General features: G+C 59.4%; 1 protein-coding gene across 1 annotated transcript; it reads left to right on the top strand.

The window, feature by feature from the left end:
- Positions 1–859: 859 nt before the first annotated feature.
- Positions 860–53,934, top strand: g6pd (glucose-6-phosphate dehydrogenase). The gene is made up of 6 exons (XM_041181400.1): positions 860–949; positions 4,089–4,275; positions 6,536–6,771; positions 15,050–15,126; positions 47,666–47,758; positions 52,278–53,934. Exons 1-6 carry the CDS (start codon positions 863–865, stop codon positions 52,366–52,368), a joined length of 771 nt encoding a protein of 256 aa, XP_041037334.1. The 5' UTR covers positions 860–862; the 3' UTR covers positions 52,369–53,934.
- The last annotated feature ends 7,263 nt before the right edge of the window (positions 53,935–61,197 follow it).

Genomic DNA, 61,197 nt, shown 5'->3' with positions numbered 1-61,197 from the left:
TCTCTCTGTGTGTGTGTCTCTCTGTGTGTGTGTCTCTCTGTGTGTGTGTCTCTCTCTGTGTGTGTCTCTCACTCTGTGTGTGTCTCTCACTCTGTGTGTGTCTCTGTGTGTCTCTCTGTGTGTCTCTCTGTGTGTCTCTCTGTGTGTCTCTCTCTGTGTGTCTCTCTCTCTGTGTCTCTCTCTCTGTGTCTCTCTCTCTGTGTCTCTCTCTCTGTGTGTCTCACTCTGTGTCTCACTCTGTGTGTCTCACTCTGTGTGTCTCACTCTGTGTGTCTCACTCTGTGTGTCTCTCTCTGTGTGTCTCTCTCTCTCTCTCTCTGTGTGTGTCTCTCTCTCTCTGTGTGTGTCTCTCTCTCTCTCTCTGTGTCTCTCTCTGTGTGTCTCACTCTGTGTCTCACTCTGTGTCTCACTCTGTGTGTCTCTCTGTGTGTCTCTCTCTCTCTCTGTATGTCTCTCTCTCTCTCTGTGTGTCTCTCTCACTCTGTGTGTCTCACTCTGTGTGTCTCACTCTGTGTGTCTCACTCTGTGTGTCTCTCTCTGTGTGTCTCTCTCTCTCTCTGTGTCTCTCTCTCTCTGTGTGTCTCTCTCTCTCTGTGTGTCTCTCTGTCTGTCTGTCTCTCTGTCTGTCTGTCTCTCTGTCTGTCTGTCTCTCTGTCTGTCTCTCTGTCTGTCTGTCTGTCTCTCTCTCTGTCTCTCTCTCTGTCTCTCTCTCTGTCTCTCTCTCTGTCTCTCTCTCTCTGTCTCTTCTCTGTCTCACACATTCTCTCTCTCTCTGACATTCTCTCTCTCTATCTCTCTCTCACAGATTCTCTCTCTCTCTCTCTCACTCCCCCTCTCCCCCTCTCCCCCCCACAGGGACGTGATGCAGAATCACATGATGCAAATGTTGTGTCTGGTAGCCATGGAAAAACCAGCCTCCACCAACTCAGATGATGTGCGGGATGAGAAGGTAAGACCCAAACACCCCCCCCCAAACACCCACCCAACACCCCCCCCACAACAACACCCCCCCAGCCAAACACCCACCCAACACCCCCCCACAACAACACCCCACCACCCAAACACCCACCCAACACCCCCCCCACAACAACACCCCCCCACCCAAACACCCACCCAACACCCCCCCCACAACAACACCCCCCCACCAAACACCCACCCACACCCCCCCCACAACAACACCCCCCCACCCAACACCACCCAACACCCCCCCACAACAACACCCCCCCACCCAAACACCCACCCAACACCCCCCCCACAACAACACCCCCCCACCCAAACACCCACCCAACACCCCCCCCACAACAACACCCCCCCAGCCAAACACCCACCCAACACCCCCCCACAACAACACCCCCCCACCCAAACACCCACCCAACACCCCCCCCACAACAACACCCCCTCACCCAAACACCCACCCAACACCACCCCCCCCACCCCAACACACCCCACCCTAACAGCCCCCCCACCCAAACACCCACCACAACACCCCCCCGCAACACCAACACCCCCCCAACCCCAACAGCCCCCCACCCCAACACCCCCCCACCCCCCAACACCCCTCCACCCTCAACACCAAACACCCCCCCAACACCAAACAACCCCCCACCCCAACCAAACACCCCACCCCACCCCAACAATCCCCCAACCCAATACCCCCCCCACCTCAACACCCAATACCCCCCAACAACCCCCACCCCAACACCCCCCACACCCCAACACCCCCCCACCAGCCCAACACCCACCACACCCCAACAAACCCCACCCTAACAGCCCCCCCACCCAAACACCCACCACAACACCCCCCCCGCAACACCAACACCCCCCCAACCCCAACAGCCCCCCACCCCAACACCCCCCCCCACCCCCCAACACCCCTCCACCCCCAACACCAAACAACCCCCCACCCCAACCAAACACCCACCCCACCCCAACAATCCCCCAACCCAACACCCCCCCCACCTCAACACCCAATACCCCCCAACAACCCCCACCCCAACACCCCCACACCCCAACACCCCCCCACCAGCCCAACACCCACCACACCCCAACAAACCCCACCCTAACAGCCCCCCCACCTCAACACCCACCACAACACCCCCCCGCAACACCAACACCCCCCCCAACCCCAACAGCCCCCCACCCCAACACCCCCCCCACCCCCCAACACCCCTCCACCCCCAACACCAAACAACCCCCCACCCCAACCAAACACCCACCCCACCCCAACAATCCCCCAACCCAACACCCCCCCCACCTCAACACCCAATACCCCCCAACAACCCCCACCCCAACACCCCCCACACCCCAACACCCCCCCACCAGCCCAACACCCACCACACCCCAACAAACCCCACCCTAACAGCCCCCCCACCTCAACACCCACCACAACACCCCCCCGCAACACCAACACCCCCCCAACCCCAACAGCCCCCCACCCCAACACCCCCCCACCCCCCAACACCCCTCCACCCTCAACAGCAAACAACCCCCCAACACCAAACAACCCCCCACCCCAACCAAACACCCACCCCACCCCAACAATCCCCCAACCCAACACCCCCCCCACCTCAACACCCAATACCCCCCAACAACCCCCACCCCAACACCCCCCCACCAGCCCAACACCCACCACACCCCAACAAACCCCCAACCCAACACCCCCCACCTCAACACCCAATACCCCCCAACAACCCCCACCCCAACACCCCCCCACCAGCCCAACACCCACCACACCCCAACAAACCCCCAACCCAACACCCCCCCCACCTCAACACCCAATACCCCCCAACAACCCCCACCCCAACACCCCCCCACACCCCAACACCCCCCCACCAGCCCCAACACCCACCACACCCCAACAAACCCCACCCTAACAGCCCCCCCCACCCAAACACCCACCACAACACCCCCCCGCAACACCAACACCCCCCCAACCCCAACAGCCCCCCACCCCAACACCCCCCCACCCCCCAACACCCCTCCACCCTCAACACCAAACACCCCCCCAACACCAAACAACCCCCCACCCCAACCAAACACCCACCCCACCCCAACAATCCCCCAACCCAACACCCCCCCCACCTCAACACCGAATACCCCCCAACAACCCCCACCCCAACACCCCCCACACCCAAACGCCCCCACCCCAAACCCCCCCACCCAACACCCCCCCCACATCAACCCCCCCCACCCCACCCCAACGACCCCCCCCCACCCCAACGACCCCCCCCCCACCCCAACGACCCCCCCACCCCAACGACCCCCCCCCCCCACCCCCAACGACCCCCCCCCCCCAACCCCAACGACCCCCCCCCCCCACCCCAACGACCCCCCCCCCACCCCAACGACCCCCCCCCCCCCACCCCAACGACCCCCCCCCCACCCCAACGACCCCCCCCCACCCCAACGACCCCCCCCCCACCCCACCACTCCCTCCACCCCAACACCCCCCCACCACCACTCCGCCACCCCCCACAACAACCCCCCTACCCCCACACAACAACCCCCCCCACCCCAACATCCTCCCCCAGCCCAACCTCCCCCCCCCCCACCCCCCCGACCCCATCAGCCCCCCCACCCCGTGCTGTACCTGTCCTGGGAGTGTTTGATGGGGAGAGTGTAGAGGGAGATTTACTCTGTATCTAACCCCGTGCTGTACCTGTCCTGGGAGTGTTTGATGGGGAGAGTGTAGAGGGAGATTTACTCTGTATCTAACCCCGTGCTGTACCTGTCCTGGGAGTGTTTGATGGGGACAGTGTAGAGGGACCTTTACTCTGTATCTAACCCCGTGCTGTACCTGTCCTGGGAGTGTTTGACGGGGACGGTGTAGAGGGAGCATTACTCTGTATCTAACCCCGTGCTGTACCTGTCCTGGGAGTGTTTGATGGAGATGGTGTAGAGGGAGATTTACTCTGTATCTAACCCCGTGCTGTACCTGTCCTGGGAGTGTTTGATGGGGACAGTGTAGAGGGAGCATTACTCTGTATCTAACCCCGTGCTGTACCTGTCCTGGGAGTGTTTGATGGGGACGGTGTAGAGGGAGCTTTACTCGGTGGACCCTGTGATGAGTTCCCTCCTGTTTGCTGCAGGTGAAGGTGCTGAAGTGTGTTCCGGAGGTCCAGGTGGAGGATGTGGTCCTCGGACAGTACGTGGGGGATCCAAAGGGTCAAGGCGAGGCCAAGAAGGGTTACCTGGATGACCAGACTGTTCCCAAGGGCTCAGTCACTCCCACGTATGCTGCAGCTGTGCTTTATGTTCAAAATGAGCGGTGGGACGGTGAGTACCTCACCTGTCTGAGAGGTTAGTTATCACAGAGTGTGGCACAGCCACTGTCAGGATACACGGAGCAACAGGACGAGGCCATTCAGCCCCTCTCCTGGCGCTGTCGGAGGGTCAGTGCTGAGGGAGAGCCGCACTGTCAGAGGGTCAGTGCTGAGGGAGCGCCACACTGTCGGAGGGTCAGTACTGAGGGAGCGCCGCACTGTCGGAGGGTCAGTGCTGAGGGAGCGCCGCACTGTCGGAGGGTCAGTACCGAGGGAGCGCCGCACTGTTGGAGGGTCAGTGCTGAGGGAGCGCCGCACTGTCGGAGGGTCAGTGCTGAGGGAGCGCCGCACTGTCGGAGGGTCAGTGCTGAGGGAGCGCCGCACTGTCGGAGGGTCAGTGCTGAGGGAGCGCCGCACTGTCGGAGGGTCAGTGCTGAGGGAATCCACACTGTCGGAGGGTCAGTGCTGAGGGAGCGCCGCACTGTGGAAGGGTCAGTGCTGAGGGAGCGCCGCACTGTAGGAGGGTCAGTGCTGAGAGAGCGCCGCGCTGTCGGAGGGTCAGTGCTGAGGGAGCGCCGCACTGTAGGAGGGTCAGTGCTGAGGGAGCGCCGCACTGTGGGAGGGTCAGTGCTGAGGGAGCGCCGCACTGTAGGAGGGTCAGTGCTGAGGGAGCGCCGCGCTGTCGGAGGGTCAGTGCTGAGGGAGCGCCGCACTGTAGGAGGGTCAGTGCTGAGGGAGCGCCGCACTGTGGGAGGGTCAGTGCTGAGGGAGAGCCGCGCTGTCGGAGGGTCAGTGCTGAGGGAGAGCCGCGCTGTCGGAGGGTCAGTGCTGAGGGAGTGCCGCACTGTCGGAGGGTCAGTGCTGAGGGAGCGCCGCACTGCGGGAGGGTCAGTGCTGAGGGAGCGCCGCACTGTGGGAGGGTCAGTGCTGAGGGAGAGCCGCGCTGTCGGAGGGTCAGTGCTGAGGGAGAGCCGCGCTGTCGGAGGGTCAGTGCTGAGGGAGAGCCGCACTGTCGGAGGGTCAGTGCTGAGGGAGAGCCGCACTGTCGGAGGGTCAGTGCTGAGGGAGCGCCGCACTGTCGGAGGGTCAGCGCTGAGGGAGCGCCGCGCTGTCGGAGGGTCAGCGCTGAGGGAGCGCCGCACTGTCGGAGGGTCAGTACTGAGGGAGAGCCGCGCTGTCGGAGGGTCAGTGCTGAGGGAGAGCCGCGCTGTCGGAGGGTCAGTGCTGAGGGAGAGCCGCACTGTCGGAGGGTCAGTACTGAGGGAGAGCCGCGCTGTCGGAGGGTCAGTGCTGAGGGAGAGCCGCGCTGTCGGAGGGTCAGTGCTGAGGGAGAGCCGCACTGTCGGAGGGTCAGTGCTGAGGGAGAGCCGCACTGTCGGAGGGTCAGTGCTGAGGGAGCGCCGCACTGTCAGAGGGTCAGCGCTGAGGGAGCGCCGCGCTGTCGGAGGGTCAGTGCTGAGGGAGCGCCGCACTGTCGGAGGGTCAGTGCTGAGGGAGCGCCGCACTGTCGGAGGGTCAGTGCTGAGGGAGCGCCGCACTGTCGGAGGGTCAGTGCTGAGGGAGCGCCGCGCTGTCGTAGGGTCAGTGCTGAGGGAGAGCCGCACTGTCGGAGGGTCAGTGCTGAGGGAGAGCCGCACTGTCGGAGGGTCAGCGCTGAGGGAGCGCCGCACTGTCGGAGGGTCAGTGCTGAGGGAGCACCGCACTGTCGGAGGGTCAGTGCTGAGGGAGCGCCGCACTGTCGGAGGGTCAGCGCTGAGGGAGTGCCGCGCTGTCGGAGGGTCAGTGCTGAGGGAGCGCCGCGCTGTCGGAGGGTCAGCGCTGAGGGAGCGCCGCACTGTCGGAGGGTCAGTGCTGAGGGAGCGCCGCACTGTCGGAGGGTCAGTGCTGAGGGAGTGCCGCACTGTCGGAGGGTCAGTACTGAGGGAGCGCTGCACTGTCGGAGGGTCAGTGCTGAGGGAGAGCCGCGCTGTCGGAGGGTCAGTGCTGAGGGAGAGCCGCACTGTCGGAGGGTCAGTGCTGAGGGAGCGCCGCACTGTCGGAGGGTCAGTGCTGAGGGAGTGCCGCACTGTCGGAGGGTCAGTGCTGAGGGAGCGCCGCACTGTCGGAGGGTCAGCGCTGAGGGAGCGCCGCACTGTCGGAGGGTCAGCGCTGAGGGAGCGCCGCACTGTCGGAGGGTCAGCGCTGCTTGATTGACTGGGGAGCTTTGGGAAGTCCCGAGGTGGGGAGCAGCGCTCGTGAAATGTAGTAACGTGCCGGTGATTTTGCCCCCGTAGGGGTCCCTTTCGTGATGCGCTGCGGGAAGGCTTTGAACGAGCGCAAGGCCGAGGTGAGGCTGCAGTTCCGGGACGTTCCGGGTGATATCTTTCAGAGCCAGTGCAAACGCAACGAGCTGGTGATTCGGGTCCAACCCAACGAAGCCATCTACACCAAAATGATGACCAAGAAGCCTGGCATGTTCTTCAATCCCGAGGAGTCGGAGCTCGACCTGACCTATGGCAGCCGATACAAGGTCAGGGAGCGTCGGGGGTGAAGGAGGGGGTGGGGGCGGTAATGGCGGTGGGGTCACAGGAGCTGGTAGCGCGGGGCCGCTGCAGGGAGAGCGGTCACTGAGTCGAGAGGACACGAGGAGGTTGTCCAGCGGGCAGAGACCTGGCACATGGCGTAGAGTGTGGGGCAAAGGGGAAGTCGTTCCCTTTGGCAGGAAGAGTAAGAAAGCAGAGTATTCCTTACCCGGAAAACAGCTGCAGAATTCCGAGGTGCAGAGGAATCTGGGTGTCCCAGTGCATGAGTCACAAAAAGTTAGTATGCAGGTACAGGAAGTAATTCAGGAGGATAATGGAATCCTATCCTTTACGAGAGGGGTCGAACAGAAAATTAAGGATGTTAAGCTTCAGTTATACAGGGCATTGGTGACACCGCACCTCGAATACTGTGTACAGTTTTATTTCCTTATTTGAGGAAGGGTGTAAATGCATTGGAGGCGGTTCAGGGGAGGTTTACTGGATTGATACCTGGAATGGGTGAGTTGTCTTGAGGAAAGGTTAAGACAGGCTGGGCTTATTTCCACTGGAGTTTAGAAGAGCGAGGGGTGATTAGATTGAAGTTTACAAGATCCTGAAGAGCCTGGACAAGGTGGACATCGAAAGGATGTTTCCTCTTGTGCGTGAGTCCAGGGCTAGAGGGGGTTGGGGGGGGGCACTGGTTTAAAATTAGGGGGTCGCCCTTTTAGGACAGAGATGAGGAGAAACCGTTTCTCTCCGAGGGTTGTGCAACTTTGGAACTCTCTGCCTCAGGAGGAGGTGGAGCTGAGGGTCACTGAATGTTTTTAAGGCCGAGGTGGATAGATTCTTGTTAGGCCAAAGGGATTCAAAGGTTATCAGAGGGGGGTAGATGGCAAAGAGGAGTTCTAAACACAAACAGATCAGCCATGATCTTATTGAATGGTGGAGCAGGCTCGAGGGGATGAATGGCCTACTTCTCCTATTTCGTATGTTTGTATGAGTGACAGTGTGAGGGAGCTGGATTAACATCAGTAGAGATACAGTCAGTAACACAGGGTGCTGGGGGGAGAGGGGTTACTGAGTGACAGTGTGAGGGAGCTGGATTAACATCAGTAGAGATACAGTCAGTAACACAGGGCGCTGGGGGGAGAGGGGTTATTGAGTGACAATGTGAGGGAGCTGGATTAACATCAGTAGAGATACAGTCAGTAACACAGGCCGCTGGGGGGAGAGGGGTTACTGAGTGACAATGTGAGGGAGCTGGATTAACATCAGTAGAGATACAGTCAGTAACACAGGGCGCTGGGGGGTTAGAGGTTACTGAGTGACAGTGTGAGGGAGCTGGATTAACATCAGTAGAGATACAGTCAGTAACACAGGGCGCTGGGGGGAGAGGGGTTACTGAGTGACAGTGTGTGGGAGCTGGATTAACATCAGTAGAGATACAGTCAGTAACACAGGCCGCTGGGGGGAGAGGGGTTACTGAGTGACAGTGTGAGGGAGCTGGATTAACATCAGTAGAGATACAGTCAGTAACACAGGGCGCTGGGGGAGAGGGGTTACTGAGTGACAGTGTGAGGGAGCTGGATTAAAATCATTAGATATACAGACAGTAACACAGGGCGCTGGGGGGAGAAGGGTTACTGAGTGACAGTGTGAGGGAGCTGGATTAAGATCAGTAGAGATACTGTCAGTAACACAGGGTGCTGGGGGGAGAGGGGTTACTGAGTGACAGTGTGAGGGAGCTGGATTAACATCAGTAGAGATACAGTCAGTAACACAGGGCGCTGGGGGGAGAGGGGTTACTGAGTGGCAGTGTGAGGGAGCTGGATTAACATCAGTAGAGATACAGTCAGTAACACAGGCTGCTAGGGGGAGAAGGGTTACTGAGTGACAATGTGAGGGAGCTGGATTAACATCAGTAGAGATACAGTCAGTAACACAGGGCGCTGGGGGGCGTGAGGGGTTACTGAGTGACAGTGTGAGGGAGCTGGATTATCATCAGTAGAGATACAGTCAGTAACACAGGGTGCCGGGGGTCGTGAGGGGTTACTGAGTGACAATGTGAGGGAGCTGGATTAACATCAGTAGAGATACAGTCAGTAACACAGGGTGCTGGGTGGGAGAGGGGTTACTGAGTGACAGTGTGAGAGAGCGGGATTAACATCAGTAGAGATACAGTCAGTAACACAGGGCGCTGGGGGGAGAGGGGTTACTGAGTGACAGTGTGAGGGAGCTGGATTAACATCAGTAGAGATACAGTCAGTAACATAGGGCGCTGGGGAGAGAAGGGTTACTGAGTGACAGTGTGAGGGAGCTGGATTAACATCAGTAGAGATACAGTCAGTAACACTGGGTACTGGGGGGGAGAGGGGTTACTGAGTGACAGTGTGAGGGAGCTGGATTAACATCAGTAGAGATACAGTCAGTTACACAGGGCGCTGGGGGGTGAGGGGTTACTGAGTGACAGTGTGAGGGAGCTGGATTAACATCAGAAGAATTACTGTCAGTAACACAGGGCGCTGGGGGGAGAAGGGTTACTGAGTGACAGTGTGAGGGAGCTGGATTAACATCAGTAGAGATTCAGTCAGTTACACAGGGCGCTGGGGGGTTAGAGGTTACTGAGTGACAGTGTGAGGGAGCTGGATTAACATCAGTAGAGATACAGTCAGTAACACAGGGCGCTGGGGGGAGAGGGGTTACTGAGTGACAGTGTGTGGGAGCTGGATTAACATCAGTAGAGATACAGTCAGTAACACAGGCCGCTGGGGGGAGAGGGGTTACTGAGTGACAGTGTGAGGGAGCTGGATTAACATCAGTAGAGATACAGTCAGTAACACAGGGCGCTGGGGGAGAGGGGTTACTGAGTGACAGTGTGAGGGAGCTGGATTAAAATCATTAGATATACAGACAGTAACACAGGGCGCTGGGGGGAGAAGGGTTACTGAGTGGCAGTGTGAGGGAGCTGGATTAACATCAGTAGAGATACAGTCAGTAACACAGGCTGCTAGGGGGAGAAGGGTTACTGAGTGACAATGTGAGGGAGCTGGATTAACATCAGTAGAGATACAGTCAGTAACACAGGGCGCTGGGGGGCGTGAGGGGTTACTGAGTGACAGTGTGAGGGAGCTGGATTATCATCAGTAGAGATACAGTCAGTAACATAGGGCGCTGGGGAGAGAAGGGTTACTGAGTGACAGTGTGAGGGAGCTGGATTAACATCAGTAGAGATACAGTCAGTAACACTGGGTACTGGGGGGGAGAGGGGTTACTGAGTGACAGTGTGAGGGAGCTGGATTAACATCAGTAGAGATACAGTCAGTTACACAGGGCGCTGGGGGGTGAGGGGTTACTGAGTGACAGTGTGAGGGAGCTGGATTAACATCAGAAGAATTACTGTCAGTAACACAGGGCGCTGGGGGGAGAGGGTTTACTGAGTGACAGTGTGAGGGAGCTGGATTAACTTCTGTAGAGGTACAGTCAGTAACACAGGGTGCTGGGGGGAGAGGGGTTACTGAGTGATAGTGTGAAGGAGCTGGATTAACATCAGTAGAGATACAGTCAGTAACACAGGGTACTGGGGGGAGAGGGGTTACTGAGTGACAGTGTGAGGGAGATGGATTAACATCAGTAGAGATACAGTCAGTAACACAGGGCGCTGGGGAGAGAAGGGTTACTGAGTGACAGTGTGAGGGAGCTGGATTAACATCAGTAGAGATACAGTCAGTAACACAGGGCACTGGGGGGAGAGGGGTTACTGAGTGACAGTGTGAGGGAGCTGGATTAACATCAGTAGAGATACAGTCAGTAACACAGGGCGCTGGAGGGAGAGGGGTTACTGAGTGACAGTGTGAGGGAGCTGGATTAACATCAGTAGAGATACAGTCAGTAACACAGGTCGCAGGGGGGAGAGGGGTTACTGAGTGACAGTGTGAGGGAGGTGGGTTAACATCAGTAGAGATACAGTCAGTAACACAGGGTGCTGGGGGGAGAGGGGTTACTGAGTGACAGTGTGAGGGAGCTGGATTGACATCAGTAGAGATACAGTCAGTTACACAGGGCGCTGGGGGGAGATGGGTTACTGAGTGACAGTGAGAGGGTGTGGATTAACATCAGTAGAGATACAGTCACTAACACAGGGCGCTGGGGGCAGAGGGTTTACTGAGTGACAGTGTGAGGGAGCTGGCTTAACATCAGTAGAGATACAGTCAGTTACACAGGGTGCTGGGGGGAGAGGGGTTACTGAGTGACAGTGTGAGGTAGCTGGATTAACATCAGTAGAGATATAGTCAGTAACACAGGGTACTGGTGGGGAGAGAGGTTCCTGAGTGACAGTGAGAGGGAGCTGGATTAACATCAGTAGAGGTACAGTCAGTAACACAGGGCACTGGGGGGAGAGGGGTTACTGAGTGACCGTGTGAGGGAGGTGGATTAACATCAGTAGAGATACAGTCAGTAACACAGGGCACTGGGGGTGAGAGAGGTTACTGAGTGACAGTGTGAGGGAGCTGGATTAACTTCTCTAGAGGTACAGTCAGTAACTCAGGATGCTGGGGGGTGAGGGGTTACTGAGTGACAGTGAGAGGGAGCTGGATTAACATCAGTAGAGATACAGTCAGTAACACAGGGCGCTGGAGGGAGAAGGGTTACTGAGTGACAGTGTGAGGTAGCTGGATTAACATCAGTAGAGATACAGTCAGTAACACAGGGTGCTGGAGGGAGAAGGGTTACTGAGTGACAGTGTGAGGGAGCTGGATTAACATCAGTAGAGATACAGTCAGTTACACAGGGCACTGGAGGTAGAAGGGTTACTGAGTGACAGTGTGAGGGAGCTGGATTAACATCAGTAGAGATACAGTCAGTTACACAGGGCACTGGAGGTAGAAGGGTTACTGAGTGACAGTGTGAGGGAGCTGGATTAACATCAGTAGAGATACAGTCAGTAACACGGCATTGGGAGGAGAAGGATTACTGAGTGACAGTGTGAGGGAGCTGTATTAACATCAGTAGAGATACAGTCAGTAACACAGGGCGCTGGGGAGAGAAGGGTGACTGAGTGACAGTGTGAGGGAGCTGGATTAACATCAGTAGAGATACAGTCAGTAACATGGGGTGCTGGGGGGAGAGGGGTTACTGAGTGACAGTGTGAGGGAGCTGGATTAACATCAGTAGAGATACTGTCAGTAACACAGGGCGCTGGGGGAGAGGGGTTACTGAGTGACAGTGTGAGGGAGCTGGATTAACATCAGTAGAGATACAGTCAGTAACACAGGGCACTGGGGGGAGAGTGGTTACTGAGTGACAGTGAGAGGGAGCTGTATTAACATCAGTAGAGATACAGTCAGTAACACAGGGTGCTGGGGGGAGAGGGGTTACTGAGTGACAGTGAGAGGGAGCTGTATTAACATCAGTAGAGATACAGTCAGTAACACAGGGCGCTGGGGGAGAGGGGTTACTGAGTGACAGTGTGTGGGAGCTGGATTAACATCAGTAGAGATACAGTCAGTAATACTGGGTACTGGGGGGGAGAGGGGTTACTGAGTGACAGTGTGAGGGAGCTGGATTAACATCAGTAGAGATACAGTCAGTAACACAGGGTGCTGGGGGGAGAGGGGTTACTGAGTGACAGTGTGAGGGATCTGCATTAACATCAGTAGAGATACAGTCAGTAACACAGGGCACTGGGGGTGAGAGAGGTTACTGATTGACAGTGTGAAGGAGCTGGATTAACTTCTGTAGAGGTACAGTCAGTAACACAGGGCGCTGGGGGGAGAGAGGTTACTGACTGACAGTGTGAGGGAGGTGGATGAACATCAGTAGAGATACTGTCAGTAACACAGGGCGCTGGGGGGAGAGGGGTTACTGAGTGACAGTGAGAGGGAGCTGGATGAACATCAGTAGAGATACTGTCAGTAACACAGGGCGCTGTGGGGAGAGGGGTTACTGAGTGACAGTGAGAGGGAGCTGGATTAACATCAGTAGAGATACAGTCAGTTACACAGGGCGCTGGGGGGAGAGGGGTTACTGAGTGACAGTGTGAAGGAGCTGGATTAACATCAGTAGAGATACAGTCAGTAACTCAGGGTGCTGGGCGGTGAGGGGTTACTGAGTGACAGTGGGAGGGAGCTGGATTAACATCAGTAGAGATACAGTCAGTAACACAGGGTGCTGGAGGGAGAAGGGTTACTGAGTGACAGTGTGAGGGAGCTGGATTGACATCAGTAGAGATACAGTCAGTAACACAGGGCACTGGAGGGAGAAGGGTTACTGAGTGACAGTGTGAGGGAGCTGGATTAACATCAGTAGAGATACAGTCAGTAACACGGCGTTGGGAGGAGAGGGGTAACTGAGTGACAGTGTGAGGGAGGTGGATTGACATCAGTAGATATACAGTCAGTAACACAGGGCGCTGGGGAGAGAAGGGTTACTGAGTGACAGTGTGAGGGAGCTGGATTAACATCAGTAGAGATACAGTCAGTATCACAGGGCACTGGGGGGGAGAGAGGTTACTGAGTGACAGTGAAGGGAGCTGGATTAACTTCTGTAGAGGTACAGTCAGTAACGCAGGGTGCTGGGGGGAGAGGGGTTACTGAGTGACAGTGTGAGGGAGCTGGATTAACATCAGTAGAGATACAGTCAGTAACACAGGGCGCTGGGGGGAGAAGATTTACTGAGTGACAGTGTGAGGGAGCTGGATTAACATCAGTAGAGATACCGTCAGTAACACCGCGCGCTGGGGAGAGAAGGGTTACTGAGTGACAGTGTGAGGGAGCTGGATTAACATAAGTAGAGATACCGTCAGTAACACAGGGCTTTGGGGGGAAAGGGATAATTGAGTGACAGTGTGAGCGAGCTGGATTAACATCAGTAGAGATACAGTCAGTAACACGGGGCGCTGGGGGGAGAGGGGTTACTGAGTGACAGTGTGAGTGAGCTGGATTAACATCAGTAGAGATACAGTCAGTAACACAGGGCGCTGGGGAAAGAAGGGTTACTGAGTGACAGTGTGAGTGAGCTGGATTAACATCAGTAGAGATACAGTCAGTAACACAGGGCACTGGGGGGGAGAGAGGTTACTGAGTGACAGTGAAGGGATCTGGATTAACTTCTGTAGAGGTACAGTCAGTAACACAGGGTGCTGGAGGGAGAGGGGTTACTGAGTGACAGTGTGAGGGAGCTGGATTAACATCAGTAGAGATACAGTCAGTAACACAGGGCGCTGCGGGTGAGGGGTTACTGAGTGACAGTGTGAGGGAGCTGGATTAACATCAGTAGAGATACAGTCAGTAACACAGGTCGCAGGGGGGAGAGGGGTTACTGAGTGACAGTGTGAGGGAGGTGGGTTAACATCAGTAGAGATACAGTCAGTAACACAGGGTGCTGGGGGGAGAGGGGTTACTGAGTGACAGTGTGAGGGAGGTGGGTTAACATCAGTAGAGATACAGTCAGTAACACAGGGTGCTGGGGGGAGAGGGTTTACTGAGTGACAGTGTGAGGGAGCTGGATTAACAGCAGTAGAGATAGAATGAGTAACACAGGGCGCTGGGGGGAGAGGCTTTACTGAGTGACAGTGTGAGGTAGCTGGATTAACATCAGTAGAGATATAGTCAGTAACACAGGGTACTGGTGGGGAGAGAGGTTCCTGAGTGACAGTGAGAGGGAGCTGGATTAACATCAGTAGAGATACAGTCAGTAACACAGGGCACTGGGTGGAGAGGGGTTACTGAGTGACAGTGTGAGGGACCTGGATTAACTTCTGTAGAGGTACAGTCAGTAACACAGGACACTGGGGGGAGAGATGTTACTGAGTGACAGTGTGAGGGAGCTGGATTAACTTCTGTAGAGGTACAGTCAGTAACACAGGGCACTGGGGGGAGTGGGGTTACTGAGTGACATTGTGAGGGAGGTGGATTAATATCAGTAGAGATACAGTCAGTAACACAGGGCGCTGGGTCGAGAGGGGTTACTGAGTGACAGTGTGAGGGAGCTGGATTAACATCAGTAGAGATACAGTCAGTAACACAGGGCACTGGGGGGGGAGAGGCGTTACTGAGTGACATTGTGAGGGCGCTGGATTAACTTCCGTAGATGTACAGTCAATAATATTTGTGCAGTAGTGATCCCAGGGGATTGTCATGGCTGTCTGATTTCTGGCATGTTTTGCTGTTGTGTACTTTGATTTGTTGCCTGACTGAACAGGGATTGCCTTGGAATGATTTGTACCCTGTCTCTCCCTGTCCCCCCACTCTCCCTCTCTCTCTGTGTCCCTGTGTCTCCCTCTCCCAGGATGTCAAGTTACCCGATGCCTATGAGCGTCTGATTCTGGATGTTTTCTGCGGGAGTCAGATGCACTTTGTCCGAAGGTTAGAATTTATTTTCTCTTGTCACACACACACGCTGACTCTCACTGAGGTACGGGTCCCACACATACACTGACTCTCACTGGGGTACGGGTCCCACACACACTGACTCTCACTGAGGTACGGGTTCCACACACACACCGACTCTCACTGGGGTACGGGTCCCACACACACGCACTGACTCTCACTGGGGTATGGGTCCCACACACACTGACTCTTACTGGGGTACGTGTCCCACACACACTGACTCTCACTGGGGTACGGGTCCCACACACACACTGACTCTCACTGAGGTACGGGTTCCACACACACGCTGACTCTCACTGGGGTACGGGTCCCACACACACGCTGACTCTCACTGGGGTACGGGTTCCACACACACGCTGACTCTCACTGGGGTACGGGTCCCACACACACTGACTCTCACTGGGGTACGGGTCCCACACACACACTGACTCTCACTGGGGTACGGGTCCCACACACACTGACTCTCACTGGGGTACGGGTCCCACACACACTGACTCTAACTGGGGTACGGGTCCCACACACACTGTCTCTCACTGGGGTACGGGTCCCACACACACTGACTCTCACTGGGGTACGGGTCCCACACACACTGACTCTCACTGGGGTACGGGTCCCACACACACACTGACTCTCACTGGGGTACGGGTCCCACACACATTGACTCTCACTGGGGTACGGGTCCCACACACACTGACTCTAACTGGGGTACGGGTCCCACACACACTGTCTCTCACTGGGGTACGGGTCCCACACACACTGTCTCTCACTGGGGTACGGGTCCCACACACACTGACTCTCACTGGGGTACGGGTCCCACACACACACTGACTCTCACTGGGGTACGGGTCCCACACACACTGTCTCTCACTGGGGTACGGGTCCTAGACACACTGACTCTCACTGGGGTACGGGTCCCACACACACTGACTCTCACTGGGGTACGGGTCCCGCACACACTGACTCTCACTGGGGTACGGGTCCCACACACACTGTCTCTCACTGGGGTACGGGTCCCAGACACACTGACTCTCACTGGGGTACGGGTCCCAGACACACTGACCCTCACTGGGGTACGGGTCCCACACACACACTGACTCTCACTGGGGTACGGGTCCCACACACACTGACTCTCACTGGGGTACGGGTCCCACACACACTGACTCTCACTGGGGTACGGGTCCCACACACACACTGACTCTCACTGGGTTATGGGTCCCACACACACTGACTCTCACTGGGGTACGGGTCCCACACACACTGACTCTCACTGGGGTACGGGTCCCACACACACACTGACTCTCACTGGGTTATGGGTCCCACACACACTGACTCTCACTGGGGTACGGGTCCCACACACACTGACTCTCACTGGGGTACGGGTCCCACACACACTGACTCTCACTGGGGTACGGGTCCCACACACACTGACTCTCACTGGGGTACGGGTCTCTCACACACACACTGACTCTCACTGGGGTACGGGTCTCTCACACACACACTGACTCTCACTGGGGTACGGGTCCCACACACACACACTGACTCTCACTGGGGTATGGGTCCCACACACACTGACTCTCACTGGGGTACGGGTCCCACACACACTGACTCTCACTGGGGTACGGGTCCCACACACACTGATTCTCACTGGGGTATGGGTCCCACACACACACTGACTCTCACTGGGGTACGGGTCTCTCACACACACTCTGACTCTCACTGGGGTACGGGTCCCACACACACTGACTCTAACTGGGGTACGGGTCTCTCACACACACACTGACTCTCACTGGGGTACGGGTCTCTCACACACACACTGACTCTCACTGGGGTACGGGTCCCACACACACACTGACTCTCACTGGGGTACGGGTCCCACACACACTGTCTCTCACTGGGGTACGGGTCCTAGACACACTGACTCTCACTGGGGTACGGGTCCCAGACACACTGACCCTCACTGGGGTACGGGTCCCACACACACACTGACTCTCACTGGGGTACGGGTCCCACACACACTGACTCTCACTGGGGTACGGGTCCCACACACACTGACTCTCACTGGGGTACGGGTCCCACACACACACTGACTCTCACTGGGGTACGGGTCCCACACACACACTGACTCTCACTGGGTTATGGGTCCCACACACACTGACTCTCACTGGGGTACGGGTCCCACACACACTGACTCTCACTGGGGTACGGGTCCCACACACACACTGACTCTCACTGGGTTATGGGTCCCACACACACTGACTCTCACTGGGGTACGGGTCCCACACACACTGACTCTCACTGGGGTACGGGTCCCACACACACTGACTCTCACTGGGGTACGGGTCCCACACACACTGACTCTCACTGGGGTACGGGTCTCTCACACACACTCTGACTCTCACTGGGGTACGGGTCCCACACACACTGACTCTAACTGGGGTACGGGTCTCTCACACACACACTGACTCTCACTGGGGTACGGGTCTCTCACACACACACTGACTCTCACTGGGGTACGGGTCCCACACACACACACTGACTCTCACTGGGGTATGGGTCCCACACACACTGACTCTCACTGGGGTACGGGTCCCACACACACTGACTCTCACTGGGGTACGGGTCCCACACACACTGACTCTCACTGGGGTATGGGTCCCACACACACACTGACTCTCACTGGGGTACGGGTCCCACACACACTGACTCTCACTGGGGTACAGGACCCACACACACTGACTCTCACTGGGGTACAGGTCCCACACACACTGACTCTCACTGGGGTACGGGTCCCAAACACACACTTAATCTCACTGGGGTAAGGGTCCCACACACACTGACTCTCACTGGGGTATGGGTCCCACACACTCACTGACTCTCACTGGGGTATGGGTCCCACACACACTGACTCTCACTGGGGTACAGGACCCACACACACTGACTCTCACTGGGGTACAGGTCCCACACACACTGACTCTCACTGGGGTACGGGTCCCACACACACTGACTCTCACTGGGGGACAGGACCCACACACACTGACTCTCACTGGGGTACAGGTCCCACGCACACTGACTCTCACTGGGGTACGGGTCCCACACACACTGACTCTCACTGAGGTACGGGTCCCACACACACACTGACTCTCACTGAGGTACGGGTCCCACACACACTGACTCTCACTGAGGTACGGGTCCCACACACACTGACTCTCACTGGGGTACAGGTCCCACACACACTGACTCTCAGTGGGGTACGGGTCCCAGACACACTGACTCTCACTGGGGTACGGGTCCCACACACACTGACTCTCACTGGGGTACGGGTCCCAGACACACTGACTCTCACTGGGGTACGGGTCCCACACACACTGACTCTCACTGGGGTACGGGTCCCACACACACTGACTCTCACTGGGGTACGGGTCACTCACACACTGACTCTCACTGGGGTACGGATCCCACACACACACTGACTCTCACTGGGGTACGGGTCACTCACACACAGTCTCTCACTGGGGTACGGATCCCACACACACACTGACTCTCACTGGGGTACGGGTCACTCACACACACTGACTCTCACTGGGGTACGGGTCCCACACACACTGACTCTCACTGGGGTACGGGTCCCACACACACTGACTCTCACTGGGGTTCGGGTCTCTCACACCCTGACTCTCACTGGGGTACGGGTCCCACACACACTGACTCTCACTGGGGTACGGGTCCCACACACACACTGACTCTCACTGGGGTACGGGTCCCACTCACACACAGTCTCTCACTGGGGTACGGGTCCCACACACACAGTCTCTCACTGGGGTTCAGGTCCCACACACACTGACTCTCACTGGGGTACGGGTCCCACACACACTGAATCTCACTGGGGTACGGGTCCCACACACACTGACTCTCACTGGGGTACGGGTCCCACACACACACTGACTCTCACTGGGGTACGGGTCCCACACACACACTGACTCTCACTGGGGTACGGGTCCCACACACACTGTCTCTCACTGGGGTACGGGTCCCACACACACACTGACTCTCACTGGGGTACGGGTCCCACACACACTGTCTCTCACTGGGGTACGGGTCCCACACACACTGACTCTCACTGGGGTACGGGTCCCACACACACGCTGACTCTCACTGGGGTACGGGTTCCACACACACGCTGACTCTCACTGGGGTACGGGTCCCACACACACTGACTCTCACTGGGGTACGGGTCCCACACACACTGACTCTCACTGGGGTACGGGTCCCACACACACTGACTCTCACTGGGGTACGGGTCCCACACACACACTGACTCTCACTGGGGTACGGGTCCCACACACACACTGACTCTCACTGGGTTATGGGTCCCACACACACTGACTCTCACTGGGGTACGGGTCCCACACACACTGACTCTCACTGGGGTACGGGTCCCACACACACACTGACTCTCACTGGGTTATGGGTCCCACACACACTGACTCTCACTGGGGTACGGGTCCCACACACACTGACTCTCACTGGGGTACGGGTCCCACACACACTGACTCTCACTGGGGTACGGGTCCCACACACACTGACTCTCACTGGGGTACGGGTCTCTCACACACACTCTGACTCTCACTGGGGTACGGGTCCCACACACACTGACTCTAACTGGGGTACGGGTCTCTCACACACACACTGACTCTCACTGGGGTACGGGTCTCTCACACACACACTGACTCTCACTGGGGTACGGGTCCCACACACACACACTGACTCTCACTGGGGTACGGGTCCCACACACACTGACTCTCACTGGGGTACGGGTCCCACACACACTGACTCTCACTGGGGTACGGGTCCCACACACACTGACTCTCACTGGGGTATGGGTCCCACACACACACTGACTCTCAGCTGGGGTACGGGTCCCACACACACTGACTCTCACTGGGGTACAGGACCCACACACACTGACTCTCACTGGGGTACAGGTCCCACACACACTGACTCTCACTGGGGTACGGGTCCCAAACACACACTTAATCTCACTGGGGTAAGGGTCCCACACACACTGACTCTCACTGGGGTATGGGTCCCACACACACACTGACTCTCACTGGGGTACGGGTCCCACACACACTGACTCTCACTGGGGGACAGGACCCACACACACTGACTCTCACTGGGGTACAGGTCCCCACACACACTGACTCTCACTGGGGTACGGGTCCCACACACACTGACTCTCACTGGGGGACAGGACCCACACACACTGACTCTCACTGGGGTACAGGTCCCACGCACACTGACTCTCACTGGGGTACGGGTCCCACACACACTGACTCTCACTGAGGTACGGGTCCCACACACACACTGACTCTCACTGAGGTACGGGTCCCACACACACTGACTCTCACTGGGGTACGGGTCCCACACACACTGACTCTCACTGGGGTACGGGTCCCAGACACACTGACTCTCACTGGGGTACGGGTCCCACACACACTGACTCTCACTGGGGTACGGGTCACTCACACACTGACTCTCACTGGGGTACGGATCCCACACACACACTGACTCTCACTGGGGTACGGGTCACTCACACACAGTCTCTCACTGGGGTACGGATCCCACACACACACTGACTCTCACTGGGGTACGGGTCACTCACACACACTGACTCTCACTGGGGTACGGGTCCCACACACACTGACTCTCACTGGGGTCGGGTCCCACAAACACTGACTCTCACTGGGGTACGGGTCTCTCACACCCTGACTCTCACTGGGGTACGGGTCCCACACACACTGACTCTCACTGGGGTACGGGTCCCACACACACACTGACTCTCACTGGGGTACGGGTCCCACTCACACACAGTCTCTCACTGGGGTACGGGTCCCACACACACAGTCTCTCACTGGGGTTCAGGTCCCACACACACTGACTCTCACTGGGGTACGGGTCCCACACACACTGAATCTCACTGGGGTACGGGTCCCACACACACTGACTCTCACTGGGGTACGGGTCCCACACACACACTGACTCTCACTGGGGTACGGGTCCCACACACACACTGACTCTCACTGGGGTACGGGTCCCACACACACTGACTCTCACTGGGGTACGGGTCCCACACACACACTGACTCTCACTGGGGTACGGGTCCCACACACACTGACTCTCACTGGGGTACGGGTCCCACACACACTGACTCTCACTGGGGTACGGGTCCCACACACACGCTGACTCTCACTGGGGTACGGGTTCCACACACACGCTGACTCTCACTGGGGTACGGGTCCCACACACACTGACTCTCACTGGGGTACGGGTCCCACACACACTGACTCTCACTGGGGTACGGGTCCCACACACACTGACTCTCACTGGGGTACGGGTCCCACACACACACTGACTTTCACTGGGGTACGGGTCCCACACACACACACTGACTCTCACTGGGTTATGGGTCCCACACACACTGACTCTCACTGGGGTACGGGTCCCACACACACTGACTCTCACTGGGGTACGGGTCCCACACACACACTGACTCTCACTGGGTTATGGGTCCCACACACACTGACTCTCACTGGGGTACGGGTCCCACACACACTGACTCTCACTGGGGTACGGGTCCCACACACACTGACTCTCACTGGGGTACGGGTCCCACACACACTGACTCTCACTGGGGTACGGGTCTCTCACACACTCTCTGACTCTCACTGGGGTACGGGTCCCACACACACTGACTCTAACTGGGGTACGGGTCTCTCACACACACACTGACTCTCACTGGGGTACGGGTCTCTCACACACACACTGACTCTCACTGGGGTACGGGTCCCACACACACACACTGACTCTCACTGGGGTATGGGTCCCACACACACTGACTCTCACTGGGGTACGCGTCCCACACACACTGACTCTCACTGGGGTACGGGTCCCACACACACTGACTCTCACTGGTGTATGGGTCCCACACACACACTGACTCTCACTGGGGTACGGGTCCCACACACACTGACTCTCACTGGTGTACGGGTCCCACACACACTGACTCTCACTGGGGTACGGGTCCCACACACACTGACTCTCACTGGGGTACGGGTCCCACACACACTGACTCTCACTGGGGTACGGGTCCCACACACACTGACTCTCACTGGGGTACGGGTCCCACACACACTGACTCTCACTGGGGTACGGGTCCCACACACACTGACTCTCACTGGGGTACGGGTCCCACACACACTGACTCTCACTGGGGTACGGGTCCCACACACACTGACTCTCACTGGGGTACGGGTCCCACACACACTGACTCTCACTGGGGTACGGGTCCCACACACACTGACTCTCACTGGGGTACGGGTCCCACACACACTGACTCTCACTGGGGTACGGGTCCCACACACACTGACTCTCACTGGGGTACGGGTCCACACACACACTGACTCTCACTGGGGTACGGGTCCCACACACACTGACTCTCACTGGGGTACGGGTCCCACACACACTGACTCTCACTGGGGTACGGGTCCCACACACACTGACTCTCACTGGGGTACGGGTCCCACACACACTGACTCTCACTGGGGTACGGGTCCCACACACACTGACTCTCACTGGGGTACGGGTCCCACACACACTGACTCTCACTGGGGTACGGGTCCCACACACACTGACTCTCACTGGGGTACGGGTCCCACACACACTGACTCTCACTGGGGTACGGGTCCCACACACACTGACTCTCACTGGGGTACGGGTCCCACACACACTGACTCTCACTGGGGTACGGGTCCCACACACACTGACTCTCACTGGGGTACGGGTCCCACACACACTGACTCTCACTGGGGTACGGGTCCCACACACACTGACTCTCACTGGGGTACGGGTCCCACACACACTGACTCTCACTGGGGTACGGGTCCCACACACACTGACTCTCACTGGGGTACGGGTCCCACACACACTGACTCTCACTGGGGTACGGGTCCCACACACACTGACTCTCACTGGGGTACGGGTCCCACACACACTGACTCTCACTGGGGTACGGGTCCCACACACACTGACTCTCACTGGGGTACGGGTCCCACACACACTGACTCTCACTGGGGTACGGGTCCCACACACACTGACTCTCACTGGGGTACGGGTCCCACACACACTGACTCTCACTGGGGTACGGGTCCCACACACACTGACTCTCACTGGGGTACGGGTCCCACACACACTGACTCTCACTGGGGTACGGGTCCCACACACACTGACTCTCACTGGGGTACGGGTCCCACACACACTGACTCTCACTGGGGTACGGGTCCCACACACACACTGACTCTCACTGGGGTACGGGTCCCACACACACTGACTCTCACTGGGGTACGGGTCCCACACACACTGACTCTCACTGGGGTACGGGTCCCACACACACTGACTCTCACTGGGGTACGGGTCCCACACACACTGACTCTCACTGGGGTACGGGTCCCACACACACTGACTCTCACTGGGGTACGGGTCCCACACACACTGACTCTCACTGGGGTACGGGTCCCACACACACTGACTCTCACTGGGGTACGGGTCCCACACACACTGACTCTCACTGGGGTACGGGTCCCACACACACTGACTCTCACTGGGGTACGGGTCCCACACACACTGACTCTCACTGGGGTACGGGTCCCACACACACTGACTCTCACTGGGGTACGGGTCCCACACACACTGACTCTCACTGGGGTACGGGTCCCACACACACTGACTCTCACTGGGGTACGGGTCCCACACACACTGACTCTCACTGGGGTACGGGTCCCACACACACTGACTCTCACTGGGGTACGGGTCCCACACACACTGACTCTCACTGGGGTACGGGTCCCACACACACTGACTCTCACTGGGGTACGGGTCCCACACACACTGACTCTCACTGGGGTACGGGTCCCACACACACTGACTCTCACTGGGGTACGGGTCCCACACACACTGACTCTCACTGGGGTACGGGTCCCACACACACTGACTCTCACTGGGGTACGGGTCCCACACACACTGACTCTCACTGGGGTACGGGTCCCACACACACTGACTCTCACTGGGGTACGGGTCCCACACACACTGACTCTCACTGGGGTACGGGTCCCACACACACTGACTCTCACTGGGGTACGGGTCCCACACACACTGACTCTCACTGGGGTACGGGTCCCACACACACTGACTCTCACTGGGGTACGGGTCCCACACACACTGACTCTCACTGGGGTACGGGTCCCACACACACTGACTCTCACTGGGGTACGGGTCCCACACACACTGACTCTCACTGGGGTACGGGTCCCACACACACTGACTCTCACTGGGGTACGGGTCCCACACACACTGACTCTCACTGGGGTACGGGTCCCACACACACTGACTCTCACTGGGGTACGGGTCCCACACACACTGACTCTCACTGGGGTACGGGTCCCACACACACTGACTCTCACTGGGGTACGGGTCCCACACACACTGACTCTCACTGGGGTACGGGTCCCACACACACTGACTCTCACTGGGGTACGGGTCCCACACACACTGACTCTCACTGGGGTACGGGTCCCACACACACTGACTCTCACTGGGGTACGGGTCCCACACACACTGACTCTCACTGGGGTACGGGTCCCACACACACTGACTCTCATTGGGGTACGGGTCCACACACACACTGACTCTCACTGGGGTACGGTCCCCACACACACTGACTCTCACTGGGGTACGGGTCCCACACACACTGACTCTCACTGGGGTACGGGTCCCACACACACACTGACTCTCACTGGGGTACGGGTCCCACACACACTGACTCTCACTGGGGTACGGGTCCCACACACACTGACTCTCACTGGGGTACGGGTCCCACACACACTGACTCTCACTGGGGTACGGGTCCCCACACACACTGACTCTCACTGGGGTACGGGTCCCACACACACTGACTCTCACTGGGGTACGGGTCCCACACACACTGACTCTCACTGGGGTACGGGTCCCACACACACTGACTCTCACTGGGGTACGGGTCCCACACACACTGACTCTCACTGGGGTACGGGTCCCACACACACTGACTCTCACTGGGGTACGGGTCCCACACACACTGACTCTCACTGGGGTACGGGTCCCACACACACTGACTCTCACTGGGGTACGGGTCCCACACACACTGACTCTCACTGGGGTACGGGTCCCACACACACTGACTCTCACTGGGGTACGGGTCCCACACACACTGACTCTCACTGGGGTACGGGTCCCACACACACTGACTCTCACTGGGGTACGGGTCCCACACACACTGACTCTCACTGGGGTACGGGTCCCACACACACTGACTCTCACTGGGGTACGGGTCCCACACACACTGACTCTCACTGGGGTACGGGTCCCACACACACTGACTCTCACTGGGGTACGGGTCCCACACACACTGACTCTCACTGGGGTACGGGTCCCACACACACTGACTCTCACTGGGGTACGGGTCCCACACACACTGACTCTCACTGGGGTACGGGTCCCACACACACTGACTCTCACTGGGGTACGGGTCCCACACACACTGACTCTCACTGGGGTACGGGTCCCACACACACTGACTCTCACTGGGGTACGGGTCCCACACACACTGACTCTCACTGGGGTACGGGTCCCACACACACTGACTCTCACTGGGGTACGGGTCCCACACACACTGACTCTCACTGGGGTACGGGTCCCACACACACTGACTCTCACTGGGGTACGGGTCCCACACACACTGACTCTCACTGGGGTACGGGTCCCACACACACTGACTCTCACTGGGGTACGGGTCCCACACACACTGACTCTCACTGGGGTACGGGTCCCACACACACTGACTCTCACTGGGGTACGGGTCCCACACACACTGACTCTCACTGGGGTACGGGTCCCACACACACTGACTCTCACTGGGGTACGGGTCCCACACACACACTGACTCTCACTGGGGTACGGGTCCCACACACACTGACTCTCACTGGGGTACGGGTCCCACACACACTGACTCTCACTGGGGTACGGGTCCCACACACACTGACTCTCACTGGGGTACGGGTCCCACACACACTGACTCTCACTGGGGTACGGGTCCCACACACACTGACTCTCACTGGGGTACGGGTCCCACACACACTGACTCTCACTGGGGTACGGGTCCCACACACACACTGACTCTCACTGGGGTACGGGTCCCACACACACTGACTCTCACTGGGGTACGGGTCCCACACACACTGACTCTCACTGGGGTACGGGTCCCACACACACTGACTCTCACTGGGGTACGGGTCCCACACACACTGACTCTCACTGGGGTACGGGTCCCACACACACTGACTCTCACTGGGGTACGGGTCCCACACACACTGACTCTCACTGGGGTACGGGTCCCCACACACACTGACTCTCACTGGGGTACGGGTCCCACACACACTGACTCTCACTGGGGTACGGGTCCCACACACACTGACTCTCACTGGGGTACGGGTCCCACACACACTGACTCTCACTGGGGTACGGGTCCCACACACACTGACTCTCACTGGGGTACGGGTCCCACACACACTGACTCTCACTGGGGTACGGGTCCCACACACACTGACTCTCACTGGGGTACGGGTCCCACACACACTGACTCTCACTGGGGTACGGGTCCCACACACACTGACTCTCACTGGGGTACGGGTCCCACACACACTGACTCTCACTGGGGTACGGGTCCCACACACACTGACTCTCACTGGGGTACGGGTCCCACACACACTGACTCTCACTGGGGTACGGGTCCCACACACACACTGACTCTCACTGGGGTACGGGTCCCACACACACACTGACTCTCACTGGGGTACGGGTCCCACACACACTGACTCTCACTGGGGTACGGGTCCCACACACACTGACTCTCACTGGGGTACGGGTCCCACACACACTGACTCTCACTGGGGTACGGGTCCCACACACACTGACTCTCACTGGGGTACGGGTCCCACACACACTGACTCTCACTGGGGTACGGGTCCCACACACACTGACTCTCACTGGGGTACGGGTCCCACACACACTGACTCTCACTGGGGTACGGGTCCCACACACACTGACTCTCACTGGGGTACGGGTCCCACACACACTGACTCTCACTGGGGTACGGGTCCCACACACACTGACTCTCACTGGGGTACGGGTCCCACACACACTGACTCTCACTGGGGTACGGGTCCCACACACACTGACTCTCACTGGGGTACGGGTCCCACACACACTGACTCTCACTGGGGTACGGGTCCCACACACACTGACTCTCACTGGGGTACGGGTCCCACACACACTGACTCTCACTGGGGTACGGGTCCCACACACACTGACTCTCACTGGGGTACGGGTCCCACACACACTGACTCTCACTGGGGTACGGGTCCCACACACACTGACTCTCACTGGGGTACGGGTCCCACACACACTGACTCTCACTGGGGTACGGGTCCCACACACACTGACTCTCACTGGGGTACGGGTCCCACACACACTGACTCTCACTGGGGTACGGGTCCCACACACACTGACTCTCACTGGGGTACGGGTCCCACACACACTGACTCTCACTGGGGTACGGGTCCCACACACACTGACTCTCACTGGGGTACGGGTCCCACACACACTGACTCTCACTGGGGTACGGGTCCCACACACACTGACTCTCACTGGGGTACGGGTCCCACACACACTGACTCTCACTGGGGTACGGGTCCCACACACACTGACTCTCACTGGGGTACGGGTCCCACACACACTGACTCTCACTGGGGTACGGGTCCCACACACACTGACTCTCACTGGGGTACGGGTCCCACACACACTGACTCTCACTGGGGTACGGGTCCCACACACACTGACTCTCACTGGGGTACGGGTCCCACACACACTGACTCTCACTGGGGTACGGGTCCCACACACACTGACTCTCACTGGGGTACGGGTCCCACACACACTGACTCTCACTGGGGTACGGGTCCCACACACACTGACTCTCACTGGGGTACGGGTCCCACACACACTGACTCTCACTGGGGTACGGGTCCCACACACACTGACTCTCACTGGGGTACGGGTCCCACACACACTGACTCTCACTGGGGTACGGGTCCCACACACACACTGACTCTCACTGGGGTACGTGTCCCACACACACTGACACTCACTGGGGTACGGGTCCCACACACACTGACTCTCACTGGGGTACGGGTCCCACACACACTGACTCTCACTGGGGTACGGGTCCCACACACACTGACTCTCACTGGGGTACGGGTCCCACACACACTGACTCTCACTGGGGTACGGGTCCCACACACACTGACTCTCACTGGGGTACGGGTCCCACACACACTGACTCTCACTGGGGTACGGGTCCCACACACACACTGACTCTCACTGGGGTACGGGTCCCACACACACTGACTCTCACTGGGGTACGGGTCCCACACACACTGACTCTCACTGGGGTACGGGTCCCACACACACTGACTCTCACTGGGGTACGGGTCCCACACACACTGACTCTCACTGGGGTACGGGTCCCACACACACTGACTCTCACTGGGGTACGGGTCCCACACACACTGACTCTCACTGGGGTACGGGTCCCACACACACTGACTCTCACTGGGGTACGGGTCCCACACACACACTGACTCTCACTGGGGTACGGGTCCCACACACACTGACTCTCACTGGGGTACGGGTCCCACACACACTGACTCTCACTGGGGTACGGGTCCCACACACACTGACTCTCACTGGGGTACGGGTCCCACACACACTGACTCTCACTGGGGTACGGGTCCCACACACACTGACTCTCACTGGGGTACGGGTCCCACACACACTGACTCTCACTGGGGTACGGGTCCCACACACACTGACTCTCACTGGGGTACGGGTCCCACACACACTGACTCTCACTGGGGTACGGGTCCCACACACACTGACTCTCACTGGGGTACGGGTCCCACACACACTGACTCTCACTGGGGTACGGGTCCCACACACACTGACTCTCACTGGGGTACGGGTCCCACACACACTGACTCTCACTGGGGTACGGGTCCCACACACACTGACTCTCACTGGGGTACGGGTCCCACACACACTGACTCTCACTGGGGTACGGGTCCCACACACACTGACTCTCACTGGGGTACGGGTCCCACACACACTGACTCTCACTGGGGTACGGGTCCCACACACACTGACTCTCACTGGGGTACGGGTCCCAAACACACTGACTCTCACTGGGGTACTGGTCTCACACACACACTGACTCTCACTGGGGTACGGGTCCCACACACACTGACTCTCACTGGGGTACGGGTCCCACACACACTGACTCTCACTGGGGTACGGGTCCCACACACACTGACTCTCACTGGGGTACGGGTCCCACACACACTGACTCTCACTGGGGTACGGGTCCCACACACACTGACTCTCACTGGGGTACGGGTCCCACACACACTGACTCTCACTGGGGTACGGGTCCCACACACACTGACTCTCACTGGGGTACGGGTCCCACACACACACTGACTCTCACTGGGGTACGGGTCCAACACACACACTGACTCTCACTGGGGTACGGGTCCCACACACACTGACTCTCACTGGGGTACGGGTCCCACACACACTGACTCTCACTGGGGTACGGGTCCCACACACACTGACTCTCACTGGGGTACGGGTCCCACACACACTGACTCTCACTGGGGTACGGGTCCCACACACACTGACTCTCACTGGGGTACGGGTCCCACACACACTGACTCTCACTGGGGTACGGGTCCCACACACACTGACTCTCACTGGGGTACGGGTCCCACACACACTGACTCTCACTGGGGTACGGGTCCCACACACACTGACTCTCACTGGGGTACGGGTCCCACACACACTGACTCTCACTGGGGTACGGGTCCCACACACACTGACTCTCACTGGGGTACGGGTCCCACACACACTGACTCTCACTGGGGTACGGGTCCCACACACACTGACTCTCACTGGGGTACGGGTCCCACACACACTGACTCTCACTGGGGTACGGGTCCCACACACACTGACTCTCACTGGGGTACGGGTCCCACACACACTGACTCTCACTGGGGTACGGGTCCCACACACACTGACTCTCACTGGGGTACGGGTCCCACACACACTGACTCTCACTGGGGTACGGGTCCCACACACACTGACTCTCACTGGGGTACGGGTCCCACACACACTGACTCTCACTGGGGTACGGGTCCCACACACACTGACTCTCACTGGGGTACGGGTCCCACACACACTGACTCTCACTGGGGTACGGGTCCCACACACACTGACTCTCACTGGGGTACGGGTCCCACACACACTGACTCTCACTGGGGTACGGGTCCCACACACACTGACTCTCACTGGGGTACGGGTCCCACACACACTGACTCTCACTGGGGTACGGGTCCCACACACACTGACTCTCACTGGGGTACGGGTCCCACACACACTGACTCTCACTGGGGTACGGGTCCCACACACACTGACTCTCACTGGGGTACGGGTCCCACACACACTGACTCTCACTGGGGTACGGGTCCCACACACACTGACTCTCACTGGGGTACGGGTCCCACACACACTGACTCTCACTGGGGTACGGGTCCCACACACACTGACTCTCACTGGGGTACGGGTCCCACACACACTGACTCTCACTGGGGTACGGGTCCCACACACACTGACTCTCACTGGGGTACGGGTCCCACACACACTGACTCTCACTGGGGTACGGGTCCCACACACACTGACTCTCACTGGGGTACGGGTCCCACACACACTGACTCTCACTGGGGTACGGGTCCCACACACACTGACTCTCACTGGGGTACGGGTCCCACACACACTGACTCTCACTGGGGTACGGGTCCCACACACACTGACTCTCACTGGGGTACAGGTTCCACACACACACTGACTCTCACTGGGGTACAGGTCCCACACACACTGACTCTCACTGGGGTACGGGTCCCACACACACTGACTCTCACTGGGGTACGGGTCCCACACACACTGACTCTCACTGGGGTACGGGTCCCACACACACTGACTCTCACTGGGGTACGGGTCCCACACACACTGACTCTCACTGGGGTACGGGTCCCACACACACTGACTCTCACTGGGGTACGGGTCCCACACACACTGACTCTCACTGGGGTACGTCCCCACACACACTGACTCTCACTGGGGTACGGGTCCCACACACACTGACTCTCACTGGGGTACGGGTCCCACACACACTGACTCTCACTGGGGTACGGGTCCCACACACACTGACTCTCACTGGGGTACGGGTCCCACACACACTGACTCTCACTGGGGTACGGGTCCCACACACACTGACTCTCACTGGGGTACGGGTCCCACACACACTGACTCTCACTGGGGTACGGGTCCCACACACACTGACTCTCACTGGGGTACGGGTCCCACACACACTGACTCTCACTGGGGTACGGGTCCCACACACACTGACTCTCACTGGGGTACGGGTCCCACACACACTGACTCTCACTGGGGTACGGGTCCCACACACACTGACTCTCACTGGGGTACGGGTCCCACACACACTGACTCTCACTGGGGTACGGGTCCCACACACACACTGACTCTCACTGGGGTACGGGTCCCACACACACTGACTCTCACTGGGGTACGGGTCCCACACACACTGACTCTCACTGGGGTACGGGTCCCACACACACTGACTCTCACTGGGGTACGGGTCCCACACACACTGACTCTCACTGGGGTACGGGTCCCACACACACTGACTCTCACTGGGGTACGGGTCCCACACACACTGACTCTCACTGGGGTACGGGTCCCACACACACTGACTCTCACTGGGGTACGGGTCCCACACACACTGACTCTCACTGGGGTACGGGTCCCACACACACTGACTCTCACTGGGGTACGGGTCCCACACACACTGACTCTCACTGGGGTACGGGTCCCACACACACTGACTCTCACTGGGGTACGGGTCCCACACACACTGACTCTCACTGGGGTACGGGTCCCACACACACTGACTCTCACTGGGGTACGGGTCCCACACACACTGACTCTCACTGGGGTACGGGTCCCACACACACTGACTCTCACTGGGGTACGGGTCCCACACACACTGACTCTCACTGGGGTACGGGTCCCACACACACTGACTCTCACTGGGGTACGGGTCCCACACACACTGACTCTCACTGGGGTACGGGTCCCACACACACTGACTCTCACTGGGGTACGGGTCCCACACACACTGACTCTCACTGGGGTACGGGTCCCACACACACTGACTCTCACTGGGGTACGGGTCCCACACACACTGACTCTCACTGGGGTACGGGTCCCACACACACTGACTCTCACTGGGGTACGGGTCCCACACACACTGACTCTCACTGGGGTACGGGTCCCACACACACTGACTCTCACTGGGGTACGGGTCCCACACACACTGACTCTCACTGGGGTACGGGTCCCACACACACTGACTCTCACTGGGGTACGGGTCCCACACACACTGACTCTCACTGGGGTACGGGTCCCACACACACTGACTCTCACTGGGGTACGGGTCCCACACACACTGACTCTCACTGGGGTACGGGTCCCACACACACTGACTCTCACTGGGGTACGGGTCCCACACACACTGACTCTCACTGGGGTACGGGTCCCACACACACTGACTCTCACTGGGGTACGGGTCCCACACACACTGACTCTCACTGGGGTACGGGTCCCACACACACTGACTCTCACTGGGGTACGGGTCCCACACACACTGACTCTCACTGGGGTACGGGTCCCACACACACTGACTCTCACTGGGGTACGGGTCCCACACACACTGACTCTCACTGGGGTACGGGTCCCACACACACTGACTCTCACTGGGGTACGGGTCCCACACACACTGACTCTCACTGGGGTACGGGTCCCACACACACTGACTCTCACTGGGGTACGGGTCCCACACACACTGACTCTCACTGGGGTACGGGTCCCACACACACTGACTCTCACTGGGGTACGGGTCCCACACACACTGACTCTCACTGGGGTACGGGTCCCACACACACTGACTCTCACTGGGGTACGGGTCCCACACACACTGACTCTCACTGGGGTACGGGTCCCACACACACTGACTCTCACTGGGGTACGGGTCCCACACACACTGACTCTCACTGGGGTACGGGTCCCACACACACTGACTCTCACTGGGGTACGGGTCCCACACACACTGACTCTCACTGGGGTACGGGTCCCACACACACTGACTCTCACTGGGGTACGGGTCCCACACACACTGACTCTCACTGGGGTACGGGTCCCACACACACTGACTCTCACTGGGGTACGGGTCCCACACACACTGACTCTCACTGGGGTACGGGTCCCACACACACTGACTCTCACTGGGGTACGGGTCCCACACACACTGACTCTCACTGGGGTACGGGTCCCACACACACTGACTCTCACTGGGGTACGGGTCCCACACACACTGACTCTCACTGGGGTACGGGTCCCACACACACTGACTCTCACTGGGGTACGGGTCCCACACACACTGACTCTCACTGGGGTACGGGTCCCACACACACTGACTCTCACTGGGGTACGGGTCCCACACACACTGACTCTCACTGGGGTACGGGTCCCACACACACTGACTCTCACTGGGGTACGGGTCCCACACACACTGACTCTCACTGGGGTACGGGTCCCACACACACTGACTCTCACTGGGGTACGGGTCCCACACACACTGACTCTCACTGGGGTACGGGTCCCACACACACTGACTCTCACTGGGGTACGGGTCCCACACACACTGACTCTCACTGGGGTACGGGTCCCACACACACTGACTCTCACTGGGGTACGGGTCCCACACACACTGACTCTCACTGGGGTACGGGTCCCACACACACTGACTCTCACTGGGGTACGGGTCCCACACACACTGACTCTCACTGGGGTACGGGTCCCACACACACTGACTCTCACTGGGGTACGGGTCCCACACACACTGACTCTCACTGGGGTACGGGTCCCACACACACTGACTCTCACTGGGGTACGGGTCCCACACACACTGACTCTCACTGGGGTACGGGTCCCACACACACACTGACTCTTACTGGGGTACGCTTCCCACTCACACACAGTCTCTCACTGGGGTACGGGTCCCACACACACAGTCTCTCACTGGGGTTCAGGTCCCACACACACTGACTCTCACTGGGGTACGGGTCCCACACACACTGAATCTCACTGGGGTACGGGTCCCACACACACTGACTCTCACTGGGGTACGGGTCCCACACACACACTGACTCTCACTGGGGTACGGGTCCCACACACACACTGACTCTCACTGGGGTACGGGTCCCACACACACTGACTCTCACTGGGGTACGGGTCCCACACACACTGACTCTCACTGGGGTACGGGTCCCACACACACTGACTCTCACTGGGGTACGGGTCCCACACACACTGACTCTCACTGGGGTACGGGTCCCACACACACTGACTCTCACTGGGGTACGGGTCCACACACACACTGACTCTCACTGGGGTACGGGTCCCACACACACACTGACTCTCACTGGGGTACGGGTCCCACACACACTGACTCTCACTGGGGTACGGGTCCCACACACACACTGACTCTCACTGGGGTACGGGTCCCACACACACTGACTCTCACTGGGGTACGGGTCCCACACACACTGACTCTCACTGGGGTACGGGTCCCACACACACTGACTCTCACTGGGGTACGGGTCCCACACACACCCTGACTCTCACTGGGGTACGGGTCCCACACACACTGACTCTCACTGGGGTACGGGTCCCACACACACACTGACTCTCACTGGGGTACGGGTCCCACACACACTGACTCTCACTGGGGTACGGGTCCCACACACACTGACTCTCACTGGGGTACGGGTCCCACACACACTGACTCTCACTGGGGTACGGGTCCCACACACACTGACTCTCACTGGGGTACGGGTCCCACACACACTGACTCTCACTGGGGTACGGGTCCCACACACACACTGACTCTCACTGGGGTACGGGTCCCACACACACTGACTCTCACTGGGGTACGGGTCCCACACACACTGACTCTCACTGGGGTACGGGTCCCACACACACTGACTCTCACTGGGGTACGGGTCCCACACACACTGACTCTCACTGGGGTACGGGTCCCACACACACTGACTCTCACTGGGGTACGGGTCCCACACACACTGACTCTCACTGGGGTACGGGTCCCACACACACTGACTCTCACTGGGGTACGGGTCCCACACACACTGACTCTCACTGGGGTACGGGTCCCACACACACTGACTCTCACTGGGGTACGGGTCCCACACACACTGACTCTCACTGGGGTACGGGTCCCACACACACTGACTCTCACTGGGGTACGGGTCCCACACACACTGACTCTCACTGGGGTACGGGTCCCACACACACTGACTCTCACTGGGGTACGGGACCCACACACACACTGACTCTCACTGGGGTACGGGTCCCACACACACTGACTCTCACTGGGGTACGGGTCCCACACACACTGACTCTCACTGGGGTACGGGTCCCACACACACTGACTCTCACTGGGGTACGGGTCCCACACACACTGACTCTCACTGGGGTACGGGTCCCACACACACTGACTCTCACTGGGGTACGGGTCCCACACACACTGACTCTCACTGGGGTACGGGTCCCACACACACTGACTCTCACTGGGGTACGGGTCCCACACACACTGACTCTCACTGGGGTACGGGTCCCACACACACACTGACTCTCACTGGGGTACGGGTCCCACACACACTGACTCTCACTGGGGTACGGGTCCCACACACACACTGACTCTCACTGGGGTACGGGTCCCACACACACTGACTCTCACTGGGGTACGGGTCCCACACACACTGACTCTCACTGGGGTACGGGTCCCACACACACTGACTCTCACTGGGGTACGGGTCCCACACACACACTGACTCTCACTGGGGTACGGGTCCCACACACACTGACTCTCACTGGGGTACGGGTCCCACACACACTGACTCTCACTGGGGTACGGGTCCCACACACACTGACTCTCACTGGGGTACGGGTCCCACACACACTGACTCTCACTGGGGTACGGGTCCCACACACACTGACTCTCACTGGGGTACGGGTCCCACACACACTGACTCTCACTGGGGTACGGGTCCCACACACACTGACTCTCACTGGGGTACGGGTCCCACACACACTGACTCTCACTGGGGTACGGGTCCCACACACACTGACTCTCACTGGGGTACGGGTCCCACACACACTGACTCTCACTGGGGTACGGGTCCCACACACACTGACTCTCACTGGGGTACGGGTCCCACACACACTGACTCTCACTGGGGTACGGGTCCCACACACACTGACTCTCACTGGGGTACGGGTCCCACACACACTGACTCTCACTGGGGTACGGGTCCCACACACACTGACTCTCACTGGGGTACGGGTCCCACACACACTGACTCTCACTGGGGTACGGGTCCCACACACACTGACTCTCACTGGGGTACGGGTCCCACACACACTGACTCTCACTGGGGTACGGGTCCCACACACACTGACTCTCACTGGGGTACGGGTCCCACACACACTGACTCTCACTGGGGTACGGGTCCCACACACACTGACTCTCACTGGGGTACGGGTCCCACACACACTGACTCTCACTGGGGTACGGGTCCCACACACACTGACTCTCACTGGGGTACGGGTCCCACACACACTGACTCTCACTGGGGTACGGGTCCCACACACACTGACTCTCACTGGGGTACGGGTCCCACACACACTGACTCTCACTGGGGTACGGGTCCCACACACACACTGACTCTCACTGGGGTACGGGTCCCACACACACTGACTCTCACTGGGGTACGGGTCCCACACACACTGACTCTCACTGGGGTACGGGTCCCACACACACTGACTCTCACTGGGGTACGGGTCCCACACACACTGACTCTCACTGGGGTACGGGTCCCACACACACTGACTCTCACTGGGGTACGGGTCCCACACACACTGACTCTCACTGGGGTACGGGTCCCACACACACTGACTCTCACTGGGGTACGGGTCCCACACACACTGACTCTCACTGGGGTACGGGTCCCACACACACTGACTCTCACTGGGGTACGGGTCCCACACACACTGACTCTCACTGGGGTACGGGTCCCACACACACTGACTCTCACTGGGGTACGGGTCCCACACACACTGACTCTCACTGGGGTACGGGTCCCACACACACTGACTCTCACTGGGGTACGGGTCCCACACACACTGACTCTCACTGGGGTACGGGTCCCACACACACTGACTCTCACTGGGGTACGGGTCCCACACACACTGACTCTCACTGGGGTACGGGTCCCACACACACTGACTCTCACTGGGGTACGGGTCCCACACACACTGACTCTCACTGGGGTACGGGTCCCACACACACTGACTCTCACTGGGGTACGGGTCCCACACACACTGACTCTCACTGGGGTACGGGTCCCACACACACTGACTCTCACTGGGGTACGGGTCCCACACACACTGACTCTCACGGGGCTACGGGTCCCACACACACTGACTCTCACTGGGGTACGGGTCCCACACACACTGACTCTCACTGGGGTACGGGTCCCACACACACTGAAACTCACTGGGGTACGGGTCCAAAGACACACTGACTCTCACTGGGGTACGGGTCCCACACACACTGACTCTCACTGGGGTACGGGTCCCACACACACTGACTCTCACTGGGGTACGGGACCCACACACACTGACTCTCACTGGGGTACGGGTCCCACACACACTGACTCTCACTGGGGTACGGGTCCCACACACACTGACTCTCACTGGGGTACGGGTCCCACACACACTGACTCTCACTGGGGTACGGGTCCCACACACACTGACTCTCACTGGGGTACGGGTCCCACACACACTGACTCTCACTGGGGTACGGGTCCCACACACACTGACTCTCACTGGGGTACGGGTCCCACACACACTGACTCTCACTGGGGTACGGGTCCCACACACACTGACTCTCACTGGGGTACGGGTCCCACACACACTGACTCTCACTGGGGTACGGGTCCCACACACACACTGACTCTCACTGGGGTACGGGTCCCACACACACTGACTCTCACTGGGGTACAGGGTCCCACACACACTGACTCTCACTGGGGTACGGGTCCCACACACACTGACTCTCACTGGGGTACGGGTCCCACACACGCTGACTCTCACTGGGGTACGGGTCCCACACACACTGACTCTCACTGGGGTACGGGTCCCACACACACTGACTCTCACTGGGGTACGGGTCCCACACACACTGACTCTCACTGGGGTACGGGTCCCACACACACACTGACTCTCACTGAGGTACTGGTCCCACACACACTGACTCTCACTGGGGTACGGGTCCCACACACACTGACTCTCACTGGGGTACAGGTCCCACACACACTGACTCTCACTGGGGTACGGGTCCCACACACACTGACTCTCACTGGGGTACGGGTCCCACACACACTGACTCTCACTGGGGTACGGGTCCCACACACACTGACTCTCACTGGGGTACGGGTCCCACACACACTGACTCTCACTGGGGTACGGGTCCCACACACACTGACTCTCACTGGGGTACGGATCCCACACACACACTGACTCTCACTGGGGTACGGGTCACTCACACACAGTCTCTCACTGGGGTACGGATCCCACACACACACTGACTCTCACTGGGGTACGGGTCACTCACACACACTGACTCTCACTGGGGTACGGGTCCCACACACACTGACTCTTACTGGGGTACGGGTCCCACACACACTGACTCTCACTGGGGTACGGGTCTCTCACACCCTGACTCTCACTGGGGTACGGGTCCCACACACACTGACTCTCACTGGGGTACGGGTCCCACACACACACTGACTCTCACTGGGGTACGGGTCCCACTCACACACAGTCTCTCACTGGGGTACGGGTCCCACACACACAGTCTCTCACTGGGGTTCAGGTCCCACACACACTGACTCTCACTGGGGTACGGGTCCCACACACACTGAATCTCACTGGGGTACGGGTCCCACACACACTGACTCTCACTGGGGTACGGGTCCCACACACACACTGACTCTCACTGGGGTACGGGTCCCACACACACACTGACTCTCACTGGGGTACGGGTCCCACGCACACTGTCTCTCACTGGGGTACGGGTCCCACACACACAGTCTCTCACTGGGGTTCAGGTCCCACACACACTGACTCTCACTGGGGTACGGGTCCCACACACACTGACTCTCACTGGGGTACGGGTCACTCACACACTGACTCTCACTGGGGTACGGATCCCACACACACACTGACTCTCACTGGGGTACGGGTCACTCACACACAGTCTCTCACTGGGGTACGGATCCCACACACACACTGACTCTCACTGGGGTACGGGTCACTCACACACACTGACTCTCACTGGGGTACGGGTCCCACACACACTGACTCTCACTGGGGTACGGGTCCCACACACACTGACTCTCACTGGGGTACGGGTCTCTCACACCCTGACTCTCACTGGGGTACGGGTCCCACACACACTGACTCTCACTGGGGTACGGGTCCCACACACACACTGACTCTCACTGGGGTACGCTTCCCACTCACACACAGTCTCTCACTGGGGTACGGGTCCCACACACACAGTCTCTCACTGGGGTTCAGGTCCCACACACACTGACTCTCACTGGGGTACGGGTCCCACACACACTGAATCTCACTGGGGTACGAGTCCCACACACACTGACTCTCACTGGGGTACGGGTCCCACACACACACTGACTCTCACTGGGGTACGGGTCCCACACACACACTGACTCTCACTGGGGTACGGGTCCCACACACACTGACTCTCACTGGGGTACGGGTCCCACACACACACTGACTCTCACTGGGGTACGGGTCCCACACACACTGTCTCTCACTGGGGTACGGGTCCCACACACACTGACTCTCACTGGGGTACGGGTCCCACACACACGCTGACTCTCACTGGGGTACGGGTTCCACACACACGCTGACTCTCACTGGGGTACGGGTCCCACACACACTGACTCTCACTGGGGTACGGGTCCCACACACACACTGACTCTCACTGGGGTACGGGTCCCGCACACACTGACTCTCACTGGGGTACGGGTCCCACACACACTGACTCTCACTGGGGTACGGGTCCCACACACACTGTCTCTCACTGGGGTACGGGTCCCACACACACTGACTCTCACTGGGGTACGGGTCCCACACACACTGACTCTCACTGGGGTACGGGTCCCACACACACACTGACTCTCACTGGGGTACGGGTCCCACACACATTGACTCTCACTGCGGTACGGGTCCCACACACACTGACTCTAACTGGGGTACGGGTCCCACACACACTGTCTCTCGCTGGGGTACGGGTCCCACACACACTGTCTCTCACTGGGGTACGGGTCCCACACACACTGACTCTCACTGGGGTACGGGTCCCACACACACACTGACTCTCACTGGGGTACGGGTCCCACACACACTGTCTCTCACTGGGGTACGGGTCGTAGACACACTGACTCTCACTGGGGTACGGGTCCCACACACACTGACTCTCACTGGGGTACGGGTCCCGCACACACTGACTCTAACTGGGGTACGGGTCCCACACACACTGTCTCTCACTGGGGTACGGGTCCCAGACACACTGACTCTCACTGGGGTACGGGTCCCAGACACACTGACCCTCACTGGGGTACGGGTCCCACACACACACTGACTCTCACTGGGGTACGGGTCCCACACACACTGACTCTCACTGGGGTACGGGTCCCACACACACTGACTCTCACTGGGGTACGGGTCCCACACACACTGACTCTCACTGGGGTACGGGTCCCACACACACACTGACTCTCACTGGGTTATGGGTCCCACACACACTGACTCTCACTGGGGTACGGGTCCCACACACACTGACTCTCACTGGGGTACGGGTCCCACACACACTGACTCTCACTGGAGTACGGGTCCCACACACACTGACTCTCACTGGGGTACGGGTCTCTCACACACACTCTGACTCTCACTGGGGTACGGGTCCCACACACACTGACTCTAACTGGGGTACGGGTCTCTCACACACACACTGACTCTCACTGGGGTACGGGTCTCACACACACACTGACTCTCACTGGGGTACGGGTCCCACACACACTGACTCTCACTGGGGTACGGGTCCCACACACACACACTGACTCTCACTGGGGTATGGGTCCCACACACACTGACTCTCACTGGGGTACGGGTCCCACACACACTGACTCTCACTGGGGTACGGGTCCCACACACACTGACTCTCACTGGGGTATGGGTCCCACACACACACTGACTCTCACTGGGGTACGGGTCCCACACACACTGACTCTCACTGGGGTACAGGACCCACACACACTGACTCTCACTGGGGTACAGGTCCCACACACACTGACTCTCACTGGGGTACGGGTCCCAAACACACACTTAATCTCACTGGGGTAAGGGTCCCACACACACTGACTCTCACTGGGGTATGGGTCCCACACACACACTGACTCTAACTGGGGTACGGGTCCCACACACACTGACTCTCACTGGGGTACAGGACCCACACACACTGACTCTCACTGGGGTACAGGTCCCACACACACTGACTCTCACTGGGGTACGGGTCCCACACACACTGACTCTCACTGGGGGACAGGACCCACACACACTGACTCTCACTGGGGTACAGGTCCCACGCACACTGACTCTCACTGGGGTACGGGTCCCACACACACTGACTCTCACTGAGGTACGGGTCCCACACACACACTGACTCTCACTGAGGTACTGGTCCCACACACACTGACTCTCACTGAGGTACGGGTCCCACACACACTGACTCTCACTGGGGTACAGGTCCCACACACACTGACTCTCAGTGGGGTACGGGTCCCAGACACACTGACTCTCACTGGGGTACGGGTCCCACACACACTGACTCTCACTGGGCTACGGGTCCCAGACACACTGACTCTCACTGGGGTACGGGTCCCACACACACTGACTCTCACTGGGGTACGGGTCACTCACACACTGACTCTCACTGGGGTACGGATCCCACACACACACTGACTCTCACTGGGGTACGGGTCACTCACACACAGTCTCTCACTGGGGTACGGATCCCACACACACACTGACTCTCACTGGGGTACGGGTCACTCACACACACTGACTCTCACTGGGGTACGGGTCCCACACACACTGACTCTTACTGGGGTACGGGTCCCACACACACTGACTCTCACTGGGGTACGGGTCTCTCACACCCTGACTCTCACTGGGGTACGGGTCCCACACACACTGAATCTCACTGGGGTACGGGTCCCACACACACTGACTCTCACTGGGGTACGGGTCCCACACACACACTGACTCTCACTGGGGTACGGGTCCCACACACACACTGACTCACTGGGTTACGGGTCCCACACACACTGTCTCTCACTGGGGTACCGGTCCCACACACACAGTCTCTCACTGGGGTTCAGGTCCCACACACACTGACTCTCACTGGGGTACGGGTCCCACACACACTGACTCTCACTGGGGTACGGGTCACTCACACACTGACTCTCACTGGGGTACGGATCCCACACACACACTGACTCTCACTGGGGTACGGGTCACTCACACACAGTCTCTCACTGGGGTACGGATCCCACACACACACTGACTCTCACTGGGGTACGGGTCACTCACACACACTGACTCTCACTGGGGTACGGGTCCCACACACACTGACTCTCACTGGGGTACGGGTCCCACACACACTGACTCTCACTGGGGTACGGGTCTCTCACACCCTGACTCTCACTGGGGTACGGGTCCCACACACACTGACTCTCACTGGGGTACGGGTCCCACACACACACTGACTCTCACTGGGGTACGCTTCCCACTCACACACAGTCTCTCACTGGGGTACGGGTCCCACACACACAGTCTCTCACTGGGGTTCAGGTCCCACACACACTGACTCTCACTGGGGTACGGGTCCCACACACACTGAATCTCACTGGGGTACGGGTCCCACACACACTGACTCTCACTGGGGTACGGGTCCCACACACACACTGACTCTCACTGGGGTACGGGTCCCACACACACACTGACTCTCACTGGGGTACGGGTCCCACACACACTGTCTCTCACTGGGGTACGGGTCCCACACACACACTGACTCTCACTGGGGTACGGGTCCCACACACACTGTCTCTCACTGGGGTACGGGTCCCACACACACTGACTCTCACTGGGGTACGGGTCCCACACACACGCTGACTCTCACTGGGGTACGGGTTCCACACACACGCTGACTCTCACTGGGGTACGGGTCCCACACACACTGACTCTCACTGGGGTACGGGTCCCACACACACACTGACTCTCACTGGGGTACGGGTCCCGCACACACTGACTCTCACTGGGGTACGGGTCCCACACACACTGACTCTAACTGGGGTACGGGTCCCACACACACTGTCTCTCACTGGGGTACGGGTCCCACACACACTGACTCTCACTGGGGTACGGGTCCCACACACACTGACTCTCACTGGGGTACGGGTCCCACACACACACTGACTCTCACTGGGGTACGGGTCCCACACACATTGACTCTCACTGCGGTACGGGTCCCACACACACTGACTCTAACTGGGGTACGGGTCCCACACACACTGTCTCTCGCTGGGGTACGGGTCCCACACACACTGTCTCTCACTGGGGTACGGGTCCCACACACACTGACTCTCACTGGGGTACGGGTCCCACACACACACTGACTCTCACTGGGGTACGGGTCCCACACACACTGTCTCTCACTGGGGTACGGGTCCTAGACACACTGACTCTCACTGGGGTACGGGTCCCACACACACTGACTCTCACTGGGGTACGGGTCCCGCACACACTGACTCTAACTGGGGTACGGGTCCCACACACACTGTCTCTCACTGGGGTACGGGTCCCAGACACACTGACTCTCACTGGGGTACGGGTCCCAGACACACTGACCCTCACTGGGGTACGGGTCCCACACACACACTGACTCTCACTGGGGTACGGGTCCCACACACACTGACTCTCACTGGGGTACGGGTCCCACACACACTGACTCTCACTGGGGTACGGGTCCCACACACACTGACTCTCACTGGGGTACGGGTCCCACACACACACTGACTCTCACTGGGTTATGGGTCCCACACACACTGACTCTCACTGGGGTACGGGTCCCACACACACTGACTCTCACTGGGGTACGGGTCCCACACACACTGACTCTCACTGGAGTACGGGTCCCACACACACTGACTCTCACTGGGGTACGGGTCTCTCACACACACTCTGACTCTCACTGGGGTACGGGTCCCACACACACTGACTCTCACTGGGGTACGGGTCTCACACACACACTGACTCTCACTGGGGTACGGGTCCCACACACACACACTGACTCTCACTGGGGTACGGGTCCCACACACACTGACTCTCACTGGGGTACGGGTCCCACACACACTGACTCTCACTGGGGTACGGGTCCCACACACACTGACTCTCACTGGGGTATGGGTCCCACACACACACTGACTCTCACTGGGGTACGGGTCCCACACACACTGACTCTCACTGGGGTACAGGACCCACACACACTGACTCTCACTGGGGTACAGGTCCCACACACACTGACTCTCACTGGGGTACGGGTCCCAAACACACACTTAATCTCACTGGGGTAAGGGTCCCACACACACTGACTCTCACTGGGGTATGGGTCCCACACACACACTGACTCTCACTGGGGTACGGGTCCCACACACACTGACTCTCACTGGGGTACAGGACCCACACACACTGACTCTCACTGGGGTACAGGTCCCACACACACTGACTCTCACTGGGGTACGGGTCCCACACACACTGACTCTCACTGGGGGACAGGACCCACACACACTGACTCTCACTGGGGTACAGGTCCCACGCACACTGACTCTCACTGGGGTACGGGTCCCACACACACTGACTCTCACTGAGGTACGGGTCCCACACACACACTGACTCTCACTGAGGTACGGGTCCCACACACACTGACTCTCACTGAGGTACGGGTCCCACACACACTGACTCTCACTGGGGTACAGGTCCCACACACACTGACTCTCAGTGGGGTACGGGTCCCAGACACACTGACTCTCACTGGGGTACGGGTCCCACACACACTGACTCTCACTGGGCTACGGGTCCCAGACACACTGACTCTCACTGGGGTACGGGTCCCACACACACTGACTCTCACTGGGGTACGGGTCACTCACACACTGACTCTCACTGGGGTACGGATCCCACACACACACTGACTCTCACTGGGGTACGGGTCACTCACACACAGTCTCTCACTGGGGTACGGATCCCACACACACACTGACTCTCACTGGGGTACGGGTCACTCACACACACTGACTCTCACTGGGGTACGGGTCCCACACACACTGACTCTCACTGGGGTACGGGTCCCACACACACTGACTCTCACTGGGGTACGGGTCTCTCACACCCTGACTCTCACTGGGGTACGGGTCCCACACACACTGACTCTCACTGGGGTACGGGTCCCACACACACACTGACTCTCACTGGGGTACGGGTCCCACTCACACACAGTCTCTCACTGGGGTACGGGTCCCACACACACTGAATCTCACTGGGGTACGGGTCCCACACACACTGACTCTCACTGGGGTACGGGTCCCACACACACACTGACTCTCACTGGGGTACGGGTCCCACACACACACTGACTCTCACTGGGGTACGGGTCCCACACACACTGTCTCTCACTGGGGTACGGGTCCCACACACACACTGACTCTCACTGGGGTACGGGTCCCACACACACTGTCTCTCACTGGGGTACGGGTCCCAGACACACTGACTCTCACTGGGGTACGGGTCCCACACACACTGACTCTCACTGGGGTACGGGTCTCTCACACACACTCTGACTCTCACTGGGGTACGGGTCCCACACACACTGACTCTAACTGGGGTACGGGTCTCTCACACACACACTGACTCTCACTGGGGTACGGGTCTCTCACACACACACTGACTCTCACTGGGGTACGGGTCCCACACACACTGACTCTCACTGGGGTACGGGTCCCACACACACACACTGACTCTCACTGGGGTATGGGTCCCACACACACTGACTCTCACTGGGGTACGGGTCCCACACACACTGACTCTCACTGGGGTACGGGTCCCACACACACTGACTCTCACTGGGGTATGGGTCCCACACACACACTGACTCTCACTGGGGTACGGGTCCCACACACACTGACTCTCACTGGGGTACGGGTCCCACACACACTGACTCTCACTGGGGTACGGGTCCCACACACACGCTGACTCTCACTGGGGTACGGGTCCCACACACACACTGACTCTCACTGGGGTACGGGTCCCACACACACGCTGACTCTCACTGGGGTACGGGTCCCACACACACACTGACTCTCACTGGGGTACGGGTCCCACACACACTGACTCTCACTGGGGTATGGGTCCCACACACACACTGTCTCTCACTGGGGTACAGGACCCACACACACTGACTCTCACTGGGGTCCAGGTCCCACACACACTGACTCTCACTGGGGTTTGGGTCCCACACACACTGACTCTCACTGGGGTACGGGTCCCACACACACTGACTCTCACTGGGGTACTGGTCCCACACACACACTGACTCTCACTGGGGTACGGGTCCCACACACACACTGACTCTCACTGGGGTACGGGTCCCACACACACTGACTCTCACTGGGGTACGGGTCCCACACGCTCACTGACCCGCGCAGCTGTGATATGATGCTTTTCAAGGTTATTGTGTTTCTGGCGTAGTGACTAACTCTGTCTCTCTGTTTCTCTTTCCCGTCCCCCTGCCCTGTCTCCACCCTGTCTCCCTGCCCCTCCCCCTCCCCTCCGTCCCCCCTGCCTCTCACCCTCCACATCGTCTCCCCAACCTCGCCGCCACGTCTTGTGCTGTCAGTGATGAACTCCGGGAAGCTTGGAGGATTTTTACTCCCCTCCTGCACAGACTGGAATGTTCGATGGTTCGGCCAGTACCCTATGTATATGGGAGGTGAGTGCATTCAGCAACCCCACCTCGTGTCGCCCTGATCGAACCCTTGCAAGTCCCTGTCAGGCCGGTGGGATTGAGGCAGTAGAGGTAAGGGCGATCATCTGTCACTCAACTGGGCGATGATCAGCCTACTTATGCCAATCATGGTCATTTTACTGTGTCTCACACTCTGCAGCCCCCACTCACTCTGAGGGGCAGAGCAAGTCCCAGCAACCTCACAGACTCCTTGCTGCTGAACCTCATGTGTCTTCTTGTGACATGAATCCCTATCTCCCTGATTTCGCGCCCCCCCCCCCACCCCCCCGCTTCTCCACTGCATTAGGGAGAGAGAGGGAGGAAATCAGCCAGGGTTCCTGATCCTGATCACTGTCCAGTGATCCCTGGGTTAGAGAGAGAGGGGAAATCAGCCAGTGTTCCTGATCCTGATCACTGTCCAGTGATCCCTGGGTTAGAGAGAGAGGGGAAATCAGCCAGGGTTCCTGATCCTGATCACTGTCCAGTGATCCCTGGGTTAGAGAGAGAGAGAGGGGAAATCAGCCAGGGTTCCTGCTCCTGATCACTGTCCAATGATCGCTGGGTTAGAGAGAGAGAGAGGGGAAATCAGCCAGGGTTCCTGCTCCTGATCACTGTCCAATGATCGCTGGGTTAGAGAGAGAGAGAGGGGAAATCAGCCAGGGTTCCTGCTCCTGATCACTGTCCAGTGATCCCTGGGTTAGAGAGAGAGGGGAAATCAGCCAGGGTTCCTGCTCCTGATCACTGTCCAGTGATCCCTGGGTTAGAGAGAGAGGGGAAATCAGCCAGGGTTCCTGCTCCTGATCACTGTCCAGTGACTCCTGGGTTAGAGAGAGAGAGAGGGGAAATCAGCCAGGGTTCCTGCTCCTGATCACTGTCCAGTGATCCCTGGGTTAGAGACAGAGAGAGGGGAAATCAGCCAGGGTTCCTGCTCCTGATCATTGTCCAGTGATCCCTGGGTTAGAGACAGAGAGAGGGGAAATCAGCCAGGGTTCCTGCTCCTGATCATTGTCCAGTGATCCCTGGGTTAGAGACAGAGAGAGGGGAAATCAGCCAGGGTTCCTGCTCCTGATCATTGTCCAGTGATCCCTGGGTTAGAGACAGAGAGAGGGGAAATCAGCCAGGGTTCCTGCTCCTGATCACTGTCCAGTGATCCCTGGGTTAGAGAGAGAGAGGGGAAATCAGCCAGGGTTCCTGCTCCTGATCATTGTCCAGTGATCCCTGGGTTAGAGAGAGAGAGGGGAAATCAGCCAGGGTTCCTGCTCCTGATCATTGTCCAGTGATCCCTGGGTTAGAGAGAGAGAGGGGAAATCAGCCAGGGTTCCTGCTCCTGATCACTGTCCAGTGATCCCTGAGTTAGAGAGAGAGAGAGAGAGAGAGGGGAAATCAGCCAGGGTTCCTGCTCCTGATCACTGTCCAGTGATCCCTGGGTTAGAGAGAGAGGGGAAATCAGCCAGGGTTCCTGCTCCTGATCACTGTCCAGTGATCCCTGAGTTAGAGAGAGAGAGAGAGAGGGGAAATCAGCCAGGGTTCCTGCTCCTGATCACTGTCCAGTGATCCCTGGGTTAGAGAGAGAGGGGAAATCAGCCAGGGTTCCTGCTCCTGATCACTGTCCAGTGATCCCTGGGTTAGAGAGAGAGAGAGAGAGGGGAAATCAGCCAGGGTTCCTGCTCCTGATCACTGTCCAGTGATCCCTGGGTTAGAGAGAGAGGGGAAATCAGCCAGGGTTCCTGCTCCTGATCACTGTCCAGTGATCCCTGGGTTAGAGAGAGAGGGGAAATCAGCCAGGGTTCCTGCTCCTGATCACTGTCCAGTGATTCCTGGGTTAGAGAGAGAGGAGAAATCAGCCAGGGTTCCTGCTCCTGATCACTGTCCAGTGATCCCTGGGTTAGAGAGAGAGGGGAAATCAGCCAGGGTTCCTGCTCCTGATCACTGTCCAGTTATCCCTGGGTTAGCGAGAGAGGGGAAATCAGCCAGGGTTCCTGCTCCTGATCACTGTCCAGTGATCACTGGGTTAGAGAGAGAGAGAGAGGGGAAATCAGCCAGGGTTCCTGCTCCTGATCACTGTCCAGTGATTCCTGGGTGAGAGAGAGGGAGAGAGGGGAAATCAGCCAGGGTTCCTGCTCCTGATCACTGTCCAATGATCCCTGGGTTAGAGAGAGAGAGAGAGGTGAAATCAGCCAGGGTTCCTGCTCCTGATCACTGTCCAATGATCCCTGGGTTAGAGAGAGAGAGAGAGAGAGGGGAAATCAGCCAGGGTTCCTGCTCCTGATCACTGTCCAGTGATTCCTGGGTTAGAGAGAGAGAGAGAGGGGAAAGCAGCCAGGGTTCCTGCTCCTGAGCACTGTCCAGTGATCCCTGGGTTAGAGAGAGAGAGAGCGGAAATCAGCCAGCGTTCCTGCTTCTGATCTCTGTCCAGTGATCCCTGGGTTAGAGAGAGAGGAGAAAGCAGCCAGGGTTCCTGCTCCTGATCACTGTCCAGTGATCCCTGGGTTAGAGAGAGAGGAGAAAGCAGCCAGGGTTCCTGCTCCTGAGCACTGTCCAGTGATCCCTGGGTTAGAGAGAGAGAGAGAGAGGGGAAATCAGACAGGGTTTGGCGTGATGCTTGTGGCGGTGAGGTCGGTGGCGGAGAGGTCGGTGGCGGAGAGGTCGGTGGGGGTGAGGTCGGTGGGGGTGAGGTCGGTGGGGGTGAGGGCGCTCGGGGTGAGGGTGGGGGTTAGGGTGGTGGTGGGTTTGTGTGGGGGTGGGTGTGAGGGGGGTGGGTGTGAGGGGGGTGGGTGTGAGTGGGGTGAGGGTGCTCGGGGTGAGGGTCAGGGGAGTGTGGGGATGGGGTTGGTGGGGGTGAGGGTGAGGGGGGTGGGGGTGAGGGCGCTCGGGGTGAGGGTGAGGGGGGTGGGGGTCAGGGTGGTGGGGGTGGGGGTGGGGGTCAGGGTGGTGGGGGTCAGGGTGGTGGGGGTCAGGGTGGTGGGGGTGGGGGTGGGGGTCAGGGTGAGGGGGTTGGGGGTGGGGGTGGGGGTCAGGGTGGTGGGGGTGGGGGTGGGGGTCAGGGTGGTGGGGGTCAGGGTGGTGGGGGTGGGGGTGGGGGTCAGGGTGGTGGGTGGTGGGGGTGGGGGTGGGGGTCAGGGTGGTGGGGGTGGGGGTGGGGGTCAGGGTGGTGGGGGTGGGGGTGGGGGTCAGGGTGGTGGGTGTGTGGGTGGGGGTGGGGGTGGGGGTGGGGGTCAGGGTGGTGGGGGTGCGGGTCAGGGTGGTGGGTGTGTGGGTGGGGGTCAGGGTGGTGGGGGTGGGGGTGGGGGTCAGGGTGGTGGGGGTGGGGGTGGGGGTCAGGGTGGTGGGGGTCAGGGTGGTGGGGGTGGGGGTGGGGGTCAGGGTGGTGGGTGGTGGGGGTGGGGGTGGGGGTCAGGGTGGTGGGGGTGGGGGTGGGGGTCAGGGTGGTGGGGGTGGGGGTGGGGGTCAGGGTGAGGGGGGTGGGGGTGGGGGTGGGGGTCAGGGTGGTGGGGGTGGGGGTGGGGGTCAGGGTGGTGGGGGTCAGGGTGGTGGGGGTGGGGGTGGGGGTCAGGGTGGTGGGTGGTGGGGGTGGGGGTGGGGGTCAGGGTGGTGGGGGTGGGGGTGGGGGTCAGGGTGGTGGGTGGTGGGGGTGGGGGTGGGGGTCAGGGTGGTGGGGGTGGGGGTCAGGGTGGTGGGTGTGTGGGTGGGGGTCAGGGTGGTGGGTGGTGGGGGTGGGGGTGGGGTTGGGGGTCAGGGTGGTGGGGGTGGGGGTCAGGGTGGTGGGTGGTGGGGGTGGGGGTCAGGTTGGTGGGTGTGTGGGTGGGGGTCAGGGTGGTGGGTGGTGGGGGTGGGGGTCAGGGTGGTGGGTGGTGGGGGTGCGGGTCAGGGTGGTGGGTGGTGGGGGTGGGGGTCAGGGTGGTGGGTGGTGGGGGTCAGGGTGGTGGGTGGTGGGGGTGGGGGTCAGGGTGGTGGGGGTGGGGGTCAGGGTGGTGGATGGTGGGGGTGGGGGTGGGGGTCAGGGTGGTGGGGGTGGGGGTGCGGGTCAGGGTGGTGGGTGTGTGGGGGTGGGGGTCAGGGTGGTGGGGGTGGGGGTGGGGGTCAGGGTGGTGGGGGTGGGGGTGGGGGTCAGGGTGGTGGGTGTGTGGGTGGGGGTCAGGGTGGTGGGTGGTGGGGGTGGGGGTCAGGGTGGTGGGGGTGGGGGTGGGGGTCAGGGTGGTGGGGGTGGGGGTGGGGGTCAGGGTGGTGGGTGGTGGGGGTCAGGTTGGTGGGGGTGTGGGTGGGGGTCAGGGTGGTGGGGGTGGGGGTCAGGGTGGTGGGTGGTGGGGGTGGGGGTCAGGGTGGTGGGGGTGGGGGTCAGGGTGGTGGGTGGTGGGGGTGGGGGTCAGGGTGGTGGGGGTGGGGGTGTGGGGGGTGGGTGGTGGGGGTGGGGGTCAGGGTGATGGGTGTGGGGGGTTTAGGAAACACTGGAGCAGTTGCTAACCTGCCGTCTCTCTCCTGCCTCCCCCTCCCCCTCCCCCTCCAGCCGCGGACCCCCCGAGGCGGACGACTTGCTGAAGAAGGTGGGCTTCCGCTACGAGGGGACCTACAAGTGGGTGAACCCCCACAAGCTGTGAGCTGGGCTCAGGACGGGTCCGGCGCCGGCAATGGGGGGGCGGGTGGGGGGTGGGGTGGACAGCACTCCACTCCAAACACCCCCCATAAACCCCCCCACCCCCCCCACCTCGCAGCCCACCACCCGCCGGAACTCTGGGATCAAAGAGGGACCACGTCTGAGACTGACTCCCAGTGGACCACAACTGCTCGGACATACTTCCTGCCTGCCCTGACCTGTCCTGTCCTGTCCTGTGTCGCTTGCTCAACTTTCTGACTGGAAATAAGGGGCGGAGGGGGTGCTGCTCGTTTCGGACCCACCCACCCCCCCAACTCGCTGCTTTTATAATGTGGACCATCGCCAAGTTCTCACCAGGAGATCTTTCCTCTTAGCGACTAGCCGAGGGTTGGGGGAAAACCCTTCAAACGATTTGTGACTCTCTGTCTTGTTGTCCCTGTGCCTCAGCGATTCCCTGAGGGCAGATCGTCAGTGCAAGAGGTCAAACGTTGCCGTTTCACCTCTGGCCTATCCCAAAACACTGCGTGCATGAGCGCACAGCACTGACCCTAACCCCCACGCTGTACCTGTCCTGGGAGTGTTTGATGGGGACAGTGTAGAGAGAGCTTTACTCTGTATCTAACCCCGTGCTGTACCTGCCCTGGGAGTGTTTGATGGGGACGGTGTGGAGGGTGTTTGATGGGGAGGGTGTGGAGGGTGTTTGATGGGGAGGGTGTGGAGGGTGCCTGAATTGGGAAGTGTTCTCCTCTGCTGCACTGACGAGTATCTGTTTGTGTTTAAAGGGCTGTGTTGCTGTGTGTGTGCGGGTGCCTGTGTTCTGGTTAAAGGACCTCCTCCTGGGCTGGTGTAAAGTCAGTACTTCCCCTATCATTCCCCACAGTTGGGGAAGCTGATAGCCCCCCATTCTCCCCCCAGCTCCTCGACCCGCAGCCTGTGCTGGATTGTGACAGTCCGAGACCCCCCCCCTCCTCTCCGTTCTCACGTGCCGGCTTCACCTGACGCAGCTCCCTTCCCCCGAACCCACCCACCCAATGGTGCTGTCGACTGTCTGTCAGATGATGAGACGGTGGGATTAAGGGAGGTGGTCTCACCTTCCCAAATTTGGCACTCCAAACCCCCTCCTCCCCTGCTCTGCCTCCATCCCCATTACAGAGGGGTCCCACTGAGCACGGTTTTGGGGACGGCGGGGGGGGGTGGTGTGGGGGTGTGCTGTGGGTCATAACGCAGCAGCAAGATGTCCTACCCACCCAGGAGGGGTCAGCTCCCCTCCCAACGCCTTCGCCGCTGCAAAATCGGGGATCTTCTCTCTTCCCCCACCCACCCAGTCTCCCTTGCTCCATAACAAGGCACTCCTGCGGTAAGGCTCCTGCGTAAACCTGGACACTCCTCACATGACCTCTCCCTCTGTCCCCCTTCCACTCTCAGATGAACAAGGGGGTGCCCTGGAGGGGTCTGCACATATCGGGGAAGGGGAGAGCCAGGATTTGTCTGTATGCTGAGACTAATCTCTTTTTTTTTTTACCTGTACTAGTTCCGTGAGGATTAGTTGCAATAAAATTGTCAAAATCCACGGCTGCTTCCTGTGTTTGAGCGAGTGAGAGGTCACCGAAGTACGAATTGTGTTTTTCCACCGGGATCTGGGGGGGTCTATCGACATGCAGACCTCCTGCTCGATATTCGGAGCAGCGCAGCGCACAGATAGCATGACAATCACAGACACAGACCCGTCAACGTGTGGGGGAATCACAGACACAGACCCATCACCGTGTGGGGGAATCACAGACACAGACCCGTCAACGTGTGGGGCAATCACAGACACAGACCCGCGTCCCATCACCGTGTGGGGCAATCACAGACACAGACCCGCGTCCCGTCACCGTGTGGGGGAATCACAGACACAGACCCGTCACCGTGTGGGGGAATCACAAACACAGACCCGGCACCGTGTGGGGGAATCACAGACACAGACCCGTGTCCCGTCACCGTGTGGGGGAATCACAGACACAGACCCGTCACCGTGTGGGGGAATCACAGACACAGACCCGCGTCCCGTCACCGTGTGGGGGAATCACAGACACAGACCCGCGTCCCGTCACCGTGTGGGGGAATCACAGACACAGACCCGTCACCGTGTGGGGGAATCACAGACACAGACCCGCGTCCCGTCACCGTGTGGGGGAATCACAGACACAGACCCGCGTCCCGTCACCGTGTGGGGGAATCACAGACACAGACCCGTGTCCCGTCACCGTGTGGGGGAATCACAGACACAGACCCGTGTCCCGTCACCGTGTGGGGGAATCACAGACACAGACCCGCGTCCCGTCACCGTGTGGGGGAATCACAGACACGGACCCGTCACTGTGTGGGGGAATCACAGACACAGACCCACGTCCCGTCACCGTGTGGGGGAATGACAGACACAGACCCGCGTCCCGTCACCGTGTGGGGGAATCACAGACACAGACCCGCGTCCCGTCACCGTGTGGGGGAATCACAGACACAGACCCGTCACCGTGTGGGGGAATCACAGACACAGACCCGTCACCGTGTGGGGGAATCACAGACACAGACCCGCGTCCCGTCACCGTGTGGGGGAATCACACAAACAGACCCGCGTCCCGTCACCGTGTGGGGGAATCACAGACACAGACCCGTCACCGTGTGGGGGAATCACAGACTACAGACCCGCGTCCCGTCACCGTGTGGGGGAATCACAGACACAGACACAGACCCGCGTCTCGTCACCGTGTGGGGGAATCACAGACACAGACCCGTCACCGTGTGGGGGAATCACAGACACAGACCCGTCACCCTGTGGGGGAATCACAGACACAGACCCGTCACCGTGTGGGGGAATCACAGACACAGACCCGTCATCATGTGGGGGAATCACCGACACAGACCCGTCACCGTGTGGGGGAATCGCAGACACAGACCCGTCACCGTGTGGGGCAATCACAGACACAGACCCGCGTCCCGTCACCGTGTGGGGGAATCGCAGACACAGACACAGACCCGTCACCGTGTGGGGGAATCACAGACACAGACCCGTCACCGTGTGGGGGAATCACAGACACAGACCCGTCACCGTGTGGGGGAATCACAGACACAGACCCGCGTCCCGTCACCGTGTGGGGGAATCACAGACACAAACCTGTCACCGTGTGGGGGGAATCACAGACACAGACCCGTCACCGTTTGGGGGAATCACAGACACAGACCCGCGTCCCGTCACCGTGTGGGGGAATCACAGACACAGACCCGCGTCCCGTCACCGTGTGGGGGAATCACAGACACAGACCCGCATCCCGTCACCGTGTGGGGGAATCACAGACACAGACCCGCGTCCTGTCACCGTGTGGGGGAATCACAGACACAGACCCGTCACCGTGTGGGGGAATCACAGACACAGACCCGCGTCCCGTCACCGTGTGGGGGAATCACAGACACAGACCCGCGTCCCGTCACAGTGTGGGGGAATCACAGACACAGACCCGCGTCCCGTCACAGTGTGGGGGAATCACAGACACAGACCCGCGTCCCGTCACCGTGTGGGGGAATCACAGACACAGACCCGTCACCGTGTGGGGGAATCACAGACACAGACCCGTCACCGTGTGGGGGAATCACAGACACAGACCCGCGTCCCGTCACCGTGTGGGGGAATCACAGAGACAGACCCGTCACCGTGTGGGGGAATCACAGACACAGACCCGTCACCGTTTGGGGGAATCACAGACACAGACCCGCGTCCCATCACCGTGTGGGGGAATCACAGACACAGACCCGTCACCGTGTGGGGGAATCAGACACAGACCCGCGTCCCGTCACCGTGTGGGGGAATCACAGACACAGACCCGTCACCGTGTGGGGGAATCACAGACACAGACCCGCCACCCGTCACCGTGTGGGGGAATCACAGACACAGACCCGTCACCGTGTGGGGGAATCACAGACACAGACCCGTCACCGTGTGGGGGAATCATAGACACAGACCCGTCACCGTGTGGGGGAATCACAGACACAGACCCGCGTCCCGTCACCGTGTGGGGGAATCACAGACACAGACCCGCGTCCCGTCACCGTGTGGGGGAATCACAGACACAGACCCGCGTCCCGTCACCGTGTGGGGGAATCACAGACACAGACCTGTCACCGTGTGGGGGAATCACAGACACAGACCTGTCACCGTGTGGGGGAATCACAGACACAGACCCGTCACTGTGTGGGGGAATCACAGACACAGACCCGCGTCCCGTCACCGTGTGGGGGAATCACAGAGACAGACCCGTCACCGTGTGGGGGAATCACAGACACAGACCCGCGTCCCGTCACCGTGTGGGGGAATCACAGACACAGACCCGTCACCGTGTGGGGGAATCACAGACACAGACCCGCGTCCCGTCACCGTGTGGGGGAATCACAGACACAGACCCGTCACCGTGTGGGGGAATCAGACACAGACCCGCGTCCCGTCACCGTGTGGGGGAATCACAGACACAGACCCGCGTCCCGTCACCGTGTGGGGGAATCACAGACACAGACCCGCGTCCCGTCACCGTGTGGGGGAATCACAGACACAGACCCGTCACCGTGTGGGGGAATCACAGACACAGACCCGTCACCGTGTGGGGGAATCACAAACACAGACCCGGCACCGTGTGGGGGAATCACAGACACAGACCCGTGTCCCGTCACCGTGTGGGGGAATCACAGACACAGACCCGTCACCGTGTGGGGGAATCACAGACACAGACCCGCGTCCCGTCACCGTGTGGGGGAATCACAGACACAGACCCGTCACCGTGTGGGGGAATCACAGACACAGACCCGTCACCGTGTGGGGGAATCACAGACACAGACCCGCGTCCCGTCACCGTGTGGGGGAATCACAGACACAGACCCGCGTCCCGTCACCGTGTGGGGGAATCACAGACACAGACCCGTGTCCCGTCACCGTGTGGGGGAATCACAGACACAGACCCGCGTCCCGTCACCGTGTGGGGGAATCACAGACACGGACCCGTCACTGTGTGGGGGAATCACAGACACAGACCCACGTCCCGTCACCGTGTGGGGGAATGACAGACACAGACCCGCGTCCCGTCACCGTGTGGGGGAATCACAGACACAGACCCGCGTCCCGTCACCGTGTGGGGGAATCACAGACACAGACCCGTCACCGTGTGGGGGAATCACAGACACAGACCCGTCACCGTGTGGGGGAATCACAGACACAGACCTGCGTCCCGTCACCGTGTGGGGGAATCACACAAACAGACCCGCGTCCCGTCACCGTGTGGGGGAATCACAGACACAGACCCGTCACCGTGTGGGGGAATCACAGACACAGACCCGCGTCCCGTCACCGTGTGGGGGAATCACAGACACAGACACAGACCCGCGTCGCGTCACCGTGTGGGGGAATCACAGACACAGACCCGTCACCGTGTGGGGGAATCACAGACACAGACCCGTCACCCTGTGGGGGAATCACAGACACAGACCCGTCACCGTGTGGGGGAATCACAGACACAGACCCGTCATCATGTGGGGGAATCACCGACACAGACCCGTCACCGTGTGGGGGAATCGCAGACACAGACCCGTCACCGTGTGGGGCAATCACAGACACAGACCCGCGTCCCGTCACCGTGTGGGGGAATCGCAGACACAGACACAGACCCGTCACCGTGTGGGGGAATCACAGACACAGACCCGTCACCGTGTGGGGGAATCACAGACACAGACCCGTCACCGTGTGGGGGAATCACAGACACAGACCCGCGTCCCGTCACCGTGTGGGGGAATCACAGACACAAACCTGTCACCGTGTGGGGGAATCACAGACACAGACCCGTCACCGTTTGGGGGAATCACAGACACAGACCCGCGTCCCGTCACCGTGTGGGGGAATCACAGACACAGACCCGCGTCCCGTCACCGTGTGGGGGAATCACAGACACAGACCCGCATCCCGTCACCGTGTGGGGGAATCACAGACACAGACCCGCGTCCCGTCACCGTGTGGGGGAATCACAGACACAGACCCGTCACCGTGTGGGGGAATCACAGACACAGACCCGCGTCCCGTCACCGTGTGGGGGAATCACAGACACAGACCCGCGTCCCGTCACAGTGTGGGGGAATCACAGACACAGACCCGCGTCCCGTCACAGTGTGGGGGAATCACAGACACAGACCCGCGTCCCGTCACCGTGTGGGGGAATCACAGACACAGACCCGTCACCGTGTGGGGGAATCACAGACACAGACCCGTCACCGTGTGGGGGAATCACAGACACAGACCCGCGTCCCGTCACCGTGTGGGGGAATCACAGAGACAGACCCGTCACCGTGTGGGGGAATCACAGACACAGACCCGTCACCGTTTGGGGGAATCACAGACACAGACCCGCGTCCCATCACCGTGTGGGGGAATCACAGACACAGACCTGTCACCGTGTGGGGGAATCAGACACAGACCCGCGTCCCGTCACCGTGTGGGGGAATCACAGACACAGACCCGTCACCGTGTGGGGGAATCACAGACACAGACCCGCCACCCGTCACCGTGTGGGGGAATCACAGACACAGACCCGTCACCGTGTGGGGGAATCACAGACACAGACCCGTCACCGTGTGGGGGAATCATAGACACAGACCCGTCACCGTGTGGGGGAATCACAGACACAGACCCGCGTCCCGTCACCGTGTGGGGGAATCACAGACACAGACCCGCGTCCCGTCACCGTGTGGGGGAATCACAGACACAGACCCGCGTCCCGTCACCGTGTGGGGGAATCACAGACACAGACCTGTCACCGTGTGGGGGAATCACAGACACAGACCTGTCACCGTGTGGGGGAATCACAGACACAGACCCGTCACTGTGTGGGGGAATCACAGACACAGACCCGCGTCCCGTCACCGTGTGGGGGAATCACAGAGACAGACCCGTCACCGTGTGGGGGAATCACAGACACAGACCCGCGTCCCGTCACCGTGTGGGGGAATCACAGACACAGACCCGTCACCGTGTGGGGGAATCACAGACACAGACCCGCGTCCCGTCACCGTGTGGGGGAATCACAGACACAGACCCGTCACCGTGTGGGGGAATCAGACACAGACCCGCGTCCCGTCACCGTGTGGGGGAATCACAGACACAGACCCGCGTCCCGTCACCGTGTGGGGGAATCACAGACACAGACCCGTCACCGTGTGGGGGAATCACAGACACAGACCCGTCACCGTGTGGGGGAATCACAGACACAGACCCGCGTCCCGTCACCGTGTGGGGGAATCACAGAGACAGACCCGTCACCGTGTGGGGGAATCACAGACACAGACCCGCGTCCCGTCACCGTGTGGGGGAATCACAGACACAGACCCGTCACCGTGTGGGGGAATCACAGACACAGACCCGTCACCGTGTGGGGGAATCAGACACAGACCCGCGTCCCGTCACCGTGTGGGGGAATCACAGACACAGACCCGTCACCGTGTGGGGGAATCAGACACAGACCCGCGTCCCGTCACCGTGTGGGGGAATCACAGACACAGACCCGTCACCGTGTGGGGGAATCACAGACACAGACCCGTCACCGTGTGGGGGAATCACAGACAGACCCGTCACCGTGCGGGGGAACCACAGACACAGACCCGTCACCGTGTGGGGGAATCACAGACACAGACCCGCGTCCCGTCACCGTGTGGGGGAATCACAGACACAGACCTGTCACCGTGTGGGGGAATCACAGACACAGACCTGTCACCGTGTGGGGGAATCACAGACACAGACCCGTCACTGTGTGGGGGAATCACAGACACAGACCCGCGTCCCGTCACCGTGTGGGGGAATCACAGAGACAGACCCGTCACCGTGTGGGGGAATCACAGACACAGACCCGCGTCCCGTCACCGTGTGGGGGAATCACAGACACAGACCCGTCACCGTGTGGGGGAATCACAGACACAGACCCGCGTCCCGTCACCGTGTGGGGGAATCACAGACACAGACCCGTCACCGTGTGGGGGAATCAGACACAGACCCGCGTCCCGTCACCGTGTGGGGGAATCACAGACACAGACCCGCGTCCCGTCACCGTGTGGGGGAATCACAGACACAGACCCGTCACCGTGTGGGGGAATCACAGACACAGACCCGTCACCGTGTGGGGGAATCACAGACACAGACCCGCGTCCCGTCACCGTGTGGGGGAATCACAGAGACAGACCCGTCACCGTGTGGGGGAATCACAGACACAGACCCGCGTCTCGTCACCGTGTGGGGGAATCACAGACACAGACCCGCGTCCCGTCACCGTGTGGGGGAATCACAGACACAGACCCGTCACCGTGTGGGGGAATCACAGACACAGACCCGTCACCGTGTGGGGGAATCAGACACAGACCCGCGTCCCGTCACCGTGTGGGGGAATCACAGACACAGACCCGTCACCGTGTGGGGGAATCAGACACAGACCCGCGTCCCGTCACCGTGTGGGGGAATCACAGACACAGACCCGTCACCGTGTGGGGGAATCACAGACACAGACCCGTCACCGTGTGGGGGAATCAGATCCCGATTGTATTGCTGGAATATTGTCCTTATAACTTTTACCAGTTCATCCATTTTCAATTTAGCTAATCAATGAAATACCGACGCGTGGAACTGAGAATCTCTCCTCTGGCCTCCGAACGCTCTCTCTCTCTGTTTGTCTGTCTGGAGTGAGTCTAGTGAATCCATATTCTGGGGGCTTGTCTGCCTTTCTCTGTCCCTATTTCCCACCCTGTTATGGGTTTGCATTGAGGATTGTGCAGAGAG

This window comes from Carcharodon carcharias (assembly GCF_017639515.1).
Source record: "Carcharodon carcharias isolate sCarCar2 chromosome 35 unlocalized genomic scaffold, sCarCar2.pri SUPER_35_unloc_18, whole genome shotgun sequence".
NCBI lineage: Eukaryota > Metazoa > Chordata > Chondrichthyes > Lamniformes > Lamnidae > Carcharodon > Carcharodon carcharias.
This window is presented reverse-complemented; position numbering and strand designations above follow the sequence as displayed.

Bases quoted from the DNA above. Each gene is read 5' to 3' on its own strand.
- g6pd (XM_041181400.1), top strand. From the start codon at position 863: ATGCAGAATCACATGATGCAAATGTTGTGTCTGGTAGCCATGGAAAAA. The intron at 950-4,088 runs GTAAGACCCAAA...TGTTTGCTGCAG, and splicing joins ATGATGTGCGGGATGAGAAG to GTGAAGGTGCTGAAGTGTGT. The intron at 47,759-52,277 runs GTGAGTGCATTC...CTCCCCCTCCAG, and splicing joins GTACCCTATGTATATGGGAG to CCGCGGACCCCCCGAGGCGG.